Below are 72,089 nucleotides of genomic sequence, written 5' to 3' on the forward strand. Positions count from 1 at the left end.
CAGGAGGGGTGGGTGCAGAGTCCTCCCAGCAGTGCCCAGAGACAGGAGGGGTGGGTGCCTATCACTCCCAGCAGTGCCCTGAGACAGGAGGGGTGTGTGCAGAGTCCTCCCAGCAGTGCCCAGACACAGGAGGGGTATGTGCAGAGCCCTCCCAGCAGTGCCCAGACACAGGAGGGGTGGGTGCCTATCACTCCCAGCAGTGCCCAGAGACAGGAGGGGTGGATGCAGAGTCCTCCCAGCAGTGCCCAGAGACAGGAGGGGTGGGTGCCTATCACTCCCAGCAGTGCCCTGAGACAGGAGGGGTGTGTGCAGAGTCCTCCCAGCAGTGCCCAGACACAGGAGGGGTGGGTGCCTATCACTCCCAGCAGTGCCCAGAGACAGGAGGGGTGTGTGCAGAGTCCTCCCAGCAGTGCCCAGAGACAGGAGGGGTGGGTGCCTATCACTCCCAGCCGTGCCCTGAGACAGGAGGGGTGTGTGCAGAGTCCTCCCAGCAGTGCCCAGACACAGGAGGGGTGGGTGCCTATCACTCCCAGCAGTGCCCAGAGACAGGAGGGGTGTGTGCAGAGTCCTCCCAGCAGTGCCCAGAGACAGGAGGGGTGGGTGCCTATCACTCCCAGCAGTGCCCTCAGACAGGAGGGGTGTGTGCAGAGTCCTCCCAGCAGTGCCCAGACACAGGAGGGGTGTGTGCAGAGTCCTCCCAGCAGTGCCCAGACACAGGAGGGGTGGGTGCCTATCACTCCCAGCAGTGCCCAGACACAGGAGGGGTGTGTGCAGAGTCCTCCCAGCAGTGCCCAGAGACAGGAGGGGTGGAAGCCTATCACTCCCAGCAGTGCCCTGAGACAGGAGGGGTGTGTGCAGAGTCCTCCCAGCAGTGCCCAGACACAGGAGGGGTGTGTGCAGAGTCCTCCCAGCAGTGCCCAGACACAGGAGGGGTGGGTGCCTATCACTCCCAGCAGTGCCCAGACACAGGAGGGGTGTGTGCAGAGTCCTCCCAGCAGTGCCCAGAGACAGGAGGGGTGGGTGCCTATCACTCCCAGCAGTGCCCTGAGACAGGAGGGGTGTGTGCAGAGACCTCCCAGCAGTGCCCAGACACAGGAGGGGTGGGTGCCTATCACTCCCAGCAGTGCCCAGAGACAGGAGGGGTGGGTGCAGAGTCCTCCCAGCAGTGCCCAGAGACAGGAGGGGTGGGTGCCTATCACTCCCAGCAGTGCCCTGAGACAGGAGGGGTGTGTGCAGAGTCCTCCCAGCAGTGCCCAGACACAGGAGGGGTTTGTGCAGAGTCCTCCCAGCAGTGCCCAGACACAGGAGGGGTGGGTGCCTATCACTCCCAGCATTGCCCAGACACAGGAGGGGTGTGTGCAGAGTCCTCCCAGCAGTGCCCAGAGACAGGAGGGGGGGTGCCTATCACTCCCAGCAGTGCCCTGAGACAGGAGGGGTGTGTGCAGAGTCCTCCCAGCAGTGCCCAGACACAGGAGGGGTGGGTGCCTATCACTCCCAGCAGTGCCCAGAGACAGGAGGGGTGTGTGCAGAGTCCTCCCAGCAGTGCCCAGAGACAGGAGGGGTGGGTGCCTATCACTCCCAGCAGTGCCCTGAGACAGGAGGGGTGTGTGCAGAGTCCTCCCAGCGGTGCCCAGACACAGGAGGGGTGTGTGCAGAGTCCTCCCAGCAGTGCCCAGACACAGGAGGGGTGGGTGCCTATCACTCCCAGCAGTGCCCAGACACAGGAGGGGTGTGTGCAGAGTCCTCCCAGCAGTGCCCAGAGACAGTAGGGGTGGGTGCCTATCACTCCCAGCAGTGCCCTGAGACAGGAGGGGTGTGTGCAGAGTCCTCCCAGCAGTGCCCAGACACAGGAGGGGTGGGTGCCTATCACTCCCAGCAGTGCTCAGAGACAGGAGGGGTGTGTGCAGAGTCCTCCCAGCAGTGCCCAGAGACAGGAGGGGTGGGTGCCTATCACTCCCAGCAGTGCCCTGAGACAGGAGGGGTGTGTGCAGAGTCCTCCCAGCAGTGCCCAGACACAGGAGGGGTTTGTGCAGAGTCCTCCCAGCAGTGCCCAGACACAGGAGGGGTGGGTGCCTATCACTCCCAGCAGTGCCCAGACACAGGAGGGGTGTGTGCAGAGTCCTCCCAGCAGTGCCCAGACACAGGAGGGGTGGGTGCCTATCACTCCCAGCAGTGCCCTGAGACAGGAGGGGTGTGTGCAGAGTCCTCCCAGCAGTGCCCAGACACAGGAGGGGTGGGTGCCTATCACTCCCAGCAGTGCCCAGAGACAGGAGGTGTGTGTGCAGAGTCCTCCCAGCAGTGCCCAGAGACAGGAGGGGTGGGTGCCTATCACTCCCAGCAGTGCCCTGAGACAGGAGGGGTGTGTGCAGAGTCCTCCCAGCAGTGCCCAGACACAGGAGGGGTGTATGCAGAGTCCTCCCAGCAGTGCCCAGACACAGGAGGGGTGGGTGCCTATCACTCCCAGCAGTGCCCAGACACAGGAGGGGTGTGTGCAGAGTCCTCCCAGCAGTGCCCAGAGACAGGAGGGGTGGGTGCCTATCACTCCCAGCAGTGCCCTGAGACAGGAGGGGTGTGTGCAGAGTCCTCCCAGCAGTGCCCAGACACAGGAGGGGTGGGTGCCTATCACTCCCAGCAGTGCCCAGAGACAGGAGGGGTGTGTGCAGAGTCCTCCCAGCAGTGCCCAGAGACAGGAGGGGTGGGTGCCTATCACTCCCAGCAGTGCCCTGAGACAGGAGGGGTGTGTGCAGAGTCCTCCCAGCAGTGCCCAGACACAGGAGGGGTGTGTGCAGAGTCCTCCCAGCAGTGCCCAGACACAGGAGGGGTGGGTGCCTATCCCTCCCAGCAGTGCCCAGACACAGGAGGGGTGTGTGCAGAGTCCTCCCAGCAGTGCCCAGAGACAGGAGGGGTGGGTGCCTATCACTCCCAGCAGTGCCCTGAGACAGGAGGGGTGTGTGCAGAGTCCTCCCAGCAGTGCCCAGACACAGGAGGGGTGGGTGCCTATCACTCCCAGCAGTGCCCAGAGACAGGAGGTGTGTGTGCAGAGTCCTCCCAGCAGTGCCCAGAGACAGGAGGGGTGGGTGCCTATCACTCCCAGCAGTGCCCTGAGACAGGAGGGGTGTGTGCAGAGTCCTCCCAGCAGTGCCCAGACACAGGAGGGGTGTGTGCAGAGTCCTCCCAGCAGTGCCCAGACACAGGAGGGGTGGGTGCCTATCACTCCCAGCAGTGCCCAGACACAGGAGGGGTGTGTGCAGAGTCCTCCCAGCAGTGCCCAGAGACAGGAGGGGTGGGTGCCTATCACTCCCAGCAGTGCCCTGAGACAGGAGGGGTGTGTGCAGAGTCCTCCCAGCAGTGCCCAGACACAGGAGGGGTGGGTGCCTATCACTCCCAGCAGTGCCCAGAGACAGGAGGGGTGTGTGCAGAGTCCTCCCAGCAGTGCCCAGAGACAGGAGGGGTGGGTGCCTATCACTCCCAGCAGTGCCCTGAGACAGGAGGGGTGTGTGCAGAGTCCTCCCAGCAGTGCCCAGACACAGGAGGGGTGTGTGCAGAGTCCTCCCAGCAGTGCCCAGACACAGGAGGGGTGGGTGCCTATCCCTCCCAGCAGTGCCCAGACACAGGAGGGGTGTGTGCAGAGTCCTCCCAGCAGTGCCCAGAGACAGGAGGGGTGGGTGCCTATCACTCCCAGCAGTGCCCTGAGACAGGAGGGGTGTGTGCAGAGTCCTCCCAGCAGTGCCCAGACACAGGAGGGGTGGGTGCCTATCACTCCCAGCAGTGCCCAGAGACAGGAGGGGTGTGTGCAGAGTCCTCCCAGCAGTGCCCAGAGACAGGAGGGGTGGGTGCCTATCACTCCAGCAGTGCCCAGAGACAGGAGGGGTGTGTGCAGAGTCCTCCCAGCAGTGCCCAGAGACAGGAGGGGTGGGTGCCTATCACTCCCAGCAGTGCCCTGAGACAGGAGGGGTGTGTGCAGAGTCCTCCCAGCAGTGCCCAGACACAGGAGGGGTGTGTGCAGAGTCCTCCCAGCAGTGCCCAGACACAGGAGGGGTGGGTGCAGAGTCCTCCCAGCAGTGCCCAGAGACAGGAGGGGTGGGTGCCCATCACTCCCAGCAGTGCCCATGGAACGCAAAGGGTGGAGTAGCCACAGATACCATGCCCACAAATTTCAGTCAGGTGCACAAAGACCCTGCAGTACATGTACCACATGTGTGCGAGGCTGGGAGTATACGCATGCATAGGGCCAAAAAGAAAACATGTCCACATAAAGTCATGTCAATAGTCCACATACACAAGTACAATGACTACCAAGGATGCCACGAATGATGCAGGTGGAGAATGGCTCAGCATGCATGTGCAAAGGTGAAGGACTACGTCACACACCCAGCTAATAGACACACAGCTCTGCGCTAAAGTCAGGGGACACCCTGCAGGGAAGAAGTCAGGGTACACAGAGGAAGGAATACACCTTGGGACAATTGCAACATGCAGCAACTGCTTACATGAATGGAGAAAGGTAGCTAACACCGTGTGATGGCACACAGATCCCAGGGTCCCCCCTATGAGCAGCACACTACTACATTTCCCACACACCCAACACATGACCAACACCCACAACCATGTAGCAGCCCCACCAACAGCAATGCCAGCAAAGCAGGAGTGTTCCAAGGGCAAAAAATAAATAGCTTTATTCAGCATGAGCAAAAAACTAGTATGAAGTAAGTCCAATATTAACAAAGCCCATAGGGCAGTCCAGGAGTCCCAGCTGGATGGGGGACACAGTGGGATGCGTGTCCCCCAGCTTGCCTGCACAGTTACAAGCCGTTGTCTTCCACAGGGGTCAGGGCATCATGTTGGGGGGAAGGAACAGGCACCGCAGGGACAGGGGGGCGAAGGGTAGGCGACGTGGGTGCAGGGATGGAGGACTCCACCACAGGGGGTGGGGCAGGGCCAAAGGTGGATTCTAGGAGCGCGCTGCACACCTCGGCAAGGTCCTCCAGGGACTCCCCTGCACCCGAAGGAACCACAGGCCCCAAGGAGGGGGGGGGGGGTCAGAGGGATGGGTTGCAGCGCCACTGGGGGAGGGTGTGGACAGGGGGGGACTCAAGCACCCTGACCGTGGACTTCCTTGACCGCTTGCGGGGTGGTGTCACTGTGGGGCTCAGGGACAGAGCGGCCATGAAGGAGTCTTTGGGGGAGATGTGGCCAGGAGAGCTGAGGGGAGGGGATTTGGAGGGAGTGGATTGGGTGGAATGCGGACTCCCACTCTGGCTGCGTGTCACACGTTTGCCCCCCGACCCAGTGGGTGTGCCTACTTCACCCTGTGTGTGCGTGTCAGGAGGTGTGCGGCGGACCTTCCCTGCTGGTGTGGTGCCTGTGTCTGTTGTGGTAGGTGCATGCTTACGTCTGTGTGTATGTGGGACAGGCATGGGAGTGGGAAGTGTGGAAGGAGCAGGGGTAGGGGGTGGGACGTAGCGCTGCAGGAGACCCACTGCTGCAGTCAGTGTGTAGTCTATGGACCTCAGCAAGTTGCGTTGGTCAGCCTGCGATGAATGAATGCCCTCCAAGTATGCCTCCATGTTGTTGAGGACCTGGCTGTGGGCATGGAGGACATTAAGGATCGCAGTCTGACCAATCTGCAACTGCCGCTGGATGTCCACAGACTCAGCATTGGCGGCAGCAGTGGAGACAGGGGCAGGGGGTGCGGTGCCTGGCAGGAAGGAGACATGTGGTGACCGGGCACGTTGGGAAGGGACACGAGCACGTGGGAGGCGGCTGATGCCAATGGAGGGGGCGGTGCCAGATGTAGGGCTGCTGTCAGATGGTGGTGCAGCCACCGCCCACTCGGAGAGATCATCCTCGGACCCGTCAGCTTCATACTCTGTTGTGCCAGTCGACAGGTCCCCGGGTTCACTCTCCTCCGCCTCAGTCCCACTCGAAGTGCCAGCCCCGATGTCACCGCTGGCACTGGTGCTCGGTCCCTCCGCGCCGTCTGTGTCCATGTCTCCCTCCGTGTCCCCCGACGATGCTGTGGGCAGGGTGAAGAGACAGAAATTAATCATACACCTGTATACATATGTCACAAGAGTCAAATCTACTTAGGTTACAGTGCATAGCCTGAAACAAAGGAAGAGTTACAACTACAAAACAAGGTACATATGTAGGCCCTGCAAGACACAGTTGTGTGACCCACCATGCCATGGAAAAACTATGGAGCGCATGACACAATAGCAAATGAGATGACATGGAATTTTGACTGAGGAGCAAGGCCCTGGGGACAATACAGCACTGCATCTGCACCACACAGCGTGGCAGGAAATTGGGATGAGCAGGGACCATATCCAGGAACTAGAGGCACATGCAGCATAGGTAATACTGATAACATGCCCACCCTGACTGGCACACTGCACCTTGAGTGTATGTCCAGACAAACAGCACACACTGTCCAGTCCGAGCAAGGAGATTACAGGTCTTGACATGTAGGCCATGGCCGCACCACCCACCCCCTACATGAGACAAATCTGTGGAGACACAGGAAGCACTTACATCTCTTAGTCTGGGTGAAATACACATGGGATGCAATAATTCAAGATTGCACACCAAATACCCAAGGTGCGCCTGTCCAAATAATCATGTACAAATGGGCATCATCAGATGATTGCTACAAGACACACAGGCAATGGCCACCGTGAGTATGTACTTGGAAAATCAGGTCAGGCTGGACAGTGGACACTTGTAATACATCTCACGTCAATAAACATGGTGCCAGGGGACAATGGCACAGAGCACAACCTATGCTGTAGACACAGAGATTGTCGACATTCTCGGATTACACATATGACACCTAGGAAAAGATGCCCCTGGGGACAGTAGTGGCCACACAACTCCATGCTCCTGAATGGGAATGACTGCAACACACGCTAACATCCCTGCACTATACGTAACGCACACTCATGCACATCATGTCACAGGCCACCACATGGGACATGCCTGCTGGAAGGCCTGCCACTCGAGAGATTAACTCCCATGTCTGGACTCAGCATTAGTGCCAACTGACATGGAACCCACAAGTCCAGAACTGGACAGGGCACAGGCAAGGTCACAAAACCTGTTACACACCACCCCCACACATGATGCTGCAGGCATTGTACACTTGTAGAATGTGTCAGGCTACATAACCTTGTGATGGAGTGACTACACACAGACCAGGGAACACATTGCAAGGAGGGGAAGGGAGGCAGGAGAGCACTGCAATACTGTGGGGAACAGGATCTGCACAGCACCATAAACCCTGGAAGTGTATCCATGGAACAGTGCACTTACAAATGCTGGTGAAACACAACAAACACACACATGTACCTACCCCCTTCCGGCTGCTGCATCTCCTGTAGACGCCTGTCCAAGTCTGGAAAGGCCACCGCCAGCACACGTTTCTGGATGTGGGAGAGACGGCGACGCCTGCGGTTCTTATGGCTCTCAGGTGAGTCCCCCAGCAGGACCCGTGCGATCCTCCGCGTCCAGCACCGGATATCCTGCCAGCGTTTCCTCACCTGGGACAGGTGCCGCCTCCGACCATCCGCACTCCTCACGGCGCTGACGGCGTCCAGCCATATCTGCTCCTTGGCAGAGGCGTCTACCTGTGAGGATGAACAAGTGACACTACATCAATACACCTGGCACATGTCACAGGGACACAGATTAGAACACATTTGCTGTTTACAACAAGGCATAGTGTGCATCCAACGCATTGCACCTTTGTCATAGGGACATGATCCTCTGGGGGAAGGCCAAAAGCAGTACGTGCCATTGAAAGGACACAGGTGGAATGAGGGCAACTACACAATCAATGAGCCAGGCTCACACTGTGCATCACACCCACCACTCCTGTCTCTGGGCACTGCTGGGAGGGCTCTGCACCCACCCCTCCTGTCTCAGGGCACTGCTGGGAGTGATAGGAACCCACCCCTCCTGTCTCTGGGCACTGCTGGGAGGACTCTGCACCCACCCCTCCTGTCTCAGGGCACTGCTGGGAGTGATAGGAACCCATCCCTCCTGTCTCAGGGCACTGCTGGGAGGACTCTGCACCCACCCCTCCTGTCTCTGGGCACTGCTGGGAGTGATAGGCCCCCACCCCTCCTGTCTCAGGGCACTGCTGGGAGTGTTAGGCACCCACCCCTCCTGTCTCTGGGCACTGCTGGGAGGGCTCTGCACCCACCTCTCCTGTCTCAGGGCACTGCTGGGAGTGATAGGAACCCACCCCTCCTGTCTCAGGGCACTGCTGGGAGACATCAGGCATTCCTCCCCCTGGGACCCCCCCTACAGTACATAGCATGTGTGTCACACCTGGACACAATGGCAGAAGTCACAGTCACAAAAAAGGGACACAGTCTGTGCCAGTGGACACTGAACTCACCTGATAACCTGGTCGCCCATACAGCATGGGGTACCGTGGGAGGATCACATCCACCAAAGCCATGTTCTCCTCCAGGGTGAATGGCTGTGACCTCTCCACAGCCCTTGACATGGTTCCAGGGAATCAGTAGCAGCAGCTGGGTCGTGGAATACAGAGATGTGCAGGCAAGTGCTCCCTCATGGGACCTGGCTGCCTTATATCTTCCTTGCTGGCCCATCTCATGCACAGGAGTACAGAGTGATTGGTCACTCACATTTGCATCCTATGTTTCCTCCAATCCCTTCAAACCTAGCAGTCTGTGGGTTCTCAATCTGTTTTTTTCTCCTGCATGATGTCAACCCCACAAACACATTGCAACAAAGTAGATTCATTCCAACTGACTTCTGCTGTGCACCTTCCTGAACAAATTCAAAATTTGAACTTGGTCTCCATGACAACCAGCATGCATGTAGGCCTTAATACTTGTCCCTCATGTGTCCCCTATGTAATTTGGAGCTTCACACACAGGTACGGTGCGTTCCGGGGCCCTAGGGCACCCCAAATGCATAGCAACGGACCGTACACGCGTGCCTACGTTCACTATCACTATGGGTGTCCTCGCGTATGCGTACTCGTAGTGGTATGGGCCGTACACACGCCTGTACGCTCCCTATCACTATGGGTGCCCTCGCGTATGCGTATTCGTAGTGGTACGGGCCGTACACACGCCTGTACGCTCCCTATCACTATGGGTGTCCTCGCGTATGCGTACTCGTAGTGGTACGGGCCGTACACACGCCTGTGCGCTCACTATCACTACGTGTACGCATACGCGAGGACACCCATAGTGATAGGGAGAGTACAGGCGTGTGTACGGCCCGTACCACTACGAGTACGCATACGCGAGGACACCCATAGTGATAGGGAGCGTACAGGCGTGTGTACGGCCCGTACCACTATGGGTGTTCTTGCGTATGCATACTCGTAGTGGCACGGACCGTACACATGCCTGTACGCTCGCCATCACGATGGGTACACATACGGCAGCACTCCCATAGTGATATGGGAACGTACACAGGCCCTCTTAGCAGCAGTACGGCGGTTTTCACACATCACAGTGGTGACAGGCAGCACACAGGAAGGAATAGGGCGGACATACTTGTCCATGGATGGACATACTTGTCCATGAATGGACATCAAGGCTTTGTCTGTGCATTACTACATGTGTGGGGCACAGGTGTGACAGGCTGTGATGTGGCACATTACTCCTGAGTCGAGAAGGCACCAGATGTATGATGAGATGTGTACAGATGTAATGTGTGACGGTGCAATGTGTGCCAGGCATGCCCTTGACTCCTTGGACATGTGTGCATGTCGTACTGCACACTTGGGATGACCGACACTGGCATGGCACGGACACCAACACACGGAAGTGTCCCCTGATGCCCGGTACAGGGGTTACCACACCTGACTTGTCACTACCCACGGTGCACGATGTGACCATGTCATGTATGTGTGGGGGCTTCCCATTTGGTTGATGTTGGAGCACCCTCAAAAGCTGCAGCTGTTGCAGCAACCAACATGTGTCTGTGTGTAGATTGACATTGCACACTGTTCCGCACACCATGCCACATGTGGTTTCGGATGTGAGGTGCGCATGTATGCATGGGACACGGAGTAGCGTGACAAGGACATGCCTGCATCCTCTCAATGAATGTGTGGTGAGTCATGACATGTGCACCTTCATGGCAAGGTGTGTGGGCTGTCCTAGTGTAATGTCATGTGACCTGTGGCTCTAGTGTTCCGCTACCAGTCTCTGCAATCGGCCTCCTACTTCTGCTGATGTGTGGGTGTATGTCACTCCTGTCTTGCGTCTGGCTGTTCACTTGCACTGGGACACAGCTAATCCCATGGCATGGCATGGGGAGGTTCTCAATCTCCGTGTGTAGCTGGGTCTTGGTAGGAGTGTCACCTGGCAGCCATACGTGTCCAGGGCATGTGGCACATACCTCACTTCGTATGTAGCATATGTGTATAGACAGATTAACATGTGCTCAGTACAAATTATTTGTTGTTGTGGTGCACTCACTCTTCCTTGTCACTTCCAAATTACTGCAGAGCGCCGCCTCTACCCCGAGCAATGCTGGACTTGGCTGCCATGCGGGAGAATGATCGGATCCGGTGCTACCGCTTCCCACGACGGTTGATTCTGGAGTTGACGGCGAGACTGGCACCACACCTGCAACCGCTGCACAGGTATCCTACGGCACTGACACCCAAGCTGAAGGTAATGGCAGCCCTACATTTTCTAGCCACGGGTACCTTTCAAAATACCATAGCTCATGTTGGTGGCATGTCCCAGAGCATGTTCTGCCGTGTGCTGCATGATTTCATAGAGGCCATGTTGATTCACCTGGATGACTTCATCAAGTTCCCAACCCCTGAACAGTTGACTGGGGTCAAGCGTGGATTCTATGCCCTGGGAGGGATGCCCCATGTCATTGGGTCCATAGATGGGACACATGTAGCTTTGGTACCACCACACGCACGGGAGGTAGCGTACCGCAATCGGAAGCACTACCACTCCATCAATGCCCTTGTGGTGTGTCTGTCCAACATGGTGATTTCACATGTCTGTGCTCGTTTTCCAGGATCAGCACACGATGCCTACATCATGAGGCGAAGCAGGATGCCTGAAATGATGATGCAGCTGCGCAACGAACGAGCATGTGTTGTTGGTGGGTACAGTCTGTCTGTCCTGTATTTTGCATAGCCTACCAGCACGACCGCTTCACCACTTCTAACGATGTCCATGTGCTTCCCATGTAGGGGACGCTGGCTATCCCAACATGCCATGGCTGCTCACACCTCTCCGCAACCCCATCACGCCGGCCCAGCTCCGCTACAACACCGCCCATGGCCGGACTAGGCGAGTGATAGAGAGGACGTTTGGCCTGCTGAAGAGCCGATTTCGGTGCCTCCACAAGACCGGCGGCGCGCTCCCATATGCCCCTGCGAAGGTCTGCAAAATCTTCATGGTCTGCTGCATGCTGCACAACATGGCAGTTGAGAAAGCTGTGCCACTCATCCTGGATCAACATGACGAGGACCATCCACCCGTGGAGGACGAAGGGCTTGGCAATGGGGCTAGTGATGTGGAGGATGTGGAGCCGCAAGAGGACATCCGGATTCGGCTCATACGCGACTTCTTTGCTTAGTGGTGAGTACCAGTGTCTGAGTGTGCACACATTGCTCCACGTGTGGCATGTGTTGTGATGTGTGTCTCCACCTGCATGTATGGCACGTGAGTCAGATGTGTGTGTGGGTGTGTCACTGGAGTGATGGTGGCAGTGATGGTTGTATTTCCACAGTCATAATTGTGACCTAGCATGTTGTCATCCATACATGTGTCGAGTACATGCACATGCAAGTGGCTGTGCTTTTTGTGGCTGACTTCTTGTGTGTCTCTCATCCCCAGGTACTTGCGCATGCCGTCTGCTAGTTGCATTGTTGTGGCACTGCTAATCCTCATGGACACCTCATCGTGTGCTGACTCAGCGTTACACGCACGGACAAGTTTGGAAGTCTCCTTAGGGTAAGGGATGCATCAGGGGTGTATTGGGTGTGGCAGTTGTTCACGATGTATGCACACTGCCCCTGTCGATGTTTGGTTCCTCTGCAGCCATGTAGCATCACCATGGGACACGACATGCAGCTGTGTACACCTGAATAGATGGTCTGACTGGTTGACAGTCATTAGTGATGGGATAGTGGATTGTGATGATGGCATCAATGTGTGTAACACTGCCCTCTGACACATACGGTTTGCATTGGCTTGACATGGTGTGGGACTTCTACATCAGCGGATCAATGGTGTATGGCAGTCTCTCCGTGAGCAGCTGTGGGTGTTTAGCTGTTGGCCGACAATTGTGTGCCAGTTCCATGGCTATCACGCATTTGTGCTGCAGAAGGGGGGTGCCAGTGTTGGACCCACATGTTACTCCACATGAGGTGTTCATGTGTACTTCAAGTTGCCTCTGCAATCCCGAATACATGACTAATAAAGGTGTCCCTATGCCTCCAAGGTGCCTCTTCTCAGTCAATGCTGGTGTGTTGCCACGGTGCATCCAGCATGTCTGGCAGGGTTTCCCCTGATAGTGGCTATGTGTCTATGTGTCGAGTAGCAAGATGCAAGCTGTGTGTGTGGGCTGAGACTGTGTATTATGCATGATGTCCATGACTGTGTGGGTATTGTGACATGTGTCATCCCCATGCATCCAACGTTGGCCAGGCCCCCATTCTCTGCATCCACCGGACTCAAGCTTGCAGGACATGGTTCTGCCACCTGTCTACACATACCTGGGTGCCCCCAGGACACTGGACTGGATCCCTGACCTCTGCGCATGACTGTTGCTGTACTCAATGTGTCTGTCAGCACGGTTGTGCGGCCACCCCCTCAGCTGGTTGGGCCCATCACGGGTGTGTATGGTGCTCCATGTCTGTCTTGCCTAATACACTGTGGCCCGTGTGTCCTGTGCCAGACTCAGGCCCCAGGGTGTGGATGGTTGAAGTCAAAAGAGAACTCAGGCATGTTTAGACTTTACAAGACACATGTAAGGTAATAATGCAACCAGCAGGCATCTTCTCTTAATGGTGTGAATTTTTATTTTTGTGGGGGGGTGGGGGGGGGGTATGACGTGAGGGGCTTTCCGGGGGTTTGGAATCCAAAGTTCAGTAGGGGAGTTGGTGTCCTTGCCATTGGAAATCCTCAGAGTCCATGCCACACTCTTTGTCCACATTGGTCAGACAGTGACCAGCAAGGCCATGTGGCAGAGAATGTCTCGTGATGCTGTTGCTCCAGTGGGCCAGGTGGGAGATGGTGATGTAGCGCCGACCCTCACGGTCCTTTCCGTGGACGACCCGGCCTCCTGCGGGGACCCTCAGAAGCAGGCCGTGACGATGTTTGGGATGCTCCATCGGATGTTTCCTCCTCCTCCTGATCCCTCCCTGTGGGTGGTGATGTTCTACGCCTTCTGGCACAGGGAGGGTTGCCCATGTTGTCGGCCATCCGACGGAGTGTATCGTGAATCCCCTGGAACACCGTCACTTGCTCAGCCTGTCTGTCCTCCATCCTCCGTTGGTGTTGCAGTAGACAGGCATGTTGCTGGGCCTGCTGGGTCTTTATCTCATCGAGGGTCCCCTTGATCTCATTGAGGGTGGACACAACCTGGGCCATGCCCGTGGTGTCCTGCCGGTATGAGTCCAGGATATTACGGACATGGGAATATACCGGTTCCCCAGCCAACTGGTCAGGCTGGCACCTCCACCGTCCTCCACTCCCACCACCCCTGCCCACTTGCACCTGGCCTGCCCTTGTGGGCACATCGGGTCTCCGGGACCCCTGAGGGGTGGCATTGGCGTTGTCGCCTGCCTCCTCCTGGATGCCCGGGACACCGTGTCCCTCCTGGCCAGCCTGGCTGCTTTGTGGTGGTGGGGCAGGGATCCTGGGTGTCTCCTGGGATGTGGCAGGAGTGGGGGTGGTGGTTGGCCCTGTTGTACCTGACGCAGGTGCTGCAGGTGGTTGGACACCAGAGGTGCCAGGTTGGTCGGGGTCGTCCACAGAGTGGTGCGAGTCGTCGCTGCCGGTGGGATCGGGCTCCCGCAGATCCGGGTCCTGTGAGTCTTCTCCCCCAGTGTTGGGGGGTGAACCACGACGTTGACCTGTGTGTGAGAGAGACAATGTTAATTTTGGTCCATGCAACATCCATGTTTCATCAGTTTCAACGTTGGCACATTTCCTCTTGCAATTAGGATCTGTCTTGCATTCCAGTCACAGTGCACTTGTGCATGGGTGTGTCCCTTGGGCACCACTTTGGCCCCTTTAACTATGTGTGGCACAGTCTTACTTGCTGCGTCAAGTGTGACTGCAGTCAGCAGTGGAGTGGGCAGGTGTGGCGAGCCATGCATTGGTGCCTTCCGTGTAGCACTGTACATGTGCACATGGAGTGGATCCACACACTTATATAATGCAGGTAGCTGTCGTTGTGCTCGTGAACAGGTTGTGACATGGCCCTGTGTTTTGCCATGGGGAAGAGGGGGGGTTCTGGCACTGGCCACCCTTGGCTACATGCACGCAGTCTACCTGCTGACGAGCAGACATTCCCACACACCACACGGCTGATTTGCTCTCCCTGTGTCTCCCTCCCTCTCTGTCCCCCTCTCCCTCCCTCCGTGTGTCAGCCTCCTCCCTCTGTCCATCTCCCTGTGTCTCCCTCCCTCTCTGTCCCCCTCTCCCTCCCTACGTGTGTCAGCCTCCTCCCTCTGTCCGTGTCCCAGTGTCTCCCTCCCTCTCTGTCCCCCTCTCCCATCCTCCGTGTGTCAGCCTCCTCCCTCTGTCCGTCTCCCTGTGTCTCCCTCCCTCTCTGTCCCCCTCTCCCTCCCTCCGTGTGTCAGCCTCCTCCCTCTGTCCGTGTCCCTGTGTCTCCCTCCCTCTCTGTCCCCCTCTCCCTCCCTCCGTGTGTCAGACTCCTCCCTCTGTCCGTGTCCCTGTGTCTCCCTCCCTCTCTGTCCCCCTCTCCTTCCCTCCGTGTGTCAGCCTCCTCCCTCTGTCCGTCTCCCTGTGTCTCCCTCCCTCTCTGTCCCCCTCTCCCTCCCTCCGTGTGTCAGCCTCCTCCCTCTGTCCGTGTCCCTGTGTCTCCCTCCCTCTCTGTCCCCCTCTCCCTCCCTCCGTGTGTCAGCCTCCTCCCTCTGTCCGTGTCCCTGTGTCTCCCTCCCTCTCTGTCCCCCTCTCCCTCCCTCCGTGTGTCAGCCTCCTCCCTCTGTCCGTGTCCCTGTGTCTCCCTCCCTCTCTGTCCCCCTCTCCCTCCCTCCGTGTGTCAGCCTCCTCCCTCTGTCCGTCTCCCTGTGTCTCCCTCCCTCTCTGTCCCCCTCTCCCTCCCTCTGTGTGTCACCCTCTGTCACCTCAGCCCAGCTTCCTGGGCACACACTGTTAGCAGATCTTTGATTGGCCCTTGGCTTGTTGATGTGAGTTTGTTTCTGATCTCCAGGCACCCATTGGGTGTAGTGTCTGTGTCTGCGCTGCTGCTGTGGTGGTGTGTGCTGCCACTCTTTCACAATGTTGGCTGTTCATTAGCTGCTGTCATGTGCAAAACAGTGCCTTCACCCCCATGTGTTGATGCAAGGCGTCCGCCATTTGCTGGCGAGTCTTTCCTGTGTGGGGACACAGTGTTTGTATGGCTGTGACCTAGGCCATATGGGCACAGGGCATTGTTGTCTGCTTCTGAGTTGCACTATGTGAATTTTGGGGCCCACCCTCCCGCCATCCGGGTTACCATGTCATGTGTTGGTGTCTTCTGTGGCCTGTGACTTGACATTGTCCAGCTGGGTGCATGGGGCATGGTGGCGCCAGTGGCATGTGCGTGTTCATGGAGTGTGGTTGAGTCATGCGATAGCTTGGGGTGGTAGCGTGCCTGTTAGTGATTTTGTTTGTGGATGACGTTCCCCCCATGTGAGGTGCGTTGTTTGTGTACTCACCCGGGTCTCGGAGTCCTCCTAATCCTTCGACTGCCTCCACCGGCTGTATGGCCATCACCCTCTCCTCCCAGGGCTGGTAGTGTACGGGTCTGCGGGAGGGCCCTCCTCCAGTGGCGTTGGCCTGGTTGTGTTCCTCCAGCATCTTGGCTCGGACCCTGCTCCGCAGATCGTACCACCTGGCTTGGCATTCATGCCTGGTCCTTCTGGTGTCCGCAACAGCATTCACAGCATCGACGATGGTCTGCCACATGGCTGTTTTTGCTGCAATGCTGGTCTGTCTGACCAATGTTCCAAAGAGCTGTGGCTCGACTCTGAGGATTTCATCGACAAGGACCTCCAACTCTCGGTTACTGAACTTTGGATTCTTGTTAGTGGGCATGGTGAGGGGTGTGGGTGTGGATGGTGGGGGGGGTGTGTGGATGGTTGTGGGTGTGTGGGTGTGGTTGTGCAGGTGTGTGTGTGTGTGAATGTGATGAGGGGGTGTTTGTGAAGGTGGTTGTGTGAAGGTGTGCAAGTGTAAGGTGTGGTGAAGCTTGTAGTATGGTGCTGTAGGTTGTATGTGGTGTCTGGCAGCAGTGAGTCTGTTGCAAAGGCTCATGGTTTGTGTGTGTGGGCCCTTTTTATTGGTCCATTGGTGGGTGTGGCTGTGTTTGAAGTTTGGGTGGGTGTGTTATAAGGAGTGGTGGTGTTTTGGGCCTCTGTTTGTTTTTGGCAGTTGCAGGTCAGTGAATGTGTTTTTTTAGTGTTTGTTGGACATGTTTAGTGGCTTTGTGCCATTCGAATGGTGTATTCTTGTGTTGTTTTGTTTTGTCCTGGTTGTGTACGTGCGTTTTTAGCGTGTGTACGGTGTGTACATGGGCCATTTGCTTGTACGGTGCTGTCCTTGTGTGTGGCTTGGTACGACTCGTACATGCGGTTGTGATGTTGGGGCCTGGGGTGCGCTCCGTACTTAGGAGGTTGTGGTGGGGGTGCGACTCTGACGTACACGGGTGTACATACAGGGGGGTACGACACGTACTGGGGTGTACATACACGGGGGTAGGACACGTACAGGGGTGTACATACACGGGGGTAGGACACGTACAGGGGTGGGGGTACGACTCGAACGTACAGGGGTGTACATACACGGGGGTAGGACACGTACAGGGGTGGGGGTACGACTCGAACGTACAGGGGTGTACATACACGGGGGTACGACACGTACAGGGGTGGGGGTACGACTCGAACGTACAGGGGTGTACATACACGGGGGTACGACACGTACAGGGGTGGGGGTACGACTCGAACGTACTGGGGTGTACATACACGGGGGTACGACACGTACAGGGGTGGGGGTACGACTCGAACGTACTGGGGTGTACATACACGGGGGTAAGACACGTACAGGGGTGGGGGTACGACGCGAACGTACAGGGGTGTACATACACGGGGGTAGGACACGTACAGGGGTGTACATACACGGGGTAGGACACGTACAGGGGTGGGGGTACGACTCGAACGTACTGGGGTGTACATACACGGGGGTAAGACACGTACAGGGGTGGGGGTACGACGCGAACGTACAGGAGTGTACATACACGGGGGTAGGACACGTACAGGGGTGTACATACACGGGGTAGGACACGTACAGGGGTGGGGGTACGACTCGAACGTACTGGGGTGTACATACACAGGGGTACGACACGTACAGGGGTGGGGGTACGACGCGAACGTACAGGGGTGTACATACACGGGGGTAGGACACGTACAGGGGTGGGGGTACGACTCGAACGTACAGGGGTGTACATACACGGGGGTAGGACACGTACAGGGGTGGGGGTACGACTCGAACGACCAGGGGTGTACATACACGGGGATAGGACACGTACAGGGGTGGGGGTACGACTCGAATGTACAGGGGTGTACATACACGGGGGTAGGACACGTACTGGGGTGTACATACACGGGGGTAGGACACGTACAGGGGTGTACATACATGGGGGTAGGACACGTACAGGGGTGGGGGTACGACTCGAACGTACAGGGGTGTACATACACGGGGGTAGGACACGTACAGGGGTGGGGGTACGACTCGAACGTTCAGGGGTGTACATACACGGGGGTACGACACGTACAGGGGTGGGGGTACGACTCGAACGTACAGGGGTGTACATACACGGGGGTACGACACGTACAGGGGTCGGGGTACGACTCGAACGTACTGGGGTGTACATACACGGGGGTACGACACGTACAGGGGTGGGGGTACGACTCGAACGTACTGGGGTGTACATACACGGGGGTAAGACACGTACAGGGGTGGGGGTACGACGCGAACGTACAGGGGTGTACATACACGGGGGTAGGACACGTACAGGGGTGTACATACACGGGGTAGGACACGTACAGGGGTGGGGGTACGACTCGAACGTACTGGGGTGTACATACACGGGGGTAAGACACGTACAGGGGTGGGGGTACGACGCGAACGTACAGGAGTGTACATACACGGGGGTAGGACACGTACAGGGGTGTACATACACGGGGTAGGACACGTACAGGGGTGGGGGTACGACTCGAACGTACTGGGGTGTACATACACAGGGGTACGACACGTACAGGGGTTGGGGTACGACGCGAACGTACAGGGGTGTACATACACGGGGGTAGGACACGTACAGGGGTGGGGGTACGACTCGAACGTACAGGGGTGTACATACACGGGGGTAGGACACGTACAGGGGTGGGGGTACGACTCGAACGACCAGGGGTGTACATACATGGGGGTAGGACACGTACAGGGGTGGGGGTACGACTCGAATGTACAGGGGTGTACATACACGGGGGTAGGACACGTACAGGGGTGGGGGTACGACTCGAACGTACAGGGGTGTACATACACGGGGGTACGACACGTACAGGGGTGGGGGTACGACTTGAACGTACTGGGGTGTACATACACGGTGGTACGACACGTACAGGGGTGGGGGTACGACTTGAACGTACTGGGGTGTACATACATGGTGGTACGACACGTACAGGGGTGGGGGTACGACGTGAATGTACAGGGGTGTACATACACGAGGGTAGGACACGTACAGGGGTGTACATACATGGGGGTAGGACACGTACAGGGGTGGGGGTACGACTCGAACGTACTGGGGTGTACATACACGGGGGTATGACACGTACAGGGGTGGGGGTACGACGCGATCGTACAGGGGTGTACATACACGGGGGTAGGACACGTACAGGGGTGTACATACACGGGGGTAGGACACGTACAGGGGTGGGGGTACGACTCGAACGTACTGGGGTGTACATACACAGGGGTACGACACGTACAGGGGTGGGGGTACGACGCGAACGTACAGGGGTGTACATACACGGGGGTAAGACACGTACAGGGGTGGGGGTACGACTCGAACGTACAGGGGTGTACATACACGGGGGTAGGACACGTACAGGGGTGGGGGTACGACTCGAACGACCAGGGGTGTACATACACGGGGGTAGGACACGTACAGGGGTGGGGGTATGACTCAAATGTACAGGGGTGTACATACACGGGGGTAGGACACGTACAGGGGTGGGGGTACGACTCGAACGTACAGGGGTGTACATACACGGGGGTACGACACGTACAGGGGTGGGGGTATGACTTGAACATACTGGGGTGTACATACACGGTGGTACGACACGTACAGGGGTGGGGGTACGACTTGAACGTACTGGGGTGTACATACATGGTGGTACGACACGTACAGGGGTGGGGGTATGACGTGAACGTACAGGGGTGTACATACACGAGGGTAGGACACGTACAGGGGTGTACATACACGGGGGTAGGACACGTACAGGGGTGGGGGTACGACTCGAACGAACTGGGGTGTACATACACGGGGGTACGACACGTACAGGGGTGGGGGTACGACGTGAACGTACAGGGGTGTACATACACGGGGGTAGGACACGTACAGGGGTGTACATACACGGGGGTAGGACACGTACAGGGGTGGGGGTACGACTCGAACGTACTGGGGTGTACATACACGGGGGTACGACACGTACAGGGGTGGGGGTACGACTTGAACGTACTGGGGTGTACATACACGGTGGTACGACACGTACAGGGGTGGGGGTACGACGCGAACGTACAGGGGTGTACATACAGGGGGGTAGGACACGTACAGGGGTGGGGGTACGACTCGAACGTGCAGGGGTGTACATACACGGGGGTAGGACACGTACAGGGGTGGGGGTACGACTCGAACATACAGGGGTGTACATACACGGGTGGGGGTTCGACACGTACACGGGTGTACATCCAGGGGGGGGTGTACATTAACGGGGAGTGCGACTCGAACGTATGGGTGCTGGGGGGAGTGTTGGGCGCGTATGCGGCGACATGTCTTCATGGTTGCAATGGGAGTTCGGTGCGGACGGTGTTTTTACCATACGGTTGTGAGATCGGACGCACGGGTTGGATCGTGATTCCTCGGTCGGACTTCACTTTTCACATTTGTACGGTAAATCGTACGAGGACGTGTCGGACACATTTTCCGACCCGAGGACGTGTGGGGAAATATTCCGAATGCGGTTCGTATGGACTTTTTACCATGCGAATCGTGATTGCCAGTTTGTACGGCACTTGTACGATTCGTACGGTAAAAAGACCGGATACGAGTCGTACGGGGAATTTTTTTGCCGGATCGTAATTGCCACCCGAGTCTCACTTTTTCTTTTGTGTGTGGGAGGGCGCCTTTAAACCAGTTCATGTGCTCCTGGTAGGTGAGCAGAATTTCAATGTCCTTATACAGACAGTATTCAACTGGTGTTTCATCTTTAGTATAAGAATGAAAGGTATGTGTTTGTCCAGCTGCTTGGGGACTTTAACCCATGAATAAAATATCTCTGTTATGTATGATTCATGTGCCTCAATCACTAATGTTACTGTCCCACCCCTAACTGTGACTCCATAGGGGCATATCATCAAGGGCTTTATCTCCGCTTTTCTGGCTTTAAAAGCCAGAAAAGCGGAGATAAAACCAACGCCCTATCAGCAAGAGGGTGCTAACATGCGTATTCGCATGTTAGCACCCTTTTACACTACGCCTACCTTTGTATCTCTAATGAGATGCAAAGTGGGCGTTCCTGATATACACTACATGTCAGGAGAGCAATAACGCGTCTTTGCGCTATCAGCAAGGATGCCCTTGCATTTTAGCAGACGTTAGTTTTTGGAGAAAATTGCTGTTTTCTCCAAAAACTAATGTCTGCTAAAATCCTGACTAAGCCACCCCTAACATTGGGGGTGGATTATGCTGATACGACCACAGGGTCGTATCAGCAAGGTTATCGCCCTTTTGCAGGGAACATCGCTGGGAATCCAGCGATGTTCCCTGCAAAACGGCGATAACATCGCTATCTCTGGAATTTTTATCGCCCTGGAGCAGCGCGTTGATGATAACGCGCTACCAGGGCGATAAAAAGCAGCGATAGCTGGCGATAAGAAAGTTATCGCTAAGCACGGCCAGCAATAATTATCGCTGGCCATTGCTGATATGGCCCATAGTCTGCTAGTTTTAAGTGAGGGCAGTTCTGACATTTTCAGAAATGTTTATTTCATCTTCTTCTGCCCTTGCTGCAGACGCACGTTGTGCTGGCGCAGCAGCGTATTCGTCAGCCATTATTTTGAAAAAGAATGAGATTCAAGGAAGCTGAGATAAGGTTTTATGCACAATAGGAACTATTTGTCCTTCAAGCTTGCTAAATCTACAGCCAATACATAGGATATGCCAACCCAGCTGTGGTGGATAGTTCCCTTCCCACTCGAGAAGTCTCTGGAAAAATGTGAGTAGGGGTCTCTGAGAACAGCACGACTGAACTACTCAGATTTGACCATTAAATAAGTACCAAACCAACGTTGGTGGCACCATGTCGTGTAGTTCCCACAAACCTATATAAGATCTGCGCGTTTCGTAACTCTGGGCGTAGTTCGCGAAGTAGCGCTACGCGTAGCTACACAAAGTGCACTTCGCACTACGCGAACTACGCGTAGCACTTCGCGAACTGCGTAGTACCCTGTTCGCACTGTGCAAGATGCCGTTTTCAATGATTGCACAGTGCGGACAAGCATCCGGCACTGTGCAATCATTGAAAACGGCATCTTGCACAGTGCGAGCTGTAATTTTCTGCCGCTCGAGTAGATTTTTACTCGAGCGGCAGCTTCTCAATGCGGACTGGTAGTTTCTCATCGCGAGCGGTCACGAGCATACGCGACCACTCGCAATGAGAAACCTGACCTCCCCGCGTTGAGAATCTCGCCTGGAGGTTTATTTTCTATGCTCGCGATCAGCAACTTGATGTTGCTGATCGCGAACGAGGAAAAAGTCTCACCGGGATGTCATTTTGCTTGCTCGCGGTCGCCAACTTGACGTTGAGGACCGCGAGCAAGCAAAAAATGACCGCTGCACTACGCTACGCGTGTTTGCACTAAGCCTCACTCAAAGCAACATAGCGACAAGAAAAGTAGCGATAACCTCTGTTATCGCTACTTTCCTTACACCTGCTTTGAAACTGACTTAGCCATGATATCATATGGAAAGTGAATATCATGGCTAAGTATGTGAGGCCCTATCAGCAAGCTATCGCCAAAAGTTGTGTGATTATCGCTGGATTTCCAGCGATAATCACACATTTGGCAGCTTGCGCTCTGAATTTTATCACTTTGGAGATAAGCGTTGCTAATAGCACGCTATCTCCACAATAAAATTCAGAGTTGGCCGGCGATAATTATCCTCACCCTAAGAGCGCTGAGCGATAATTATCGCCGGCCCTTGCTGATATGCCCCAATAGTTCTTGGCAACTATCGAACATGACAACTCTGTCCCATCAGGGATCGTGGAAAAAGTACAGTACTTTTAGCTCAGTCACTCGTGCTCACTTTGTCTCAGAGAGATACATAGAATAAACTGTGGGGACGTTTACAATAAGTATTTATTGAACCAGCATCATTTAGTGTAAAATAGGTGTGCTGAAACAACCATAACAACCATAAGAGAGAAATAGATATAAATGATTATAAGCGCCAACAAAGTAAAAGGATGGCAGATTTCTACCACAGTGCTAAAACAATGAATACAGGCCGGTATAAAAGTACATGACAGTAATAATGCATACTCCTACGATCCAACCCTAATTAGATGTATGGACGCGCTGATCAAGAAGGGGGGTCTGTTGCCCCCAAAAATACTTGCTGCTGCTCATTTTAGATCCTGGAGGGAGCGTAATCCCAAGTTGTGGTGCTTCCGTGCATTGTACTTCCCCTACTGCACCAATCCATTCTGCCACTCACCCTGGAGGGACCACAAGTCCAAGGGCACACCGCGAGGAAGCTCAGCCCCAGTTCTACAGGTGCCGCAGGTGAGAGGGGGAGGAGTCACGACTGCTCTATAAAGAGCAGCCTCTCCCTCCGCGGCTCGGGATGCGCATGGGCGAATCCCGGGCCAAGGGCGGGCCCGTCCTGCACCCATCATCGCCAGTAAGAGCCAGGGCAGGGCCACCCCCCTTACGTTTCCAGTCTACCAGCGGGTTTTGAGGTGAAGCGCGGGCTCACCTTGGCCCCTGAAGGTACTGTCTATCGATGTGCAAGCTGTGATTACCAACTCGAAGGAACTTTGGACGCTTCCTGCGGACTAATGTAGTTGGCTGCTAAGATCTTACTTACAGTGGGGGGGGGCATACCGGTATGGGTAAAAGAAAGACTATGGAAGGGGGGGAGGGGAGCAGAGGCTGGTAATGCCAATAGACCTCGTAAAGGGAAAAAAGCCAGAAGGATGGCCAAGCATGCTGCTAGCAATTGTGGACTTGACCAAATTGATAGTCTAGTGGAGGAGTGTGAGGCCATCTTAGTATCTGAGCCAAGTCTGCAGCTATATGGGGATTTGGTTCATCAAAATGTAGCTGAGTTTGGGTTGGAGGGTTCGCACAAGGGTCCTGTCACTCCTGCTATTCCCGCCATGTTTCTTATAAAGCAGAAAGGCACGAAGGGCAGTGGTGGTGAGAGAGGAGTGATTCCAACAAAGGAGAGTTTCATAGCTGGTGGTACTGATAACCTCTCACCAGCTGACTGTAGTGACCCCTATACCTGTGCACCCCTAGTTCCCTGCACAAATAGGTTCTCCATCTTGTAAAAAATACATAGGGAGAGTGCCATGCAATCATCCAGCCAATCATCAGGAATAACCATGGATTCTGCCTTAAATCATCCATTAGCCCCCCAATCCACTGCTATGGATACAAACAACACACTAGCTCTTCAAGACCTTGTGAAGATGGTACATTTATTACGGGATGAGATAGGGTCCATGAGGGTTCTGATTGAAAACCTAACTTCTATGGTCGGGTCCGTGCCTAACGGTGGGGTGTGTTTTCCGGCAAATTCAACCCAGAGGGACACCATCTCTCCCTCACCAAATTCTGACAGTCCTCTGGCAAAACCATCGGGAGCCCCAATAGCTGGTGGCCAGCGTAAAATCATCACTTCTTACAGTGAGGCGGCTAAACACAGAAAACCCATAGCTCCATCACTCACTAGAAATAGAGTGCCACTCGCCACAAAAAATAGTTTAAGTTACCCTGCAAAGGAAATGGTGAGAGAGTACCTGCCACCTAGTGGGAGATGGAATACTTGTCCACCGGTAAATCACCAATATAAGTCTGGAGAAGGAAGGGGGGGCATGAATGTAGGTAAAATACATAATACTAATAAAATGTATATGACAAATGTCCCTAAGCTAGCATCAGAGAGAAGTAACGAAAGTGCAGACTCTTTGACTAATAAAGCTATCCACTGGCTACGCCACGTTAGAGGGTGTCCATCCGTGATTAGGGAAGACATCTCTAAGGTGCGTAGGCTCACTTCCGCCACTGAACAATCTGACTGCATCGAATTGACATTACAGACAGAGGAGCTGGCGGAAAATCTATTCTCCCTTGAGTTTAGAACTAGCCCCCCTGTTTATTCTAGTATCCAGCTAAGGAAGGCTCTACCTGACAGTCAGGTGAACCATTCTCTTGGGCAGCAGTTGGAAGGCCGGGTGGAAAGTTCTGGGCTAGAACATAATGACTGACTGTCTAGCGAATACGCACAAGGGCTACGCACTGACAGTGAAGAGGACTTAGCTGCCACTATTGTTAGATACCAGTCTGATAGCCGTGACATTGCTAGTCATACCCCCGAAACGAGACACGCACAAGGGCCATGCACTGACAGTGAAGAGAACTTAGCTGCCACTATTGTTAGATACCAGCCCGATAGCCGTGACATTGCTAGTCACACCCCCGAAACGAGACACGCACAAGGGCCATGCATTGACAGTGAAGAGGACTTAGTTGTCACAATTGTTAGACACCAGCCCGATAGCTGTGACATTGCTAGTCATAACCCCGAAACGAGATCTGCTAATGTAATGCGATCTATGCATGCTCCTGGCTCGGATCTCAGGCACCAGTCTATGGCCAATTTCTTAAGGCAAGATAATGATCCATTGCATGCTCGTTATGCCCCTACTAGGGGCTCACTTATGTCATGGAACATTGCAGGTCTGGGTTCAAAAATATCAATACCCGATTGGCTCACTTTTGTCAATGGGTTTGATATTTGTCTTTTCCAAGAGACTTGGCTCTTGGCACCGCAATTTTGTGCAGGCTACTTACATTTTTATGTCCCAGCTATTAAAGGTGCAAAAGGTCGTCCAGCAGGTGTCCTTACTATATGGATTCGTCAAGCACTGGGTCTTAGCATTAAAGAATTACCATCTAAGAGCAGTGATTTTCTGGTGATAAGGATAAACCTAGGTCCCCTAGGGTATGTCGACATCTACAATGTCTATGTGAGGGGAATGCGAGGGGGTAAGTCCCAAGTTCTAGCGGCTTTGGACAGCCTCCTCGATCTCTGTTCAACGGACAATAATATTATTATTGCGGGTGACCTGAATTCAACCTTTGAACCACTTGCTACCCCTGACTGGCACCTTACCGATGAAGAAGACGCCCAATGGGGAGTCCCAAAATTAGAACTTGCCCAGTAAAGAAATGGACGGAAGTGGTCATCCAGATTTACCATCCCAACTATCCCCCCCAACCCACACAGGACCACCAAACATAATACTAGAGGCATCATCGACAACAACATAAAAAGAGTCCTCCTCATCCAAGAACCTACATCTTCCCTCCGTTCGCCCCACCTCAAATGCATCCTCTTAAATTGTAGATCGGCCGCTAGACACGCAGCAGACATAGCTGACATCATCCTCACACAAGAACCCGACCTGTTATTGCTTACCGAAACTTGGCTAAATGAATCCTCCTCACCGATCATGGACATACTAGTACCCCCTAACTATGATATCATCAGACTAGACAGGGTTGATAAAACGGGGGAGGCATCGCTTGCATACACGGAAGCAATATCTCAGTAAGCAGAACAATTGCTCCGGTACTTCCATCTTGCGAATACATTTGCCTCAACATCTCCATTAATGATAAACCACTATGCTCCCTACACACGATTTATCATCCACCAGGTGACAACCTGGCCTTCACCGAACACTTCATGGATCTGGTTTCAACAAACACCGAGCGCCAAAATACCCAAATATTCCTTGGCGACTTCAATCTACATTGGAACGACCACAAGGATGCAGCGGTCAATAGCCTCAAAAATTTCTTAGAAGACCTAGACCTCATCCAAAGCTGCAATAGCCCCACACACGACAAAGGCTCAATTTTGGACCTAATAATCTCTAAAAGAGATTGCATTCAGCTAGACTCTATCCAACCATGTGACTGGTCTGACCACCACGTCATCACCTTTTTTATCAAGGAAATAGCGAAACCGATCTCTGTGCAATCTACAAGACCAAAAATTTGGAAAAGAGACATCAAAAAAATCAACCCCACTACTTTTCCATCCTCCAGTTACAACCTACTTCTGCCCCCCACAGGATCCTCAGAAGTCCATGTCCTCACCAATCACTACCTTAATTCCATGACCAGGATAATAAATGAGGTAGCCCCCCTGCAATTGAAGAGAGCCTCCGCTAAGGACTCCAAGCCTTGGTACAATGGAATGCTCAACGAAGACAGACGCTCTCTTTGAGCCACGGAACGTACCTGGAGGTCAACTCCCTCAGCAAATCACCTAAATACACTAAGGAAAAGGAGAAACGCTTATTTCAGAAAGATCAAGCGCACTAAAGCAGAATTCTTTAGCCACCAACTAGACCAGGCAAGAAACCGTCCCAAAAAACTCTTTGAACTTATCAAATCCCAATCTAAGAACCCTGCGCAACGTCCACAACACATAGATTGTCAGCAACACAACTGTGAAGAATTCTCCGCCTTCTTCACCATGAAGACAGACAATATTAAGACGGACCTTCTGAATGATTTAATCTGACACACGGGACAGCACAAGAAGACCCCCCCAAATAGGCCAATGGCACAGCACCATTTCCCATCACACCCTAGCCTAAAAAATAAGGCCGACTGGTCATCCTTTTCGACATACTCCGAAGAAGCCATTGGTAAAATACTTGGGGCCTTGAACCCTGCCAATCACTTCTCCGATCCCCTACCCACTAACGCGGTTAAAACCCTTACCCCACTTCTGCTGCCTCTCTGGACTAAGATCATAAATAGTTCACTTCAACAAGGCTGCATTCCGGACACCCTCAAAGTGGGCCAGGTCTCACCCATTCTTAAGAAGCCCTTGGCCGACCCCACGGATCTAAATAATTATCGGCCTATTTCCAACATCCCCACACTGGCCAAACTTCTGTAAAAATGTGTACTCCTCCAACTGACAAAGCATATCGACCAGTTTGACCTGCTTAATAAATTCCAATCCGGCTTCCGTGCAGGTCACAGTACAGAATCAGCCATGACACACATAATTGATGACGCGTTACAAATCCTGGATCAGAATGGATCATGCCTTCTCATCTTGCTGGACCTATCCTCAGCTTTTGATACGGTCAAACACGAGAATCTATTGGACCTGCTGAAGCACAGAATGGGTCTATCAGGTACAGTGTTTAACTGGTTCACCTCATTTCTCCATAATCGAACACAACAATTCAAGGTCAACAACGCCATTTCTAAACCCGTCCCAGTAACATTAAGAGTACCGCAAGGGTCTGCTCTATCCCCGACTTTGTTCAACCTTTTCATGGAACCCTTCACCGAAATTCTTCAAGCCTCTAACGTGCAATATCACATGTACACTGACGACACTCAATTATACCTCAAGATCCACACCCTAGATGATATCAAACTGCTCAACACAACGCTTGGGAATACCCAGTTATGGCTGGCAAAAAACCATCTTAAACTAAATGCCTTAAAAACCGAGGTTCTGCTTGTAGCTCCACCCGCCCAAGTCCCTTTAATGCAAGAATGGTTAAAACACCTCACGGCACTCAACGTCCAACCAATCATTGTTGACTCAGCGAAATCTCTGGGAATAACTCTTGACTGTAACCTCAGTATGCAAAAACATATCAGCAACGCTACTAAGGGAGCCAACTACCAGATAAAGACACTGAGGAAGCTGAAACCCTTCCTGCCTACCAAGGACTTTAAGCAAGCAGTTCAAGCACTTGTCATCCCCAGAGTCGAGTATGGTAGTGTCTCTCTCTGTGGCCTACCCAAGGCAACCACAGCACCATTAAGAGCCACAATCAACACTGCAGCGAGACTCATCACTGGTTCTAAAAGAAATGCACACATCACACCGGACCTCAAATCCCTGAATTGGCTCCCCCTGGAAGCCCGAATTCACTTGAAGATAGCGTGTATGACACACAAAGCCATACACCACGATACACCCAGATACCTATCACAAAAGCTAACAATCTCCGGAGGGCTCAGATCCTCTAGAAGTGCGGAAAACCTAATTCTAAAACCACAGAGATTCAACAAGAAAAAAACGTACAACCGTACTTTCTCAGGGATGGCACCAAGAATTTGGAATGCTCTACCACCTGAAACCAGACTTAACACCTCTTTTGCATCCTTCAAAAAGGAAGTAAAATTAATTCTCATGGCTAAATTCACTTGAGTACTGTCCATTGAGGGCTTGTGATCTGCTATAGTGTTACCATTACCCGGACTATGACAAGGGTCCAGCTAAGTTTTGGACATCCCATCTTATTGTTTCACTGATTCAAGGGGATAGAGGCCCGTTGTACTTGATCACTGTGTTTTTGCATTATGTTTTTTTTGTATAGATGTTACAATTTCCCTTTGATTGATGTATAAAAACTGTATTTGACTGTCAAGCGCTCTGATACCTGCAAGGGTCTTGTTCGCGCTCTATAAAACCTTTCAAATCTGTTATGAAAGGGGGCTTAGGGACCGCAACGGAAGGATGCCGCAGGATAGGTTTGGGGCCAACACGTTTAATAATGGGTACAGTAAAAGTAGGATTGACTACATTCTCTCTAGTGTGAAATTCTGGCATACAATTGACGATATGGCGATAAAGGACCGCCTTGAAAGTGACCATATCCTTTGTGTGTTACTCAAGGTTGGTGGAAGTCTGTGCTACCACATGTGGGGGAGCTGGAATCTCATGCCCCGGATGTTGTTCCCATCAACGACATGCGACGGCTCAAATGGTCAGAAATAATTGAAAATCCTGAGACTTTGAGAAACATCATCAATGATGTAGACTGCACCTCACTAGAGATTGAGCAAATTCTGTCTACTAGAGGGGACTTGGGGCGTGTAACACAGGCACATGATAGCTTTTTCATGCGCACGAGATCCCATTTTATTAAGCCCATTAGAACCAAGAAATTAGCTGACCCGAAACCTTCACGGTGGTATAATAAAGAATGCAGGCTAGCAAGAATTTGCCTTGGTAATGCAATTAGGGGCGGGGAAACGGATATTGTTCGTACTGATAGGTATGAATACAAAAAAGTTATCCACAAAGCCAAACGCTTATGGGATGAGCACAGATGGCAGGACCTTAATGAAGCCAGCTCGCAGAACAATAGTAAATTATTCTGGAGCATCATGAAATGGGGCAGAGGGGGCCAACCAGATCAGCCTCAAAATCATGTCTCGCAGGAAGATTTGGTTAATTATTTTAAACCCCAATATGCCTGCAGCCCCCCAGAGAATTGTAGGGAAGATCCTAGTTATGTATTTTATTTGGATGAGGCTTTTAATAATAATGATGTTTCACTAGCTCTTGGTGCAGTGGCAGGAGGTAGAGCGCCGGGACCTGATGGTGTCCCCGCCGATGTGTTCCTCCACGATAAAGATGGGGTAGATACATTTTGCTGATGGCAAACGCAATGGCTCAGGGTGCCCCCGTACCGGATTCCTGGAAAGGGGCTAAAATAATTCCAGTACACAAAAAAAGAGATAAATCACTCCCAGGGAGCTACAGACCTATCAGTCTGATAGATACGATACAAAAGGTAGTTGGGAGGTTGATCCTGAATAAAATCCTTGCCTGGATTGATGAGAGTAGGATACTGTCCCCCTTTAAAGCAGGCTTTCGTAAATATACTAGTACCATCGACCAAGTCTTCCGTTTGATCCTTTTTGTATTGGAAGACAGTGACCCTGGGCAAAGGTAGCCTCTATGCTGCCTTTGTCGATTTAAGAGCAGCATTCCACCTTGTTCCCCGTTCCTGTCTGTGGCCAACGTTGAGTGAACTAGGTCTTTCTAAAGAGCTGTTAACTCTTATAATAAGGTTGCATGAGGGAAATTATGCTATAATTCGGTGGGGGGCACAAGGTAGGGTCACCACCAGTTTCCCGTAGAACGAGGGGTGCGACAAGGTTTTGCTATGGCACCCACGTTATTTCCTTTGTATATTAACGGAATAGTGGATTGCTTGCTGCCAGTGAATACGGATGCCCCTATTTTAGCTGGTGTAAAAATCCCGATTTTAATGTTCACAGATGACACATTAATTTTCTCAAAGACTCCTAGTGGCCTCCAGCTAGCCTTAGTAATTTTTGAAGATTTCTGTTCTGCTCTCAGCCTTGAAGTTAATGTGGCAAAAACGAAATTTATGGTTTTTAACCTGCACATAAATTTTAAAGGAAAATTTTTAATGAATAACCAACCACTCAAACAGGTTAGGGCTTTTACTTACTTGGGGATCCACGTAGAGAGGGATCTAAAGTGGAATTACCACACTGATATAGCTGCATTAAAGCACCGTCAACTAACAAAACCAATCAGACCAGTGCTCCAAGTTTATGACTCAAAAGTTGTCAGCTCTGCCCTTTATGGTGCTGAACTCTGGGGGTTTGAGAACTTAGCTAGCTTAAGTGTTTCTGAAAATAATTTCCTGCGTAGTATTACTAACCTCCCCCAAAGCACTCCATTAAGGCCGTTAAGGTATGATCTTGGTAGAAACCCTATTTCAGATGTTGCCAAACTGCGCCCTATTCTATATTGGCGCATGTTGTGGACAACACCTGAACTGTCATCATTCGCTGCGGGTTTCCTCGATGTAATAAAATTTGATGGCGTCCATAAAATCGGCTGGCTAAGGGGAGTTAGAAATAGTCTAGTGGGTTTAGGTATGAAAACGCTATGGGAGAATCCAACAGGGGCCTCTTTCCCCTCTAAAAAGATCTTAAAAGAGAAGTTTTGGGAAAGGGTCACCCATAATGTTCTGATTAATACTGACTCATCTTCATTGGCGGGAATCTTTCTGGAATCAAAATTCGTCCCCAGACTTGAAACATACTGGGACACCATTACTAAACCAAGGGACAGGAATTTGTATTTTCAGATGAGGGCTGGTTCACTGCCCCTAAGATCTCTTACTTCCAGGTGGTCTCCACCAAGCGATAACATATGCCCGGCTTGTGGGGTCCACATAGAAACAGTCGCCCATATGCTCTTTGCCTGTTCCGCTTATGCCACCCCAAAGCGGGTTTGGCTGAGCCCTATGTTCAAACTACTTGGCACAAACAGGAGTGCTGAAGCTGAAAGGCTTATATGCACCAGTACTTTGCCATTCATTACAATGGCGGTTGCTAAATACCTTGGGTGGGTGTGGATAATAAGGCTGAAATCAATATCTGGGTAAATTAATTTTGAGCAAAATGTCCAGTTTGTTGTTCAAACTAAGAATGTGACTGATTCGATACTAAACTGTTTTAGATCTATTTGAAACAGATTTTTAGTGAAAGGGAGCGAGTAATATGAAATTTGTATTTTTTCTTCTTGTCTAGATCCTAGTTTTAATCAATTTTTTCACCAGCAGGATTATGTATAACCCAGTCAAGACATTTTTAAGTGTGTAATTTTAAATGTTGTTTGTAATGTGCTTTTATAAATACATGTCGAATAAAGCTTGTTAGGATTGGATTGGCACACTCCTATGATGCAACCCTAACTAGATGTACCTAAGTGTATCTTGCATGTTTGTTGGTGTGGAGCCAAGAATCCCTCTAGTATAAAGCCAACCCCATTACCAGAAGTGAGAGACTGTGGGACCCCGTCTTGGTCTCGAGATGGACACCCCGTGAGGGAAGGGTAGACCCCTGCGAGCTGGAGTGTCTGCATGCAGGAACCTCAGAGTCTTGCATCAGTGTGTCAGCATGGAAGTCCTTTTTCTCCTCTCCCTGCCTCAGCAAAGATATGGTGTTTATTACACAAAGTGATACTCTCAGGGGATATACCTCGCCGTGTCATGTCAGACTTAGGATGACAGAAGGAATGATCCTTATACATAGTTATTATGCAGGAGATGGTAGTCCTGCTGAGATTCCAAGAATCCTCATGTATAATGAATGAGACTAGTTTTCGGAGAAAACCCCATGTTACTGTAACTAGGTACAAGGTCAGTACTAAGAACCGTTATGCAGTGTAATGTCAGGGGAAATATAGGTGAAAGGTCTAGCTACTACCTGAGCCTATATCGGGCACCTGTATGAAACATAACAGCTGTTTGAAGTGGTGTACAAATACATTAAAACAAAAAAATCAATGAAGAATGGACCACTTGTCCTGTGTAGCCAGGGTCTTTTCTGGACTTGGTTCCGTCATAAAAGAACCCTCATAACTGTACACAGGTGCGAAAGGTGGTATATAGGGCCTGAGCTATTCTGAAGAAGAGGTGAATGCAATTTTGAGCGAATCATCTTTATTACAAGATAAAGACCTAGCACAAACCTTGACACAGACCAACGAATGGGACGAACTGACCGAGATGACGAAAGACCAAGTGCGGACTGCCATACATGGCATAATTATGAAGGAATATCTTCGCGCCAACGCTGCCCCAAAGGGACTATGGGTACAGAATGCACCACAAATCTTTCTCAAAGACATGATTTTTAGGAAAGACTGGTCCTCAATTTCGTGGAAATGTACTAGAAACTATCTAGTACTTATAATTAAAACAGCCACAAGACTGGTGGAGGCACTGACAATAAAAATCCAAGTGAGCGAAGCAAAACTCAAAACGACAGTTCAGATCTCTGTTTACAAAAAGCGACTGAAAGAAATAAACAGGGAAATGAATGAAACCAAGGAATACATTACCCAAAACAAGATACAAAAACTGAGTAAAGATCTTAAAAAATTCTCAGTCGAGAAGATGCACCCCTACGCAAGGGAGGACTACATCATACCAGATCAAGGTGATGAGGACTCCACAGGAGAAACATCCAGCAATAACTCAGACTGGAGCAGTGACGATGGCACCAACCCCAGACGAGGAAGAGGACAATATAGACGGAACCAACGTCGACGAGGGAACAACTGGCAAATGCCACGCTATTATGACCAACCACAACAACATTTTCAACCTTACATGCCTAACTTCCAAGGATGGATGAATCCATACTTCCAGGGACCACAGACGATGGGTCCCATGATGAACATTCAACCACCTCCTTTTTTAGGGAGAGGCCAACACACCCAACGAGGTAGAAGAAAAGGAGTAACCTGAAGCGAACAGGAGAGACAGGTGCATACCCGCAGTATGACCAAAGATCAACAAGGCCCAAGCAATGCGAGTCATTGGTAATAAATCTGACGGATACGACACTCACGAATGACCAAGAGAACATACTAAACAAGGGACTCGGATTTGTTCCTACTCCCTCACTAGACATCTTTAAAGTAAAATGCGAACTATCAGAGTTTTGCAGAAAAATCTAACTTAAGGCTTTCTTCATGAATAGAGAGAGTGAGACCCCTAGAAGTGATACAAACCTGAGACCGAAATCAACCTTCTGTCCCCCTAACCACCTGGTCCCCGTCGAAATACAGGCCTTTAAACAGGCCATCATGAAAGAAGTGGACAACATCAAACCCCTGTCCAAAAAACCATACAACAACATCACAAGACGAGAAAAACAGGCGATGGAAGAACTGAGCAGAAACGAGAATATAGTTGTCAAACCGGCGGATAAAGGAGGAGGCATTGTCCTCCTTGACAAACAGGGATACGACAAACAGTGCTTGGACCTACTCTCAGACCAGAAATTCTACGAGAAAATTGGCAATGATCCTACTAAGAGACTGCAAAGAACCATAGATCTGATGGTAGAAGAAGCACAAATAAACCAATGGATATCAAAACATGAAGCAGACTTTCTTAGAACAAAATCTCCCAAGGTACCCTATTTCTACTCTTTACCTAAGACTCACAAGAACAGAGTCCCACCGCCAGGACGACCAATCGTCTCAGGGATTCGTTCGGTACTAGAACCTTTGTCGCAATTTGCAGACCAGTTTCTCAAACCCTTAGTACAAAACACACCCACGTACTTGAAAGACACACGAGACCTCTTGAACCAACTAGGAGGCCAAACCTACGATGAGAACACCATGTACCTGGTAGGACTGGATGTAGAGAGCCTTTACACCAGCCTCCCACAACAGAAGACACTGAACACTCTGGAAAACATCCTATTCTCAGAAACTTGGAATTACACTACACCAAGACATTTCGTGTTAGAGTGCTGCAGGCTAGCTCTCACTGAAATCTATTTTGAGTATGATGGTACCCTTTTTAAACAACCCCACGGAACTTCTATGGGAAGCACATTCGCTCCTAGCGTGGCGGGACTGTATGTGAGTGACTTCGAACAACAACACATACAGAACCCCAGTAATCCCTATCTTACACATGTAAGATTTTGGAGACGCTATATTGATGACGTCATCATGATCTGGGAGGATACTGAGGAAGCCCTACAAGAATTCCTAGGTTGGATTAACTCCAGAGACGAATGCCTGAAGTTTACGTGCACATCGGACAGGAGACAACTTGACTTTCTGGACATCACAGTCTACTCGGAGAACAGCATTCTACAGACCAAAACATACTACAAACCCACAGCAAAGAACAGCATACTATCATATCAAAGCTTTCATCCCCGTCCCCTAAGAGACAACTTACCGTATAGTCAATTTCTAAGACTGAAGAGAAATTGTAGTAACCTTAAGGATTACAAGACACAAGCAAAAGAACTGGGAGACAAACTTGCAAGAAGAGACTACCCAATAAAAACAATCAGCAAGTGCCAAAAAAGAGCCCGCAATCAGCCGAGAGAAAATCTCCTACAAATGATCACACGAGAAGAACCAGAGGACCTACTGACCTGTGTTACCACATACAACACAATAACGAACACAGTGAAAAAAATCGTCAACCGGAATTGGAGAATTCTAACATCAGATAAACTACAATGGCCAAAACCTAGATTTGCAAACAAGAGAACAAAGAACATCAAAGACGTTCTAGTGCACACGAGACCGGCACTAAATACAACAAGAGAAACGATCACTGCAGCATGGAACCTAGAACCAATCATAGGACATTACCCTTGCGGTACATGCTCAGTGTGTAATCTGACAAAATCCACTAAAATCGTCCAACTCCTCCCCAACCTAACTTGGACACTGCGCCAACACACAAATTGTAACACCACGCATGTAATTTACATGATCACCTGCCCCTGTGACCTAAGATACATTGGGATGACGTGTCGCAAGATAAAACAACGTATCAGTGAACACAAAAGCAACGTGAATTGCAAAAGACTTACCACCAAAATGAGCAGACACTATATAGAAAACGACCACAGTGCCAGCGATCTTAACTGGATAGTCTTGGAAAGTTTACGAATCAAAAGCAACAATGCCGAACGTGTCCTTTTTGAAAAGGAACAACGTTGGATTTATCGTCTGGGGACAGACAAAAGAGGTTTGAACGATAATATCCCATGGCACACACTGGCATAAGGTGTTTTTCAAACCATAATCTATCCCCATGACACATGGACTAAATAAGACTGGTATCGCCCCCCACTACAGTCCCAAAACACTGTGTCGATACATCTAATTGCAGGAGAAGGACTCCCTTGGCTGATCCTGGCCAAATGTACCAACAATAATTGCAGTTTGTTGACCGAGATATGTCCTCCCTTACCCACCTTGACAATTAGAACACAAGAGGAGACATCACTTTTTAATACATTTCCGTCCCCTCCCGTGGCCTGAAATTTCTGCCAACCACGGCTGCCAACCGCAGGTATTCAACTAGTCCTTTTTCCATCTCCACACCGACTCCCTATGTAAATCGGAGAACTAAGCGGTCCCGCGTCACCGGGGGTACCGCGAACAGAGCCAGAACAAGCAAATGACTTGACGGAACCGGTAAGCTCTAATGGCCGCCGTCAGAGGTACAACGCTCCGCACAGAAGTAAGGCGCCTCTAATCCTCTATACACCCTGTTTTATCTTGTTACTTTAGAAATAAGTTCCATATGTGCCGTTGGGTACCTCCAGGAAGTACAAAACACGCATTCATAAGGTAACAATGTACTCCTTTCTATCTTGTCACTTTTACCTTTAAACACAACATCATTAGCGAACTATTTTTAGTAAACAGGACCCCTTGACCAACACCATACTGATACGCCTTCTTCGGATCACTTTTTGTACTCCAACATTGTGGAGACCATATCGGCATAGGGCCACGACTGGGTTTTGGTCATTGGTTATGTGTTACTGAGTGTACTGTGCGCGCACATCGGCTATGCACTTACGCATTATCCAGATGCGACTATCTCACAACACCCTCTACTAACTGCACCTTGTAGCGGTTATAGAAACGACCTATATTGTGAGAACATACGATATTAGAGCGCTATTTTAAATGCAACAAACGCTTTTTGCTTCACCTCGAGTTCCTCCTTCTTCACGTAGCCGCCCTCCCTTCTCGCTCCATTTGCCCGGAATGAGTAACCTATTAGTTCACTAAGCTATTAACCTCACTACATGTTGACCAGGACAGCAGCTCCACAAGTGAGTCACTTGAAACATAAAGTATGATTTATACAGTGTATTTATACAACTAGGATTATCCAAACGCAATTGTTCTTCTTTTTTCATTAGGTACAGATACCACGGATCTGACTTCTTAAACACAATTAGTGGGTAATTTCCACTACATAAGGAGCCACAACGCGCCTCCTTTTATTAGATCGGTCCTGACGAAAGCCTTTAGACTACCACAGAGGGCTGAAACATGTTGACCCTTGACAGTACGGTAGACCAGTAACTCGGTCTTTATCCGCACTCCAACTTTTAATTTCTCTTATCAATATTCTCCGAATAAAGATTCATCAGAAAAAACGATTTTGAGAATTTTAACCCCACTACACCTGAGCACTTTCACACCCTCTCCTATTTTTATGCCTGGACGCTACTGTACAACTAGTTGGTCTTCCTCCCGGCGGAGGTCAGCACACATACAAATAAAAGACCCTATGATGATGCTGTACTAGTACACTCAAGCGGTGACCCAGTATATACCGCCTTTCGCCCCTGTGTACAGTTATAAGGGTTCTTTTATGACGGAACCAAGACGAGAAAAGACCCTGGCTACACAGGACAAGTGGTCCATTCTTCATTGATTTTTTTGCGTTAACTATTGGAAGCCGAATGGATCACAGCTTCTTCTCCCCCCCCCCATTGATCATATTGTACAAATACATTACACATTGCCTCAGATTTAAGCTTGACTGCTCTGTGTCAAGCTAACCAAGGGTTGAGCAAAAGTTAATTTATGGTTTGCTTCTGACTTAAGAAAAATAACAAAATGCTGTGCATGAAATGCGTCGGACTGATTGAACTATTAGCTAAGCTGCAATCTTTCTGTGCATGCGGCAACCTTCAATAAAAGAGTTAGAAGCTGTATTCACCTGCTGTGGGCCCTTCCTTAGCGGGTTTTCTTTGTGATTGATGTTTAGTGGCCATGCCTGGGCCGCGGAAGGAGTCCCACTGCGTGCAGACCAGCTGTTACACCACCCGGTGTGACAGTAATGGAGCAGGAGACGATATTGAAGGTACCAAGATGCCGGTACACAGAAATTATTGCATGCCGCAACCCACTTGGGCAATATTTATTTTTATTGAACTGCTTGTGGTGGACGACCCACTGAGGTGATAGATGAACACTCCACATACCAGGATGCCATGGGAGTGGCAACACCCATAAGGGCGGGGACTGCAATTAATGAAAGGTGTTTAAAAATGATTCTGCCGCTTCGCAGTTTGTTTATCAAGAGTCCCTGATGAAATGCTGCGCATGAAACGCGTCGGACTGATTGAACTATTAGCTAAGCTGCAATCTTTCTGTGCATGTGGCAACCTTCAATAAAAGAGTTAGAAGCTGAATTCACCTGCTGTGGGCCCTTCCTTAGCGGGTTTTCTTTGTGATTGATGTTTAGCGGCCATGCCTGGGCCGCGGAAGGAGTCCCGGTGCGTGCACACCAGTTGTTACACCACCCGGTGTGACGGTAATGGAGCAGGAGCCGATATTGAAGGTACCAAGATGCCGGTACAGAGAAATGATTGCATGCCGCAACCCACTTGGGCAATATTTATTTTTATTGAACTGCTTGTGGCGGACGACCCACTAAGGTAATAGATGAACACTCCAAATACCAGGATGCCATGGGAGTGGCAACGCCCATAAGGGCGGGGACTGCAATTAATGAAAGGTGTTTAAAAACGATTCTGCCACTTCGCAGTTTGTTTATCAAGAGTCCCTAATGAAATGCTGTGCATGAAACACGTCGGACTGATTGAACTATTAGCTAAGCTGCAATCTTTCTGTGCATGCGGCAACCTTCAATAAAAGAGTTAGAAACTGTATTCACCTGCTGTGGGCCCTTCCTTAGCGGGTTTTCTTTGTGATTGATGTTTAGCGGCCATGCCTGGGCCGCGGAAGGAGTCCTGCTGCGTGCAGACCAGCTGTTACACCACCCGGTGTGACGGTAATGGAGCAGGAGCCGATATTGAAGGTACCAAAATGCCGGTACAGAGAAATTATTGCATGCCGCAACCCACTTGGGCAATATTTATTTTTATTCAACTGCATGTGGTGGACGACCCACTGAGGTAATAGATGAACACTCCAAATACCAGGATGCCATGGGAGTGGCAACGCCCATAAGGACGGGGACTGGAATTAATGAAAGGTGTTTAAAATCGATTCTGCCGCTTCGCAGTTTGTTTATCAAGAGTCCCTGCTGAAATGCTGTGCATGAAACGCGTTGGACTGATTGAACTGTTAGCTAAGCTGCAATCTTTCTGTGCATGGGCAACCTTCAATAAAAGAGTTAGGAGCTGTATTCATCTACTGTGGGCCCTTCCTTAGCGGGTTTTCTTTGTGATTGATATATATATATACTTCAGAAGCTTATAGAGCGCGCAGCCACCCAAAAGGGCGCTATCGGCGGACAATAGCAGAGGCACAGCAAGTGGAATACCAAGGTGGCGGGGATTAGCCAGGGCAACAGAAGAGCATCGTTTTTAGGATCTTACATAACTGAAGCAATAAGTTACAGGATCTGAGAGCAATTGGAAGAGAATTCCAGAGTTTTGGGCCTAAAACGGAGAAATAACGTCCCTTAAAACGAGCTCTGCGAAACCTGGGTACAGTAAACAGTGCGAGATTGGCTGATCTCAGCGCTCGGGTAGGGACATACGGAGACACCAGATCTTGGAAAAAGAATGAGCGAGACCATGTCTAATACGAAACATCTAACAAAAGGCCTTGAATTTAATCCATTTGTCCACCCTCAGCCTGTGCAGTTTATGAAGCAAGAGAGAGATGGGAGAATATCTTGGCAGATGGAAAAGAAGGCGGGCAGCCACGTTCTGGATGATCTGCAAGCACCGAACCAAGGCTTTATCAGCACCCAAATACAGAACATTCTCATAATCCAATCTGAATGTAACCAGGGCCCACAGAACAGTTCTTTATGAACATAGAGGAATCAGCCAAAGTATTTTCTTAAGCCATTTCAGAATGGAAAAACAGGAGGCTGTAAGCATGGAGACCTGCGGTGTCAGGGAGAAATTGTTATCTATAATAAAACCGAGATTCTTAACATTATCCACCTGAGAGGGTAAAGGCCCCAGTATGATGGGCCAGTGGCTAACTCCCTAATATTCAGGGTTGTTTCCCACGATCAGGACTTCTGTTTTGTTGCCATTGAATTTCAGGGCGTTTCTTTTCATCCAGAGGGCGACATAAGCTAGGCCTTGCCTGAGAGGGAAGGGATCTTTATTTTGAGCATCAGATAGTGAGAAAATGATCTGAGAATCATCCACATACGAAAAAACTGTGAAACCGGATGCTTCACTCACCAATCCTCAAGGGACATAGGTAGATGTTAAACAGCAAAGGGCTCAGAATAGAAACCGGGGGAACCCCTGAGGTCAGTGTTAGGGTAGTAGAGGTGTTGTTAGCTGATGAGACCTGAAAAGATCGATCTTTCAGAAAGGAGGATAGCCACTTCAAGGCAATGCCTGAAGCCACCAGTCTATCCAAAAGAGTGGAATGTGAGACCGTATCAAAGGCCGCACTTCAATGTAGGAGGATAAGGGCAGCTGTATCACCAGAGTCGAGTTCTTGCCTCAGAAATTCTGTAACTCCGAGTAGGGCTGATTCAGTGCTAAAACCCGCCCTGAACCCAGACTGGGATGGATGCAGCAAGTTGTGAGCGGTAACAAAGGAGGAGAGGTGAGTGTTGACATGTTTTCCCAAATTTTTGGAGAAAACAGAGAGAAGCGAAATTGGCCTAAAGTTAGACCAGCACTGAGGGTCAAGGTCCTTTTTCTTGAGCAGAGGGAGAACCAAGGCATGCTTCCAAATCTGAGGTACCACACATGCGATCAAGAAGGAATTAAGGAGATCCAAAACAACCATGAGGGCCGTTTCCTCTAGCAATCTAAGTTTTGGTGGTGGGAGAGGATCAAGGGGGGAGCTGGATTTGATGGTAGCCAATAAAGTTTGCAGTCGTGCAAGATCCAAAGTGGCCAGGCATCAATTCCCGAGGGTTTATCTGACTTAACTGTGTACTGACCTTCCCCTGGATGTGGGACTAAAGGCCCGGGTGGTTGAGACATGACAATCGAGGGTGTCACAAACATAGAAGCATCTGCTTCTAGTTGCAGGTGGAGTAGCTCGACTTTATTCAGAAAAAACAAGTCAAGTTTGTCACACTGTTGTTGGGAAAGAAAGGGGGGCGGTGTAAATATGCTAGCTGCAGACAGATCCTTTACTACTTTAAACAAAGTTTTTTCACAATTATGGGTGCAGGAAGCATGATATTTTTTCAAGGCCGCTACATATTCAGCCTTGGCCGCAGGTGCATAGCGTTTCCTCCAGACCCTTTCAAGACATTTACAGGCCTTTTTCTCTGAGCGAAGGCATTCATTAAACCAGGGTGCTGAAGGGCACATTCTGCCCTCTGATTTAGATAATTGAGGCAGAATTGAATCAGTGGCCCTTTCGAGCCAGTGCTGTACAGGGATTTAATTGGTATCGTGTGTAGAAATCAGGGCATGGATGGTATGTAAAAGTAGTTTAGTTAATTCCATCATGTCCAGTTTAGCCCAGTGCCTGTTGGTAGTTTGTCGGGTCGACCAAGTAGAGGAAGAAAAAGGAGCTGTAATATTGAAAGGGACTGCATAGTGGTCGGTCCAGCTAAGCTAGAGCGGAGGGTCAACAGAAAAGGGGGAGAGGTTATAGAAAATAGGGTCCAAAAGATGACCCGCGGTGTGTGTGGCTGCAGAATTCAAAAGAGAGAGATTAAGAGATCTCAAACCCTCTATTTGGGGTCCTCAAGATGCAAATCAATGTCTCCAAGCAAAGTAAAATTAGCTGCCTGTAAAATGTGTGGCTCCAAATAGTCTGATAAACTTGCACACCAGTTACTAGGCGGTCCCAGGGGATGGTAAATAAACTACTGTATACACACAAATAGATAGATATTTGCTCTGCTACTAATTAGGAAAAGAATCTGAATTCAGCTTTTTCCCAAAAACGATTCTTTCAGGTGCCGTTCACATCAATGGCCGTCTGTCTGTGCTGCTGGGCTGTTTGAAGCTGAACTGTTCCACGGAGGCCCTGCTCTGCACAGAGGAAGGACAGTCAGACCTCGGGCTGGGAATGGAAGATGACACATGTCAGCAGCAATTGAGACTTCTGTCCCCAGGCGGGCATCTTGCAGCCGTGCTCTGCATTTTAAGGATGTGTTTCTTGCAGTTTGTTAATATCCCTCAAACCGAGAGCAGTTCATCATGTGTTACTCAAAACAAAGAGTAGGGCTCAGTGTATGAATGTTGTCAGCAGGGTTTCAAAGGCCTCTCTCAATGTCATGATTACAGGGTAAGTAAAGTCAGCATTGCCCGACTAGGGGGCGGGGGTGGGTACATATATAAAAGATCCTGTGCCATTTGACATGTGAGTGCTTCGAGTGAAGAGAGGGCAGGATCAGGGTTTCAGCGAACATGTTTTGACAAACTGCTTTTTTTGAGAGTGTATTTCTGGGTTAAACTTTGAACGAATGTTGAGGTTTACTACAGATGGCTGAGCCTGGCATTCAGACAGAACGGACTCCAGTTCCCTCTTTCTGCCTTCAGATACTTCGGTCTGGTCCCAAAACCCTCATGTTCTGTGCTGAGAGTGTCCTCCCCATTGACCCCCAGGGGCCATCAATTTCCATCCGCAGTTTCCCAGCTTCTATTGGATGCACCAGCCGGTCCTTCTCTCCTCCAGTCCAAACTCAGAGAGCCTTACCGCGCCCTTCGTGCCAGCAGCAGGCATGTTTCAGTTCAGTTTCCCCTGAAAGCCACAGCGGGTTCACATCATTTTGGTGCATAATTTCGGTCAGGTGCTATGATTCTACTTTGATGGCGTATGGTTGTGAAACAACAGATGCATATGTTTTATAATCTTTGTAATCAGCAGGTCGGACACATCTCATAGGCTTAGTTAGATTCTGGTACTGCTCGGGTTATAGATTCAGTCACAGGACAGCACCGCCCACAGCAATGTGTTAAACACCTTTATGAGTCCAGCTGCGGAAAGGCTTTAGGTCAATTATGAAACAACCATCATAGAGGAACAATGAACACCAAGGGCACAGTATTAACAATACTTGTACCCAAATTATCATGCATTCTATCACAAGAACAGAGGCTCGATTATGACATCGCTTTTATTTGTTTACTGTAGCAGCAAAGAGAAAATATAAAGAAAAATAAAATCCAACACAGACACCTCTTTATTAGAGCTTTATAGCTCACCGTAGAGGACTATACCAGCCATTAAAGGCACACTCCAGCATTAAAGGCTTGAGCCTTTGGCTCGGGCCTTAACAAGGGAACTCATCTTTAATGGCCAGTATAGCCCATCTTCAGCGTGCTATAAAGTTATTAGAACATTCCGCCTCATCAGGGCAGAATATTCTAGTAAGTAAAACAAAGGCCTCATGGATTCCCGAGGGGGTTGAAGCTCCACGGGCTTTGGGGCTGTTGCTGTGAAATTTCTACAGCTAACAGCCACACAAGGCCCACACCTGTTAGATTTTGAGCATTAAAAGCAAGAGCTGTGAAAAGGGGCTAAAGTCAGCCCCTGGTTCTCCCCAGCTTGGCTGAACTGCTTTTTGTAGTCCAGCCAAACCAGGAAGACCAAGGAGCTGAGCAGCATTCCCCTCCCTCCTTCTGATGCTCAATTGACTCTGAGCTAGAGAGGAGGGAGGGGGAAGGCTTCGGTTTGCCCTGCAGCATAGCCTCTGCCTTTCACTTTCCCCTGCCCACTCCATGGGGCAGATTGATGAGGTTTTGCCGTAGGGAAGCGCCTTCCTGCTGCGCTTCCCTACGTCAAAAGAAAAGGGCAGTGTCATGCCCAGACCAAGGGCACTAGCACCATGGGACATAAGGGCAGAGGCCAAAGGACACCGGACACCAGTTCCGGTGAGGGGAGGGGGCAACAGGAAGAAAGGGCATTCCAGGGCAAGACCTCAGGGCGAGAGGTCAGGGGCCCACTGGTGAGACCACAGAAACGAATAAAGCATACCTGAAAGAACTAGCGTGTCCTGCGTGGTCTGTGGGGCTGGGAACACGACAACTGGCGACGAAGGTGCGTGATCGAGCACCCAGCAGAAGATCGAAGTGCAGCGGTACATCGTGCCGGAAGACACCGTAATAGAGACCAGGAGCCCACCCTGGCTCGTGTGTACAGCAACTGAAGACGATACGGTGCGGGAGCCCACCCCGACCGTAATGGATGCAAAAGAAGACTGCCCTGCATCACCGGGTAAGAGGACTGAATAGCCGAGTAGACGCTCGCGCGCGCTGTTTCAAGCGCGAAGCATCGCGAGAAGAGGGCAAGGTCAGGCAGAAAAAGGGACATCAAGCATTCAGAGGAAGCGGGCGGCCATTTTGAAGTCAGGCAGCGCCCCGATTGGTGGAAAAGTATCGCAAGATCACCGGCGGCCATTTTGAAGTCAGGCCAACAGACCAATAGGAAGAGAGAACAGCGCGGCGGCCATTTTAAAGTTAGGCAACAATAAAGAAGTGCCAAATAGAACAGCAAAAGGAAGAAACAAGCATTGGCAAAGGCAAAAAGGCACCGAAAGTGACTAAAGAAGCACTGGCAAAGGCAAATAAATAAGCACCATACGTGGGAAACAAGCATTGGCAAGGACAAATAAAGAAACACCGGAAGTAGAAAACAAGCATTGGCAAAGGCAAAAAAAAGTGACTAAACAAGCATTGGCAAGGACAAATAAAGAAACACCAGAAGCAGAAAAGAAGCATTGGCAAAGGCAAATAAAGAGGCAACAATAACAGAAAAGGATGGCAGAAAGACAAAATGCGCAATATCGGAGACCACTACCATTCAACCCATCAGAGCCACAAGCAGGAATACGGTGGGAGAAATGGATCAGGCGTTTTGAAAGATACATGGAAGCGACCGATGTGACAGCAGCGAAGCAACTAGGCCTATTCCTAAACCTAGTAGGGGACGAGGTTGAAGACCTACTAGTGACACTGCCAAAAGAGGAGACTACCACCTACGACAAACTAAAGGCGTGCCTGACAAACAAATTTGACTCGCAGAGAAATGTTGATTTTGAGCGATACACTTTCACGATCGCTTTCCAACAAGATGAAACGCTGGATGACTTCGCAACGAGACTGCGAAAGCTAGTAACGCACTGCGAGTTCGAAAAATTCGATAACGAACAAGCAATCAGACTACGCATCATAGAGGGCTGCCGTGACACGGAATTTCGCGCAAGAATTCTAAAAGAACCAACGTCTTTAGAAAACATCCTATCTCTAGCAAGAGCAGAAGCAAGAGCGACAGCACAAGCAAAGGAAATGGAACGAGGAAAGGAACGGTCAGTGGACCAAGTGCACCGAATGACAAACAACAACAGCACAAGCAGATGGAAAAAGGACAGAAATGGCCAGACAGTCAAGAAACGGCCGGAAGGAACGTGCTACAGGTGCGGACTTGAATTTCCACATCGAGGGCCGTGTCCGGCGTTTGGTCAGACTTGTCGGAAATGCAATGGGAGAAATCACTATGCCAGTGTGTGTCAAGGAATGCAATTCAGGAATGACAGAGGAAGAACAGAAAGACCACGAGCACCAGTCAGCAGGCATGTTCGACACGTCGACACAGGAACAAGGAGCTCCTCAACAGGATCAGACGAAGAAGAAGAAAAAGAAGAGGGATCGACAGGACGACTATACCTCATGTCGGATGTCACTACAGAACAAAATGAGGAGGATGAAAGCAGAGAAAGAATATGTCTGATAGACAAAAGCAAGATCAAAAAGACAGAATCGGTGACATTAGGGGTAGGGTCACACAAAGCAAAGTTCGTTTTAGACAGTGGCGCGACGTGCAACATCATGTGTGCGTCGGAATACGAAAAAATGAAAATAAAGCCAAGCTTGAGGCCGTCCCGAATTGAAGTTTTCACCTGGGGGTCCCGAACACCAGTAACAAACATGGGGAAATTCACAGAAGAACTGACATACAAAGACCAAAAGATGAAGGAAGAAATTCATGTACTAAAGGGCGACATCCCAGCACCATGCCTATTGAGCAACATCACGGCTCAGATGATGGGTCTTCTTGAAATGACTTACAATATATCACACAAAGGAAGCCTCCTGAATGAATACCCCAATCTACTGCAAGGCCTAGGGAAGCTAAAGGGCCGGCAAATAACACTACACATTGATGAGACAGTAAGGCCGATAGCGCAACATCATCGGAGGGTACCAATACACCTGCAGCCACAGGTAGAAGAGGAATTGGATGCATTACTAAAGCAAGACATCATAGAACGAACAGAAGGACCAACACCATGGGTGTCTCCGATTGTGGCCGTACCAAAGAAAGATACGTCAAAAATAAGAATCTGTGTCGACATGAGGATACCAAACAAAGCAATTGAACGCGAGAGACATCCCGGACCCCACCTTGACGACATGATCAGCTGTCTAACAGGCATGAGGCGATTCTCTAAACTAGACCTGTACAAAGGATACCACCAGCTAGAACTAGATCCTCAGTCTCGATACATCACGACGTTTTCCACACACCTAGGCCTGTTCAGATACAAACGTCTGAGCTTTGGCGTATCGTCGGCTGCAGAAATATTTCAAGAGAAAATACGACAAGTAATAAGGCCGGTAAAAAACTGCCTAAACTACAGTGACGACATCCTGGTGTTTGGAAAATCAAACGAGGAGCACGACAAAGCGCTAAGAGAGGTGTGCTCTCACCTAGAGCAGGCGGGTCTGACACTAAACAAAGAGAAATGTGAGTTGGAGCGAGACAAACTAGTATTCTTTGGCCACATCTTCTCCAAGAAAGGAATGCGACCGGATCGCAACAAGGTAAAAACGCTGGAAAGAGCACAACAACCAAGAGACGTGGCAGAAGTGAGGTCATTTCTTGGCCTGGCCAGCTACTGTGCAAGGTACATTCAAGATTTCGCTACAGTAAGTGCACCACTGAGGGAACTAACAAAACAAGGCCAAAGTTTCGCATGGACTGAAAAGTGCAGCAAAGCATTCGAGGAGATCAGAAGCGCCGTAACAGCAGTAGACCACCTAGCATACTTCGATCCGAGGCTATGCACTGAACTGACAGTAGATGCCAGCCCAGTGGGGCTAGGGGCAATACTGGCGCAACACCAACCAGGAAAAGACTCCCCAAGACATGTAGTAGCATATGGAAGCAAAAGCCTATCGGATGTCGAAAAAGGATACTCCCAGCCAGAAAAAGAGAGCCTGGCAGTAGTATGGGCATGTGAACACTACCACATGTTCATCTACGGAAAACCATTCACAATAATAACAGATCACCAAGCGCTGATAACAATATATGAAAATCCAAACGCTAAAATACCGCCCAGGATAGAGAGGTGGGGGATACGGCTAATGGACTACAACTTCAAAATAATACACAAACCAGGGAAAGAACACAATCCTGCAGATTATGTGTCAAGGCACCCCCTGCCACAAGCGTCTCAAGCGACAACGATGGCGGAGGAATACTTAAACTTTGCACTCAAACTGAACACACCAGCAACGATATCAATGGAAGAACTGGAACAGGAGACAAGGAAAGACCCCACCATGCAAGCAATGATGAAAGTGACGAAACAGCAAGGGTGGAGGCACGTCAACAACAACAACAACTGGGAAGAAGGAGTGAGAAAAGAAGAGCTACTCGCATTCAAAAAGATCAGCGAAGAACTCTCCGAAAGCGAAAATGGAATAATGATGAGAGGCACCCGAATTGTAATTCCGCAAACTCTGAGGAGAAGGACAGTAGAACTGGCACATGAGTCACATCGAGGGATTGTGGCTACAAAAAAAATGTTAAGAGAAAAAGTGTGGTTCCCGGGACTGGACAACATGGTGGAAGACACCGTGATGCACTGCCACATCTGCCAAGTAACAGGGCCCCCATCAAAGCCGGAGCCACTGCAAATGTCCAAACTATCAAAGGCAGTGTGGACAGAACTGGCAGCTGACTTCTATGGACCGCTGGAAACAGGACATTACCTGTTGGTAATAATAGACGAATTCTCCAGATTCCCAATAGTGAGGCAAGTAGCTTCGACGTCAGCAAACGCAACACTGCCAGTGCTGGACGACATCTTCGCAGCATGGGGCTCACCACAGACATTGAAGACGGACAACGGGCCCCCATTTTCAGGCGAAGAATTCAAAAGGTTCATGGAATACCTCGGGATCAATCATCGACGAATAACTCCCCTATGGCCACAAGCAAATGGGATGGCAGAACGGTTCATGGGAACCATCAAAAAGGCAATACAAAGAGCAAAGTTGACGCAGATCTCAATAGGACAAGCTCTGTGCCAGGTCCTAAGGGATTATCGAAACACCCCGCACAGCTCCACAGGAAGGTGCCCCGCGGAGCTGGTGTTGGGGCGATCAAGCAGGACGAGGCTGCCACAAGTCAAAGAAAAGGAAAGCATAGAGCGACATGACATAGCAACGAAAGCGAAAGAAAAGATGAAGGCATATGCTGATCGGAGAAGACACGCAGCAAACACAAAGATCGAAGAAGGAGACACCGTGGTAGTACGGCAGAGACAAGTGCGAAAGTCAGACAGTGTTTTCTCAAGGGACCCACTGACAGTAACCGGAGTCAAAGGGCCAATGATAACGGCTTCAGCCGTGCCATACCACATCACTCGCAACAGTTCACACTTCAGAGAACTGAAATCGAACGAAGAGGAGCTGCCAAGACATGGGCTGAAGGAAGAGACACATGAGGAAAGAGATCAAGTGGACGACAGAACGCAACGACCGAGAAGAGAATGCAAGAAAACAAAAAGACTAATTGAAGAAATGTGAAGAGACAGTGGTCCGTGGAGACTCTCTCTCTTTCTCTCTCTCTCTCTCTCTCTCTCTCTCTCTCTCTCTCTCTCTCTCTCTCTCTCTCCAAATATATAAAAAAAAAGAAAAAATTATTTTGTTTGCAACAAGGGGGGAGATGTCATGCCCAGACCAAGGGCACTAGGACCATGGGACATAAGGGCAGAGGCCAAAGGACACCGGACACCAGTTCCGGTGAGGGGAGGGGGCAACAGGAAGAAAGGGCATTCCAGGGCAAGACCTCAGGGCGAGAGGTCAGGGGCCCACTGGTGAGACCACAGAAACGAATAAAGCATACCTGAAAGAACTAGCGTGTCCTGCGTGGTCTGTGGGGCTGGGAACACGACAGGCAGGGATGCACCGTATCTATAAAATGCGGCGCATTCCTGTCCTTTTCCCCTGCGCCGGCGCACAATGGGCTGCCTGCGCCAACGCAGGCACCTCTGCACCATGGTGCAAGGGTGCCTGCGTTGCGGGGATGAATATTTTTGTATAGGAAGGGAAAACTTTCTGTACAAAAATAATCACAAGAGGTTTTTCCTCTTTGAATGGGTGCTGCAGAATGCAGAACACATAGAAAAAGGAAAAACGAGGAGAAATAAAGATATTTCTCCCTGTTGCGCCTCCCTTACGCCTCCCCTGGGGAGGCGTAAGCTTTTGGCGCTGCCTCAGATTTACGATTTCTCGTAAATCTGGGGCAGTGTCAAAAGGCCATGGATGTTGCTGGGAACGCCCCCAGCAACACCCATTGCACGCCCCTTTAACGCAGAACACTGTGTTAAAGGGACTGATATTTATGAGGCAGCATTAAGCCACAAAAAGTGGCTCAGTGCTGCCTGATAAATATCACGCAGGCTTCTGCGCCACGGAACGCCACAAAAAGTGACGTTCCGATGGCGCAATGTGCCTCATAAATCTGCCCCCATGCATTTTGGAGAAGCGGGAAATGAGAAAGGCAGAGGTTGTTTATTAGAACTTTGAAATGTTCAGTGCAGCAGCTTATACCAGTTCTTTAGGCAGCTGTTGCTCCATTGTTTTCCATGGAGCTCTCAACATTCCGATGTTCTAATATAGACTTAGAGCCATTAAAGGTTTTAGAACATTCTGCCCCAACTGGAGCAGGAAGGAGAGCGGCCAGGCAGAGGAGGAGGCAGCCACACAGGTAAGTGCCTTCTTTTTTATTTTTTTAATAATTTGGAAAGGGGGAGAGAGGGTAGTGTATTTCCACTGAGTATTTTTCAAACTCTGTGGAATTACGTGTAGAGGCACTACGCCTGCTACGCCCACCCTTAGTCAGAAGTTTACAGGAATGGGAAATAACTGGAGAGCATAATTGAGAAATATTAGTTATGAAAGCAAGAATTTCTTTAAAATTAAAAGGGGGAATAAGAGATTTGTCTAACTGTAGTCACATAGGAGGATGTAATGGGAGATCGGAAGAGAGCCATCAGGCAGCTTGTTTTTAAGAGAAAGCGTAAGGGTATTTATTTTTTAATCTGGGAGCTTAAGGCCTCTGTTAAATTTATCGTTTCTTAACAAGGATAAATCAAAAGAAATTCTGATGTGAGAGAGTCTGTTTTATTAAAATAGTAGTCTGCGATGTGAACGGGAGTCATAGCAATGACATATAATATCAGGGGAGTGAGCGTCATCTTCATAGAGTCGAATCTGCCCCACAAAGAAAGAAAGAGTGGATGCCATCGGGCAAAATTATCACTTTGGGGAATATTTACAAGGGCATTGTGCCACGGGAACATCACTTTTCCCGACGTTCCGGTGGTGCAATGCCCTGCTCCATATTTACAAAGCAGCATTAAGCCACTTTGCGTGGCTTAATATCGCTTTGTAAATATCGGCCCCTTTCATGCAGGTATCTGCTTGAAAGGGACATGCAATGGGTGTTGCTGCGGGTGTTCCACTGCAACACTCATTGCTTTTTGACACTGCCTCATTTTCACAAGGATCTGTAAATCTGAGGCAGTGACCAAAACTAATGCCACTGACTGCCAGGCGTTAGATTGGTGCAATGAGGAGAAATACTTTTATGTCTCCTCATTTTAGCTCTTTCTGTGGGTGCTGCATTGTGCAGCACACATAGAAAGAGCAAATCACCTTTAATTATTGTTTATGGGCTGGAAGGTGAGCTTTCCTGCACATAAACAACCATCACTTCAACATAAACACCCTTGCACTATGGCATAAGTGTGTCTGCGTTGGTGCTAGACAGCTTTTGTTAGCACAGGGGTGCACAGTATTCTTGTAAATGTGGCACATCCCTGTGTTTTGTAAATGACGCAGGGCAGCACTCCTAAAGTGCCTCCAGCCATAAGCTGCGCTATTTCCTAGTAAATATACCATTTAGTGTTTAGGTAATGTACTAAAAATTCAATTGTAAAATTTCTTTAATAGTCGGTGAAAATCACAATCCCAGATATTTTATTTTGGAGTGCTGCCAGGCAAATCCTGTGTGTTAAAAAAACTTGCTTATTGCACAAAATATTTAAAGGTGATGTTTCCAAATTATCAGTGTAAAGCTGATGAACTGATGAGTGGGAAAAAGTAGTACCTTGTTGCAGAAAAAGGAGCAATGGAAGCTGTAGGGTTAGAACAATATAGAAGGATGTCATCAACATAAACTGACATTTTAATTTGGTGAGACCCAGTTTGAAAACCTGAAATATGTGCATCTTGTCAAATTTTAGCAAAAAAGGTTTCAAGTGTAATAATAAATAAGAGCGGTGATAATGGACAACCTTGGTATACCCCTCTGAACAAAGGAAAATAGTCTGAGAGAATACCATTAACAAAAATTGCAGCTTTAGGGCCTTGTATATAACAAGGAAATTAAAGCAGTCCATTTGGGTGGGAAACTAATCCATTTTAATCCTTGAAACATAAAATCCCAACCGATCCTAACTAAAGCTTTTTCTGCGTCCAAAGCGGCAATGGGATGATCTAATGTAGTGGTCTTTCTTAGGATATTGAAAAAGACTCAAGAATTGTCAGAGGCCATTCGACTCTCAACGCAACCGGACTGCTCCGGGTCTATGTGATCAGGTAAAATTGGGTCAATGTGTAATGGAAAAATATTTCCAAAATTGTTATAATAAGTATTAACTAAATAAATTGGACGGTAATTCTTGCACTGTGAGAGATCTTTATTATTTTTCCGAATAAATCATAATAAGGCATCTTGGAAGGAGCCCTGAGAGGCATCCTTAGTGATGAATGAGTTAAATAAAAGTAAAAGATTGAGAAGGAGAAGCTTTGTGAAGTGGTAATAAAATTCCATAGAACAGCCATCAGGCCCAGGTGCTTTCCCTCTGTGTAATATAGACACTGCATGAAAATGAAATATCTGTCCTAGTGAATCGAAATCAATATGATGTGAGGGAGGGGAAGCAATGGTTTGAAAGTATTTGATTAAATCCCATTGCAATAGTTGTATTTCTGGAGAATATACATTTGTGTAAAAGTTAACAAATTCATTTAAGATATCCTTATCCTTAAAAAGTAGTCACTGTACTGTTTCGTAAGGATTCTATTCTGGTTCAATCTCTTCTGATTTTTAAATAATTTGTAAGCAATTTTCCCATTTTATTTTGGCCCACATAGTAACTTGCACTGCTCTTCAAAGAGTAAGAAGAAGCAGCGCTAGTAGTTCATCTATTAAAGCTGAGTTTGGCATCAATGTGATCTTGTAGGGAGGTTTTGTTTTTAGAGTGTTAATAGGTATATTCCACTTTATAAATTCACACAGCAGGCCAGCCTTGACCTGAATGAAGATATCACATAAAATTGAGACCTTACGGGAGTGAGACATGAAGAAATATACCTCATCATAAGAAAAAAGACATCTCAGAATTAAAAAGAAGAAAAGGCACGTAAGACAAGATGACATTCACGTAATTCTTCATGTATCCATATCCTCTGCTATGTGTTGGAGAAATCTCTTAAATGCAACAGGCTTCTCATGAGTGGTTGTTTTTTCCTTGCAAGTTACTTTAAACAGACAAGAATGGATTAGACAAAATTTAGCGTTCATAGCTCTCATCTGAGGATGCATATGCAGGAATTCTTTCCGGTGATTTGCAGTAACTTTGGCGACATCCTGAGAGAAAATCAATCTGTGGCCAGACCAGAAAATGAGTTTTTTGGCCTTTACAGCTGTCATAACCTGTAATAAGTCTGTGTACTGAGGGAAGAACAAAATAACTCTTTGTGGTTTTATAGAAACTCTGGGACCAAGCCTATGTGCCCTTTATATGTTGAGAGGGGTGGTAGTTGACATGTCAAGATGTTTTGGCAGAAAAGACTGAAAGTAGACAGTCATACCAGAGCCCTCAGTGTTTTCAGGAAGTCCATATCTGCGCATGTTGTTCCTGAAGATCTTTGGTGTGTTTTTGAAAAGTTAGATTTCCGACTTTAGATGAAAAATACGTGAAGTCGCATGTTAAAGTCTTTCTGCTTTTTGTTCTATCATTAAAATTCATGATTCTACATAAGACTATTTGTCATCTAAATGTTGCAATGTTCTGGTACTTCTTTAATCAAAAGAGGGAGATAGGAGCAAGAAAATGGGGGGTGGTCCATTCGGCTCCCAGACAATACATCTATATAATCAAAAAGGAGTGGGCCCAACAGGATGCTGTGCCAGAGTCTTTGGGACAGGGAGGAAACTCCAGATATTTTGCTGGTTTTCCTATACCAATGAGTAAAGAAAAGATCTCCAAACCCTCACACGCTACCCATGAGGCATCAGGTCCCTAAAAAAACGTTGAAGGCCAGAAAATGTAATGTAAGTGAATGTACTTACATGAATAACAATACTAACAGGGATCTGATCACCTAAGGTCCTGACAAAGGCCACCCACCCTAGAGGCGATTTTTCGGCTGAAACATGTTGAACACCGCACTTGACTCTAAGGATAAGTAATTTGTCAAACGGCACTGCACACTGTTTTTAACCTTATACCATTCCTTTATATTTATAATAAAAATCCTGTTAGCATAGGAGGTAATTTTAACAAAACGGCATCGATCCCACCAGTATTACTTACCAGACACTCTCCCTCTAGTGAGAGGCATCACTCACCTGGAGAAGTGAGTATCCAGGTGCGGAACCCAATGATGATGCCACCCAAGGAACTGCACCAGCAGAGAAGATACATTTCGCTGGAGGCAAACAGGGTTTGAGGGTTTCCGGGAAAACCCCAGAGAGACTCTGGCATAGTATCTAGTTAGTACCACTCTCTTTTGTTTATATAGCAATATTTTGGTAGCCTCGTCCATAGAAGCTGGTGTAGATTTCACTGGAGATGAAGATCATTTTTAGGTCTTTTGTTTGATCCGATCGGCAATTTCTTTAGTGAGGAAGCTTTGGAAAGGCACCTGAATGATACTCTGGCTTTTAAGAAGTAGCGTCATTGTATTGTTGTGATAAGAATCCGAGTCTGAGAAAAACACTATACTGGAAGTACCAGAAAGCTTGATGCTTCTTATTTTCCCCATATACAATAAAGGTGCCGAAGGAAAAAGGGGGCAAATTCCTGGAAACTGCTGTATCCCCAAAGAACTGATAAAATATGATAAAAAGGATCAGAAAATTATGCATAAAACATGACAGCATTTGGGAGGATCTCACATTAGAAATTGGTAGTTAATAATATAATCCAGAAATCAGTTAAGGAAATCCAAGGGAGGTGCTGTGTTGAGGCAGCATGTTAATATACAGGGAGAAACTTCCAAGATGCTTGCCATTCACTGAGGAGAAAGAAATCTCATTAATAAATCTCACAGCGGAGGAGGAGCCTAGCGCGCAACCAAGATGGCCGCGTAGGTGCGAAGCTCCCGAGGACCTCCGCGACCTCCTGAATTAATCCTGATTATATCCTGTCTTTGACGAGGGGACTGTGTCTGTGTACCCGAGCTGAGGCGGCACCCGTTTTCCGTTTTCGAATCGGACCCCGGACACTGGTGGGAGCACCGATCGAAGATTGCGGCCTTCTCCGCGCCGGCCCCCCGGATTGGAGTTGTGGGGCGATCCGGGGACAAAGCGAACAACAACGGCGGGCAGGGCTGGGCGACTCGCGTACCCCGCGCTTTCACTTTCGCTTTTGCGCCCTCCTTGCCCTCAAGCGAGGTAGGGTTGCGGAGCGGGGTGCGGTGGTGTGGCCTTGCCCCTGTGCCCGGCTGACCCGCCGGCTGTGAGCTGTCCTGCGGTGCAGTGGTCAACCCCCTCCCGGAACCTGTGAACTGGTTTATCGGCCCTTTCGAGGAGATTGGCACGACTTCGGGAGTGCGACATGTCCACAAAGCAAGATGGCGACCGGGCCAAGGTGAAATCGACCCGCCGCGGCCCGGCACTTCAGTCAAACAGTATGGACCGCTACACCCTCCAGAAGGGATCCCCAGAGGCACAGCGTACATCCCCCGCGGGCCCGGCTGAGGCGTCTGCTCAACCCGCGGATCTGACCCTCCGGGACGTCATGGGCGCCATTGCCGAAATGAAGGCCTCGGTGGACCAGCGCTTTGATACTCTGGCGCAGAAGATAGACTCGGCCCTGGTGGAGGTGGGCCTGGTGAGAGCCGACTTGTCTAAAACAAATGACCGGGTCGATTCCCTGGCCCACACCACCTTAAGTCTCACTACAGACGTGGCGGCCCTTCAAAAGGAGGTGCACCGGCTTGGCCAGGCGAGCGCCATGATGGACCGTCGATTGGAGGACGCCGAGGGTCGGGCCCGGAGGAACAACGTTCGTATTGTCGGGGTGCCGGAGGGACGGGAGGAGGAGGCGGCAGATTTGTTTGTGGAAGACCTGATCCTCGCCCATCTCCAGCCCCGGGGGCTGAGTAAACTTTTTGCGGTGGAACGTGCTCACAGGGTCCCCGGAGGAAGACCTAAGGTCGGAGCTCCGCCGCGGCCTCTCATCGCCCGGATTTTTAACTTTCGGGACAGAGACGCTATCTTGCAGACTTCCAGGCTACAGGGACCGGTCAAGCTTGATAATATGGACGTGAATTTTTACCCTGACTTTACTCCGACGGTCCAAAAGCAGAGACTGAGTTTTCTCGGAGTTAAACGTCGCCTACGGGACATGAACCTTAAGTACTCAATGCTTTTTCCAGCTAAGCTGAGGGTAGAGGTGGATGGTCGCACGCATTTTTTTGACCGTCCCGAGGCGGCTGGGGACTGGTTGGATACTCTGCCTGGGGATCGGGGCCGGGGGGGTGGGAGGGGTGCGGTTTGCGGGGAGGGCGCACCGGATCAGAACTGAGGGGTGAAAAGTAGGCCTTGCTCTGGACAACATTTTGGTTACCAATCACTGATCGTGTATGTTCCCCTCCTATGGAGGTCGTACGGGGTCCGTTGGGGGCTTTCCCTCCTCCTCTGGGGGACTAGTTAGTGTTTCATCTATGGGGCGACAGGCACACTGCACTTTGGGGGGGCTGTCTGGGCTCATGCAGGGGTGCAGGGAGGGGGGAGTTCTGTTGGGACGGGTGGGTGGGGGTGGAGTGTTGTTTGTTTGCACCGCAAGGCGAACCCTTTACTGTATTGTTGTTTATGAGATGCTCTTTGGGGGACGATTGATGGCTTCCATGTATGATGGGGGGTAGGGACCTGACTGTGTTATCATGGAACGTTAACGGACTGGGGGATAGGATTAAGCGTGGTGTGGTCCTGCAGTATCTGAAACGAATTTCACCAGATGTGATCTTCCTGCAGGAGACACACCTTATAGGTAATTCCTTTCATGCCATGAATCGGAGAGGCTATCGCTTGGTGGCCCATTCGGGCTTCACCTCGGGCTCGCGGGGGGTGGGCATCATGATTAAGAACTCGCTCCCATTGGAGATTGATGAGGTGCGCCATGATGAGAGGGGACGTTACACTGTCTTGGTGGGTAGAATGGAGGGCAGAGTGGTCGTTTTTGTATCAGTGTACGTTCCGCCGGGGTTGCAATCTACCACGTTTGCGGACCTGGGGCGCCTCCTCCTTGACCTCCCGGATGGGCTTCTGGTAGTTGGGGGGGACTTCAATGCGGTGGCTTCAGGGTCTATGGATCGTCATCCCCCCAGGGACCTTCCCCGGGCACAGGCGTGGCTGTCCGGCCTCTTAGATACACTAGGATTGGTGGATTGCTGGCGACTAAAGCATCCCGCTCAGCTGCAATACACCTTCCACTCGGGTGCCCATGGTAGCCTCTCGCGGCTTGATTATATCCTTGTTCCTGCGGCCTATGCTGGGAGGGTGGGAGAGGTGCGCCATTTGGCGCGGGGTATTTCAGATCACTCCCCACTACTGCTGCATCTGGATGTCTTCCCGAGGGGGGAGGGCAGAGTGGCCCCAATTAATGCCTGGTACCTGCGCGACCCCACTATTCGAGCCGAATTGATCAAATCCTTGCAGCGGTACTTTGAGGAGAATGTGGGGTCTGTCCCTTCTGCCATCTCCCTTTGGGAGGCTTTTAAGGTAGTTCTTAGGGGGGAGGCCCTCTCCTTTATCTCCCATGCCCGGAGGCGCGAGCGGGAGGAGGTAACCCGGGTGGAGGCCGAAATTACTGAATTAGAGGGCGACCTGGGGAGCGGGGTGACGGATGCCACATTGCATGTTCTACACCTCAAGCAGGCGGCCTATAGGGCCCTCGTCACGGAGGCGGCCAGGGGCCTCAGTAGAGAGCAACAGGGGCGACTGTATGATGTGGGTGATAAGGCTGGTAAATTGATAGCGTGGTTGGATAAAAAGGAGAGAGCGAGTCGTGTGGTTCCGTTGATCGAGAGGATGGATGGTGTATGTGTCACCGAGCCGGACGCCATTGTCTCCTGCTTCGCGGATTATTTCCGCGAGGTATATTCCCCGGTTTCTCCCTGCTCGGAGGAGGATTCCCATGCCCTGCTTCGGGACATCGCGCTGCCCTCCCTTTCGGTGGAGGACAGGGATTCGCTGGACGCTCCTCCCACCTCGGACGAAATTGCCCTTGCTATCCGCTCGGTCGCATCTGGCAAGGCCATGGGCCCCAATGGCATTCCTATCGAGCTGTACAAGCTGCGACCGGATGTGCTGGCGCCCCACCTGCGCGCGATGTTCCTGGCGGCCTGCTCGCGGGGTTCCCTTCCACCGGACCAGCGTCTGGCCACGATCGTGGTGATCCACAAGGAGGGGAGGCCCCGTGAGCGGGTCACATCCTATAGGCCTATCTCGCTCTTGAATGCGGAGCCCAAAATCCTCGCCAAGGTGCTGGCCAACCGGCTGGTCGGCGTGGTGGGCGACTTGGTCCACCAAGACCAGTCCGGCTTCATACCCCATCGTAACACGGCCCTTAATCTGCGACGCTTGCACGGGGTGCTCGCGCGTGTTCCGTTCGTGCGGGAACCGGCCATCTTGGCGTCCTTGGATGCCACCATGGCGTTTGATACGCTTGAGTGGCCATACATTTGGGCGATGCTGGCGAAGTTTGGCTTCGGACCGGGCTTCATCAGCTGGGTCAAATTGTTGTATTCCGGCCCATTGGCGCAGGTGGTGGTGAATGGACGAGTTTCGGCCCCATTCGCACTGGGACGGGGTACGCGACAGGGCTGCCCCCTGTCGCCTCTCCTGTTTGCACTGGCCCTGGAGCCCCTGGCGGAGTGGCTGCGGTGGCACCCTTCCATCCGTGGTCTCCGTTGGACCCCCGAGCATGAGGACCGTGTGTCCCTCTACGCTGATGATATCCTTCTATATCTTGCCTCCCCGCGTAAATCACTGATCGTCCTAGTTGATGTTTTGCGCTCATTCGGTCGCAACTCAGGCCTCATCATCAACTGGGCGAAATCCTGTGTATATCGGCTTGCCGGGGAGGCTCCGGTCCTACCACGGGACTGTCCGATCCAGATCGCCTCCCAGGGGTTTCGGTACCTGGGTATATATATTACTCTGGACCCGGAGGCCCGCTACGAGCGGAATTTGCTGCCCCCCCTCCAGCGCTTGAAGGAGGACGTGGTGCGTTGGCGGCGTCTGCCGCTTTCGCCGCTTGGCCGAGCGGCCTTGTTTAAAATGATGTCGTTGCCGCGCTTTCTGTACGCTCTCCAGAACACTATGGATTTGGTTCCGGCGCGCTACTTCCGAGAGGTGGAGAGTTTGCAGCGTCGCCTGTTCTGGGACGGGAGGCCACGTATCGCCTTGGCTAAATTGACGCTCCCGTGGTACGATGGGGGGGTTGCCCTCCCGGATATTAAACGGTATTACTGGGCCTCCCAGCTAGCTGCGATTAATCATGGCCTTTACGGGCCCGCCCTGAACCCGGCATTTGAAATGGACAAGATGCTCCTGCCCGGTGGCGACTACAATCGGGCGCTTTACTCTGGCGCGCCGGACCCTCGCCTGACGGGACCGACGCATGTCATGGTGCGTGTATGGCACGCGGCTAACGCAGCTATGGGGTGGAAGGACCGTTTGACCCGGGCGTCACCGCTATATGCATCGGCGAGGTTGGGCTCCTTGTGGACCTCGAAGGGCTTCGAGAAATGGGACACGATCGGCATCAGCACAGTGGGAGATCTCTGGACGAGGGGGGGATTCAAAACTTTCGAGATGCTGCAGACGGAGTTTCAGTTGCAAGGCAGTGAGTACTTCCGGTACTTACAAGTCCGCCACGCGCTGGGCTCCGTCTTCCCGGATGTCGCGTCCATTCCGGAGTCTTCCCCCCTGGAGGACAGAGTGCTGGATGGCCATGTCCCAGACAGCACGATCTCCCTCATATACAAAAAACTGATTAACGACCGATCGGGCCTGCTGACTGGCCTCCGCGAGGCCTGGGTTGCCGATGGGCTGGAGTTGGACGACGAGGATTGGATGTCCGCGGTGGCTTCTCCGAAGGAGGTGGCCATCCCGGCTCGCCTTCGCTTCGTCCAGCTTAAGATCCTCCACCGGGTCTATGTGACGGGGCCAAGGCTTCTACGTATGGGCTTAGCTGAGGATGGACTGTGTAAGCGTGGCTGTGGTGCTTTGGCAACTTTCTTGCATATTCTGTGGGAATGCCCAAAGGTGGAGCGATTCTGGCGTGGTGTGCATGAGGTCCTGCGAGTGGTTACGCGTGTCGTGCTGTTGCCTGAAGCGAGGAGATGCTTGCTGAATGTGTGGGAGCCAACTGACTACTCGGTTCCGCAGACGCGGTGGGTGACTCTGGGATACATGATCGCTAAGCGTGACATTGCTCAATTGTGGGGATCCCAGAGGCCTCCGGCGGTGTCGGCCTGGAAAGAACACATGGATTGGTGTATGTTTCGTGAAAAGGTGGTGTATGTTGCGAGGGGTAAGCCTGGGGCGTGGGTGAAAATCTGGGGCCCCTGGAACGCCTATCGCGGGGGTATTTGCGAGCCGCCGCTGCTGCCGGCTGCTTCACCAGCTCCGTCCCCCTAGCCGACCCCCTCCCCCAGCCATGGGCACGTGGTTCCCCAGTCCCTGATCTGTTCTCATTCCCCTCTTCAGAGTTTGGCGATTGGTTGGGGTCCCCCACTTAAGGAGCGCGTGCTGTCACTTGGGATTGCGGGTTGCCTTGCGGGTGTGGTTGTTTTTGTGTTGTTGTGTTTTGACAAAAGGAAACCGTATTGTTGGTTCGGAGTTATGTGGCCTGCACTACTGATATCTCCTGATTTACTCTCTTCGCACCGCCAAGAGATTTTTCTGTATGTATGTCATATGCTACTGCTACTCTAGCGGCCGGCCAGAAGGTTGTAGGCCCATACCTGTAACTATTTGAGATTGTAATAAACGGTTTCAAAAAATAAATAAATAAATAAATAAATAAATCTCACAGCAGCAGGGGCCCTTCTGTCAGTGTTCCCAAATGCAGCGGTTGCACTTACTAACAACCGAGTGTGACAGCTCCAATTTCGATGTTCTGTGAGGAAACGTACCTGCCACTTTCTAAAATGGCGGGCCTGACTTCTCCCTATAGGGCAGAATCCCCCAAGACCTGCTACATTCAAGAAAGAAGTTATTGGAGCCCTTAAAATGGCTCTAGCGACTCAGCAGGCATTTCAAGAGGAGGCACATGGGTGTCTCCTCTGCCGAGTGAGCGCCGGAGGGGTCTCTGACATGCTGGAGGCTCCCTCTTCCATCGGTGCTAAGCACAGCGCCACCATCGTCTTTGGCACAGATAGCACGCTCTCCCAATTATTTAAAATTTTGGTAATGTTATGTTACTGTCCATTTATAAAGCGCACATCCACCAGATGGTCTCTTGGCTCTAGGTAGCGAGTCACCTTCAATCTCCTTTAGTGGTAATAATTATTTACTTAAAAAAATAATGTTAAGAGTATATACTATTTTTAAAAAAGATATTATTACAATAATTATTTACCTATCACTTAATTAGCTACCCACCCTATAGCCCTACACACCTAGCAGCCCACACCTAAAATAAGTAAGAATAGCACAATTTACATTATTGATAATCAATTTAATAACCAACAACTAATAATTAATTGTTAATTATTTATTGCTTAATTGACTTCCCACCCTATATGCTTATAAACCTATCAGCCCGCACCAAAAATATAACTAAAATATGTACATATTTAATGATTAAATCAATAATTAATTCTAAATTAATAATGAATTATTACTGAATTAATGTTATGTTATATTTATTTATAGCGCACGCGGCTACTTCGAAGAGTGTCCCGGCGCAAAGCAATGGAAAAGGAAGCAAAGATCTAGACGAGGCTAAAAGAGAAGGGTTTTTAGTTTTTTCTTAAAGGTTGTAGGATCCTGAAGGCTGCGCAGTGTCAGCGGCAGAAGGTTCCAGGCTATAGCAGCTGACCTGACAAAAGAGCACCCGCCCAGCCTTTGACGGTTGAATCTGGGGGTCTGCATCAAAAGCTGAGAGGAGGAACGCAGCTGTCTCGCTGGTAGGTAAAAAGCAAACCTCTTTTGTAGATAGAGGGGACCAAGACCATAAAGGGCCTTGTGAACAATAGTCAGCATTTTGAATTTTATCCGAGACTCCACTGGGAGCCAGTGCAGGGAGTGCAGGTGTGCACGCACACTACTCATATTAGACAGACCCAGAAGGAGTCTGGCTGCCGAATTTTGGACTACTTGCTATTTCTTTAGGAGGTAGCCAGGGATACCCACGAAGAGTGCATTCCCATAGTCCCCAAACAGGACAAGATCAGAGCCTGGACCACCGTTTCTTTGGCAGATCTAGGGATAAGAGGAAGAAATTTCCTCAATGCCTTTAAGGTGCCAAAGCAGGTCCCCGCCAGCTTCTTAATCTGTGTCAAAAAGTTCAAATTTTCATCGAACCAGACTCCCAGATTTTTTGCAACCTTTCTATCTGCGCTTGGCAGGGGGAAGCCAGGTGTCCATAATCTTTCTCCTAAGTTGGCCGTAAACGGACCATAAAGAAGGACCTCGGACTTCTCATCATTGCATTTCAGTTGTGCCTGAGCAAGCCACTGAAACACAGAGGAAAGGCAGTGTTGTGCCGCAAGAACTGAGTCGTCGTCCCTGCCCCAAGTGAACAGAAGCTGAGTGTCGTCAGCGTAGGCCATCACCTTAGCCCCTAATGATTCCTCTAGAAAGACCAGGGGAGTAATATAGATGTTAAAAAGAAGGGGACTAAGGGATGACCCCTGCGGGACACCAGTGTCGACCTGCTGGGGCACCGAGGAAAACGGAGGAAGCCAGACCTGTTGAGAGCGGCCCTCCAAGAAAGATCTGATCCAACACAACACAGCACCGGAAACCCCAATCACCGAGAGGCGGTCAAGGAGTAAGGCATGGGGCACCGTGCCGTACGCCGCAGAGAGGTCTAACATAACAAGAGCCGCTCTCCCACCGGCGTGCAGACACTCCCGGATTGCTTCCGCCCCCTCCAGCAATGCCGACTCGGTACTGTGCAGAGGCCGGAAGCCAGATTGTGCTGGATGCAAGAGCCCCAAAACCTCTAAACATGATTAGTAAGTTGGTTAGTAACCACCTTTTCACAAACCTTAGCCAAGCTAGGTAGGAGTGAGATGGGCCGATAGTTACCGGGGAGCTGCGGGTCAAGAGAGGGCTTCTTAAGAAGCAGAAGAATTAGCGCCTGCTTCCAAGATGCTGGGACCACGGCCTCCCGGAGAGACATGTTAACCAATGAATTAACTTCGGGATTGATAACTTCCGCAGCAACAGCCAGGAGTCTAGCAGCGCAGGGGTCATTTGGAGAGCCTGACTTGAGGCCCTTAAGAATTTTAAGTGAGCAGGCGAGATCAATAGGCATAAAAGTAGAAAACAACTTGCCACCCTAAACCTCTACAAACCTAGCAACCCACACCAAAATATAACTACAATAAAGCTCCATTACACAATCTACAGAATAAATATCAATCACATGATTAATTAAAATGTACTAATTAATAAATAATTAATTATTACTTAATTATCTTCCCACCCTATTTCACTACAAGCCCAACAATCCGCAATACAATTATAAATTACTATTAACAATGAAATACAAAATTCTAAATCAAAAATTACAAACTATATTTAAAAAGTTCATGACAATTATTCAAACAATAGTAACATAAAATTACTATATGAAGTAAAACACATTAAAGTAATTAAAAAACAATATTTTTACAACTAGTTTAATGGAAATTATATTTAAAATAACGATGTACTTAAAACACAATATTAATTACCTAAAATAATTATATTCTTGACAATATTGAGTATTTTTGCATCACAATATTTTTGTATCACCATATTTTATTTCCAATATTTCTCTCTCCCAAAATTTACAATGATATTTTGTTCAAACATCTTTTCTCTCCAGTGGGATTTGGTACCTTGCTTAGCTGCTTTGCATTATTTAGTATCTTCTATCAAGGTCCATCAAGGTTGCTATTTAGGTTTTTCTGCCTTGTTACTTTTTACTCCTGAATGGGACCCTCTTAATAAGACTTCAGTCACCTTTCACATGTTTATTAAGTGTAGGGTGGCACTATGGCTACTGGGAGGAGGCACCCTGTCTTTGGCAATTCAAAAGGAGGTTTGACAGACCTTCACAGCATCTGGTCCTTGACACATAGCTCAACTCCTCTTCCCCTGTCTAATGCAACCTTTTGCCTTCCTGACTGTTTTCATAGTCTTAAGTGGTTTTAAGTAATTTACAGGCACATGCATCAAAAGAAAAACCGGTCGCAAACGGGCAGATTCTCAGAATCTGCCCTTTTGCGACCGGTATTTTTGTATTTGGGATACATCATCCCAAATGCAAAAATCGCAATATAAGTAATCTCTAAATTGTGATTACTTAAATTGCTCTTACATTTAAGGAATCGCAAATTGAGATTCCTTAAATGCAATGCATTAAAGTAAAAGAATTAGGGATTTCGCTAATAGGGGGCGCAAATTACCATGAAGTTGAACTTCATGGTAATTTGCAAAACCTTTGAAAAATGCACTTATGTGCATTTTTCAGAGTTTAATGTTGTGCACACAGGGCATGTGTGTGCGCAACATATGTGCACAGATCAATTTCAGGGGTGCAACAGGGTGTCCTTTTGACACCCTTGCACCCTGAAATTGCATGCGCAATTTGCGAGGACCTATTGGTACTAGCAAATTGCACATGCAATTTCCCATTCATTCCTATGGGCCTGGGAAGCCATTCCTTATTTGCAACTCGCAATTTGCGAGTCGCAATTAAGGAATGTGTAGGAATCGCTATTTGTACAGTGATTCCTACATGCATAGGCTTTTGCGAGTCCTTAATTGCGATTCTTTAATTATCGCAATTAAGGACTCGCAAAATCCTACCTTGATGGTGAGGGAATGGCATTGATATAGTATGCAATCTGGAGAAGTAGAAAGAGTAGAAAGAAAGGTTGAAAGTTGACTACCTGTGGCTAGGATATATATTAGTTGTGTTTTTGGTGCTTAATTTGGCTTTTGAGTATTTTAGAGAAATTTGGTTGTTGATTGAAGGGGTGGGGTGAAACCCTTCTCACGCAACAGCCACAATACTCACCAGGGTGAACCACAAAAAGTCATTAAATTAACCTGTGCTTAACCCTCTGGTAGCTTGGCACAATAACAGTCAGGCTTAACTTTGAGCCAATGTGTTAAGCATTTATGTAGCAATAATAAAGAGAAAACCTAATGCAAGGAAAATCCCACACCAATCTATATAATGTAATAAATTATTTGAGAGCAAAATGACAATCTAATCAGTAGAATTTGAGATATGGAATGTTAAAGATTTAGAGAAAAGTAGCGCCAAATGCGCAATATGCCAACTGAGGGTATCTGCTCATGATGGACCGGTACAAAGTTACAAGTTCAGGATGACAGCAAAGGAGCACAGTCCAGGCACACACAGGACCAAATTTGGCCAGATGAGGATTATACATTATGTCCTTGGTGTGCAGTCTGCGTGGCATTGCTTTTGGAGCCTTCGAGTTGTCCGGCGTCAGTTCCACTGAAGATGTGCAGCAACGCTTTGCGACGCTCTGTGTCGGTTCCGATGAGCTGCAGGGTGAGGATTTACAGGGCCCTGATCCACTCGGCATCAGTTCCAATGAGGCTGGCAGCTGTGTGGCAAGGCTTTGTGGAGCTTTGCCTCACTTGGTGTTGATTGTGAGGAAGCTTGCATCTGTGTGGTGAGTCTTTGCAGGGCTTCACGTTGTTTCACGTAGATTCGGTGAAACATTCAGTTAGGCCAGGAGGAGCTCTATCTGCTTTCAGCCAAGGGCCCAGGACCTGGGGAGGTACAGTGTGGGGATCTGGGACTCCCTTCAGAAGAGGCCAGTTGGGCTCAGACAGGTCCAGTGTAGAAGGTCAGCTGGACAGTTGTAGGTGGCCTCTGGAGCTTGGTGTGTCCTGTAGCTCATAACAGAGTAGTCTGTTGACGTTTGGAGTCACTCAGCCTGGGATGAGGAAGCTGGGCCAGTCTTCCTCCTCAGACATCAGGGCAGGCCTCAGGTAGCAGGGAAAATCTTCTTCTGAAGTATCTGCAGGTCAAAGAGTGTACTGCGAAGTGGGTCTGAGGGTCCAATTATTATACCTGGTGCTAGTTTGAATTGGAAGTAGTTTGTCATTTCCTGCTTTCCTGTCCTGGTCCCCATACATCTGCAGTCACAGAAGTGTTAGGTTCTTTGTGTGTGAGCTGAGACAGTGTCTTTGACATGCATGTGTGACGGGTGATGGGTGACAGCTCTGCCCTCCACCCACCAATCCTGCCTTGAATGAACCAGCCTGCCTCTTTCGTGTGGTTGTCTGGTAGGAATACACAAAGGCCAACTGCCAACTACACCAAGTCATGTGACCCAGGATAAAAGCTGAAAGCACCAAAGGGTAAGGGCAAGAAAATGACAACTTTCTAAAAGTAAGGTAGAGGAGATTTTGCACACCTGATTTTTTATATTTTTTATGGGATTGAGTAACTTGTTTAACCTATTTTGCATGCTATGCTTGCCATATGCCTGCCGCGCATGTGAAGAACATCAGAGTGTAGCCAGGTGTATATGACCTGGACTCATGCATGCACTGCAATTTTGTTATACTTCAATGATTAATGTCTTAATATATTTTTACAATTGTAAATCAATGACATTTATTTCCAATTTTTTCATACAACACAATTTTGTCATCAAAATTATATATCACATTTACATGTAAATAACAGTTTTAAAACAATCACTGTTATTATGACATCCATTAAAGAGAGTTATGGGATCCTTCTCCCTTCGCCCAATGCATTTCAGGACAAAGAGTCCCTTTGTCAGGGGCAAAAACCTGTTGATGAAACACAATATAAGCTATCCATGTTCAAAAACAGCAATATGCACAGCTACATAAACCATTTTTGGATATACACTGTAATTGTTAAAGTTGATTAACAGATGAGTAAATAAATAAATAATGTGAATCCACATGCATATATTACATCAGATATAGTGTGAGCCAGTGACACAATCGTGTTCTTTGAAAACGACAACCCATGTGTCAAAGTCAAGTCAGTCAGTGGTGTGAGTGCAAGAATTCAAACTCTCGTAAACTTCCACCGCACCCAGCATGTAATGTGTCTCTCAGATGAAAGGTAAAATCACACTTACAGTAAGCCTAAATTACATTTCCGTCATGTAAGTAACACCGAGTCCGTGGTAACCTACGGAATTAAAAATCATGTTTCTTTGACGCCTTAACAAAACATCAATAGATCTGGCGCTTTTCAACAGACCGAAGACATACCTTACTTCTGAATGGCCAGCGTGCAATCAACGGATGTTATCTGAAAGAATGAGAATCTCTGTTATTCACAACGTCCTCTGCGGCGTAAGATGACAAACCCAACTGCCGAGGCAATAACCATACTGTTCTTACCATAGTATGATGCGATAGTGTCGGCACAAATGTGTTCGAATGAGCAGAAAGTTCAACGACGTATTCTCAGCGTTCGTTAAAGAAATCAGGTGACTATGTCCCGCGGGACCAAGTTTTATCCGTGAACGCGGTTGCCATCTTAAAATGGGTGAAGCCTCTATGGCGTCCTGTGATACAAACAAAAAGTTATGCGAACTCATTCCCGAACAATGAAAAATGACTCTCAATTCCATCGGTATTAGCGTACTAAAAGACGGCGCAACAGTGATGGTTGTCATATCATAAACACCAAATACTAAATCCTTCCCTATGTTCATGACTCATTATTATGGATCAGTCAGAAGCCCAAGGATTATGTCCGTGTCTCTGTCATGTCAATTTATCCAACTAAAAATAGTACTCAATATTACAAATACATCAGTAATTGAGAATAACATAGATGTGACCATATTCCCATTCTATAAATATAAATACATGATGATGTTCCACATACATGTGTGTGATAATGCCTCTGTGTGTTAATATGGTATTTTAAATAAAGTTTGACCTGATAGGGTACCTCTATAAAAAACATGCCATCTCACACTTATCATTGAGATCTGCAGGAAAAAGTGTGTTTAATCTCTTTATCCAGTCTTTTTGAATTGTCAATACCTTTCATTTTAATTGTCTGTTCTATGATTTGGAATTTGAGTTGAGCGATAGTATGATGCTCTGTATCCCAATGTGTGGCCACACTTGAATTTGGATTTTTATTCCTGATAGTACTCTTGTGTTCTGTTAACTGAGTCTTCATTTTCCTTTCCATTTTACCTACATATAGTAGGCCACAAGGACATTTAATGGTGTATTTCACATTAGATGAATTGCAATCCAAAAGTTGTAGTAATTTAAATGTTTCACCCATCATTGGATGTGTTAATGTATCTCCAAGTATTGCATTAGTGCAATGAATGCAATTTTGACATTTTATAGTACCTCCTTTGGTTGTTTGTTTCAAGTGTTTTTCTTTAGATAATATTTCTTTAAGATTCTTTCCACGTGTGAAAGCAAACAACGGTTTGTCTCGAAATAACCCATGGAAGTCAGTCTCTTCTGCGAGTAATTCCCATCGTTTGATGATTATACTCTTGATTTGATTAGATACTGTACAATATTTGGATACAAATACCATCCTTGTTGATGCACTCTTGGTTTGTTTGTCCAGTAGTTTTCTCTCGGCTGAGACATAGCTCTAGTCTTTTGCTCATTAAGTAAGGCTGCTGGGTATCCTCTTGTGATGTAATATTTTTCTTGTGTCAAAATAGTGCCTCTGCAGATATTTACTTCTGACGTAATACGTTTAGTGTAGAGAAATTGTGAGTATGCTAAATTTTTGACCAGGGAGGGGGGATGGAAGCTCTGAAAGAGTAATGAATTATTCCGGTCAGTAGGTTTTTTATATAATCTTGTGCAAATTTTGTGTTGAATGATGTCAACCCAAACATCTAAAAATGCCAAACCACTTTTTTTTTTCCACAGGCTAGCTCTAGAGCAGGGCTTACGTCTGGCACTGTTGTCCCTCAAGTACTGTTCAGCATACAAATTAATCCTCTCAACAATCTCAGCCAAAAATACATCATCTATAAACAACTAAAAAAACTGTATAGGCAAAAGATTTTCACAATTCACTCTAAACCCTGCATCACCACTAAAGGCAGGCAACACCGGCTGCACCGTGTTTGGATCAACCCAGAGTCCAGCACTTCTAATGGGAAGCTTGCAGCCCCAGGCTGCTATCCAGATGCCTCTTGCTGCACCATCTACACATCAGTGTCCTCCTCTAAAACAGGCACTTCATCCGCATTGAGAGTAGCTTCATCCTCACTGAGAGTAGCTTCATCATCAGAAGAATCCTCGTGAACGGAAAACAGAGTGCCAGAATCTTGCACTCCCTCCGCTCCCTCAGACGCACTGTCAGTCTCATAATCATGGTCAGAGGAAGATTCAAAAAGCATACCAACCACCTGCTGAGCAGTAATTCTATGGCTAGCCATAATCCTTACTAATAAAGGTAACTTGTCAAGCAAGTCAACAACAACAAACACTTTGTAAAATAAGTAATAAACAAAATGTGGCTTTATCACAAATACATATATACTGCAAACCCATAACACTCATTTGCCAGAAGCAGCTAGACTCACCACCACCTACTCTGCGCAGACACAGCGAGGACCAACAATAGCCACATAAAAAAGACAAAGAAAATGTAATTACACATAAGACAACGCAAAACACATCGCAAAGAATTTCACCCTCAAAACAGTAACTAAATATGCTGCTATTATGACAACACTTACAAAAAACTCATTAATGCATGACAAGAATACTCATTTAGAGTAAGCACAACAAAAATGCTTTTCTTACCAAATAAATGCAACTATGCAAAACTGCAGATCAACCGCTGTCGAAACAGCAAACAAGAATCAAAAGCTTTGCACTAGAATAAAGAGGAGAAATAAAACATTACTATCACATATGCAAATAATACACCAGTCCACACACAATCCACCAGCCAAGCTAGGGGGTAGGTGGGCCTAAAAGCATAAGGTTGATCTGCCCCCAAGGGGGGGCAGAAAGAGACAAAATATTCACACCCGTAAAAGGGGAGCAACCCTTGTCCAAGGGGCCACTCCCCAACACCAAAATTTAAAAACCCTAGTGTCTAGTGGCTTCTGCCCCTCTTGGGGACAGATGGGCTCAAAAACATATGGATGATCTGTCCCCAAAGAGAGCAGAAACAACCACTATAATCACCCCATAAAGGGGAGAGACCCTTGCCCAAGGGGCCGCTCCCCAACAACATAAAAGGAAACCCTGGTGTCTAGTGGCTTCTGCCCCCCTTGTGGACAGATGGGCCTGAAAACATAAGGCCGATCTGCCTGCAAGGTGGCAGACACAGCCAAAATATTCAGCCGATAAAGGGAAGCGACCCTTGCTCAAGGGTCCGCTCCGCAACAACACTAAAGCAAGCTCTAGTGTCTAATGGCTTCTGCCCCCCAGATGGGCCTAAAAACATAAGGCCAATTGGAAAAAATGTATTTTATTTTTTCTGTTTTCAAGATACAAACTCCTTCTTTGGGAGTTTGCTTCTTGAAGACCAAAAGCCTTGTTGAGCAAGAGCAACAAACATGGTGCGTGTTTGGCAAAGTTTACTGCTTTCAGTGACGTTGCTACAGACCTTGTGGCCGACTATCTGCCTGCCAGAGTCTAAAGGACCCTGCCAGTGTTTAAATCAATGCCCTCTGCAAATAAGTTGCTCACCCGTTCATTCATCCACTCATTCGTCCAACCACGCAGTCATATACTCACCACACACCCATTCACTCATCCACCAGCCAGCCAATAGTACACATATACTGTTCTCGCACTCACTCATTCATCCACTCTCCCCGTCATTCAAATATCACTCCCTCAGTAACTCTTTCAAGCCAGCTACCAGACAAATAAGTAGCTCATCCATAAATTCAGCCACTTACTCATTCAACCACCCAGTCATCCACTCATAAAGCTCTCACTCACTAACACCCAGTTATCCTGCCAATAACTAATTCAGTCCTTTAAATATACACACATGCATTCAATCACTCACTCAAGAAATAATACTTTCATCCAGTCACCCAGTGAGTTCCAAATTAGTCTCGACTTCACTCACTCTTCTTCTTAATCCCTCCATTCAAATAATTCACTTACTCTTCCAGTCAGTCGCTCCCATATCCACCCTCCAGGTAATTTACTTAGCCAGCACTCACTCAGCCGCACATCTAATCCAGCCACCAACAACTAATACACTCACTCATCCATTCATCCTCAGTTTCCTCACACACTTATCCATCCATGCAATCATTCATTCAGCCACACACTCATCCACAACGGACGTCACTCCGTTATTCACTTATTCACTTACAAAACCACTAGGCAATCACTCAGCGTTCACTCACTTTTTTCACTCAATCATCCAGTCATTCATTGTCCTCTCGCTCACTTTCGTACCCATCCATACAAAATTCCTGGGTTATGGAATGGGAAAGGAAGCATTTTCATAAATCGGTTTGAATCTTGGAGTTTCTTTTATACATTTCACTTTTATTCAACGCTTGCTGTGACTGTCTATGGAGTTGCCCGAAAAAGAAGTTACATTTTTTTTTAACGAAAATGAAACTCAAAGGACAGTAGTCAACTAACTTTCCTTTTACAATGCTGTCCTATTACAGTTCTACTGTCAAAGTAACAGATGCGTGAACTTGTTACATTTGGCATCCAATTGATTGTAAATGAGAGAAAATAGGACACGAGGACAGATGAATGCATGTAAATAGCACAGTTCCAGTGGCAGTATCGCTAATTTGGCACCGTTGGTAGGACTAATAGCGCCCCAACCTTTCTCCCAGATGCCCACGAGCAGCTGCCCAATGTTAATGATCTAAGCCCCAGTCAGAGTGGTCGCTGCTGCAGCTGGCCTTTCTAAGCGGGCATCCCTGTGCCAAGGCACTGATCGAGCC

Source organism: Triturus cristatus, chromosome 2_1, assembly GCF_964204655.1.
Source record: "Triturus cristatus chromosome 2_1, aTriCri1.1, whole genome shotgun sequence".
Taxonomy (NCBI): domain Eukaryota; kingdom Metazoa; phylum Chordata; class Amphibia; order Caudata; family Salamandridae; genus Triturus; species Triturus cristatus.